Genomic DNA, 69,122 nt, shown 5'->3' with positions numbered 1-69,122 from the left:
GTGCACCTTCACTCTAGAGTTCGGGCAGAGAAAACGAGGTGGCTGCTCTAAGCACCAGGACGCCACAACAGTGTCTCACAACAGGCTCTCCTGCGTCCCAGGCAGCCGAGATGGGATTTCACAAGCACTGCGTTCTTCAAGGTCTGCCACGCGCAGGACAGGAACGGTGCAGCCCTTTTCTGCTCCTCACCCTGCCACGCTCTTCCCCATGGATCTCCAGAGCCGGCAGAGAAATCTCGCCAGCTGCGCCCACCCTGCCTGGCTGAGGCCTGTCCCCGAGCACAGGGGAGCTCCCCAAGCAGTGCAGTAAAACCTGCGGTGTGTTCGGAAGTTTGGAAGAGTTTTGGAATGGGACTGCAAGACTTGGATGAGATCTGGAGCGATTCCTTCCAGGCCTGGTGCTGTGCAGGGAGATCAGATCAGAAGAGCCCACGCACTCTCTGTGCAGCCCAGGGCAAGTGCGGTCCCATCCTGGGGTGTACAGAGGGAGAACCCTTCCATGGCAGATGCTCCTTCACCAACTTCTCCTTCCTGTGAGGCCACTGACACCTGCCCCTTTCCGAAAGCGGATCTTGGCCTGCAGATCCCTGGGTGCGCAGGGCACAATAGTGCTGCTAGGGGACAGCTGAGGGCCCCTTGCCCAGAGCTTGGCCTGGCCTAGAGGCACCCCCACCCTCCCTCCCTTTCCCGCCCCAGGTTTTTGCACAGCTCAGGAAGCTTCCTGCGCCAGGGTGTCTTGCACAGCACAGAGGTACAGGGCAGCGTCGGAGACCTTGACTTCCTCCAGTCGCAGGAGGCTGTATTTCCCCGTGGTGTTCAGCCATGTGGTGAATCGGCCACTCTCCCTGGGGCCAGCTGCTGCCTGATATGAGACCAGCTGGGGGGCTTGGCCTCTCCTCTGCTGGTACCAGAGCAAGGCATTAAAATTAGAGGTTTGATAGGTGCAGGTGGTCTGGAAGGTGCCCCTCTCCTGCACTGGGACTAGTGCCTCTTGCTGGGTGACGGTGGTCTGGCCCATGGCATCTGGAAGAAAGCAAGAGTCAGGGACTGTGCAGGGAAAAGGCTTCAGGATGCAACCCCCCCAGGGAAGAAGGCTCCCTCTCCCTTGCTCTGCAGCGAGGTAGTGAGTAGTGGTTTGGGGCAGGAGCTTGGCGTTTTTGGCTCAGTGTTGATCCCGCGCCGTGATAATCCCACCACCTCCTGCCAGGATGCCCCTGGAAGAGAGCTTTGCTGTGCCCCTGCTCCCAGCTCCACGCTCTCCTGTCTTGCCAGGCCCTTGTGTGCCAGGGCCAGAACACCTGGAGTGCGGTGAGGGCTCCGGGGAGGTGCTACAAAAAGTTCCATCCTGCCCTCCCTCACGTGCCACCTCGCGTGTCTCCCCAGTAGTGGGAAATGAGGAAAAAGGAAGCCCTGGCTGTGTTGTCATGCATGGAAAAAAAGGGGGTGGCCAGGGCATGCTGCATTACATGTGCCAGCCAGGTGACAGACTGGGACACCCGAGTAATGTCAGTGGGATGAGAGCTTTCCAGCACCAGAGCTGCATCAGCTCTGGAAAATCCTGTATATCTGGGTTGCAAGGCAGTAATTTGGGGCTGCAGACAGCAGAGAGCTTCTGCAAGGACTCGTCTGCAAAACACCGGGCCCGGATGGATCAGAAAACAGAGGCAGGGAGACATGGATGGCTGGGGAGAGAAAAGCTGGAGAAGGCGGTCTTAGACGGTCCGGGGATGAGGGGTTCCTTTGCTGTCTTATCTTTTCTTGTCCAGCAGTAACAGCATCTTCAGAAAACAGGTGCAAAAACACCCATGCGATCTGCTATTTCCCAACATTTGTCCTGTTTTCCAGAGCAGATCCCTTCAGAGACCTGGTGAGGAGGTGAGGGTGTCCTGAGGAGAAAGAGGAACTATGGCAAGAGTAGAAGGCAGTGCTTACCGAGCGATTTCCCCAGGAGGGCAGCGAGGACCAGGTACCCGAGGTACATGCTGAGAGCGACCCTCCTGTTTGTGTGTGAGAGAGTCAGAAAAGCACCTCCCAGCCTTGAGAGAGCTGAGCTGCCGGAAATGACTCTGTGGGGGGAGCAAAGCAGGAAAGAAGGAAGAGAAACGGTTTGTTCTTATCATGCCTGAAACGTGCTGTCTGCAGTTCTCCCTCTTCTGGCAGCGACACCTCTTCTGGTGTTGCAGCTCCGGCAACAGCCTGCTGAATGTCTTCACGATGCAGGCAACCTGGGGGCTCTGGGTGCCCCATGGTAGGAAGGGGCTGCTCCTGGCCTGATGTCCCCGTGGAGTCCTCACCTCCCCAGACAGAAATGCACACCACTGCTTGGTCCTTTGGGGATTTCAGGGGTTTTCCCCACGGGGGTTTCTCGCCTTCCTCAGGGTCTGCAGCTCTCTGGAGATGGTGCTATTTCTTCTGGGCACAGATGTCGCCATCATTTCTACCACTCTACCCTTTCCTTCCTCTGCTGCCTGGGAACAACACCTCTGCCTGGAATCCCCAGAGATAATTGGGACCCTGCACTTCTGGGAGGGATGAGTAGTTCTGGGAGGCGAGTGAGGGGAAGCGCAGAGCTGCAGTGGGAGTGCCAGAGTGGACCTGGGAAGGCAAGTGTAGGCAAGCTAGAGAAGTTGGCAGTGTGGACTTGCGTTTGTGCAGACAGTGACCGCATGTCCTTGCTTAGGATGCAGTGGAGAGGAGAGCTTAGCGGTAGGGCTGAGATTTCTGTGGCAAGGACGTCTAGAGAGATGATGGCCTCGTGTCTAAAGCACGCCCACCATGCTTGGAGGTGCAATCATTGCTCTGTCCCAGGCTCCCTAGCAGCTGCCCAAGAGCTGAACACTCAAGGCCAGGGCCAGCATTCAGGTAGGAGCCTAACGGACAGCTCATGCAGGCTGCGAACAGTCAAAAGGACACGAAGGAGGCTGCTGAGGACCCCCATCTCTTTGTCCCTCCTAGAAATAGCAACCAGACAAGCCATCCCCCAGCAAGGGAGAAGTGTCCCTGGTGTCTCCTGTCCTCTAGCACCCAGCCAGACACAGGGGCCTGCACCTACCTCTGCAGGAGATGGAGAAGGGATCCTTGCACCTACCCATGCCCACCCTGGCCCTCCAGACTGTCTGGACGTAGGTAGGACCAGGCACAGACAGAAGTGCCTCGACCCAGGTGTCCAGCTCAATATCCCCACGGGGGGTTTTCTTTCCCTCCTCTCCCTCGCAGAGGAGGCTCCTCAAGGGAAACGTCTCTGTGAAGGGCACTTGCTGCAGGAGCTCCTCACACAGAGACGGAAACACTCCCTCCCACTGGCAGGGGGAAGAGATCCCAAGCGGAGCCCTGTTTTTTGCAGAGAGTCTCTCTCTTCACTTGCCCGCATACACAGCCTCCCACTGCTTGTGCCACCCTGTCTCAGGCCCTCACTACCTAGGCAAGCACAAGGGCTACCCACTCTTAATCTCTTCCCATGAATGCCTCCAACAAGGATCCTTCATCAGTTCTCACGCGGGGCCTTTTGCTAAAACGGTAAGCAGGAGCTGCAGAAGGCAGGGTTTCAGCACAGCCACTCTCATTCACAGCCCTCCTCTCCTACGGACTTCAGCTGAGGCCTGTTCAGCTGAGGCCACGGAGGGGTGGTGAGCTGTGCTCTGCTCTCCCAAGCCTGTAAACCTGCCAGCAGTTCCCTGATAGGCGGTTACAAAGGCCAGCTGACACAGGGGAGAGGGCTGAACCTCTTCTCTCTGCCTCTGAGGCTCATGAAATGTGAGCTGCTGGAGGCGCAGGGAGTTTCCCAGGGGCAGCCGGTGCCCGGGACTCTCCTCTCAGAGGAGGAGGCTGCCCAGACGCTGTGCCCATGCCCCTGCCCCCGCCCCTGCCCCACAGGCCCGGCCAAGGCAGAGGCAGCACCGGGGACTGGCGGGGGCAGGGAGCGAAATGCGGGTGGGGGAGCGGGAGCCGTGGGGAGGCGGCGAGAGGGACAAAGGGGCCGGCAGGAGCGGGAGAGCCCCTAGCGGAGCGGGAGCGACGTGGGGAGTCGCCACTCACCCACGGCCGGGCCGAGCTGAGACAGCGGCAGGGCCGAGGCAGGCCCTGTGGCCACGTCCCGGCATTGCTCGCCCCTCTCTGCCCGTGCCCCGGAAAGGCCGAGGCATAGCTGGGCTGGGCTGGGGCAGGCCGCGGGAGGGTCGGCGAGGGGCAGGGAGCCCGTCCTGCAGGCTGGTGGACGGGCTGGGACCTTCCTGGTGGTGGCGAGAAAGGCCCTGCATCCCTGGGTCCCGAGACCTGGCTCCAGGGCTGCGAGGCCGGGTCGGGCTGCAGGGCACTTTGGCCGGGGCGACGGGGCCGGGCGCTGCTAGCGGCGGGGGAGGCAGGGGCTCCCAGCACTCAGGCCGCTCCTGCGGCAGCTGTGCCCGGGCAGCAGCTCGGCCCGGTGGGCTTGCCGGCGCCCTATTTCCCCGGGGGAGCCAGCGGGGCAGCGCATGAGTGGGCGGCACCGCCGCTCCCGGGCCAGGCGGGGACGCACAGGCAGCGGCTCCGGCACCGTGACCACTACACCAACGGCTCCGCCCCTCGTGGTCGAGCGGCACTTCCCTCTGCCCGCCCGTGCCTCCGGCCCAGCGCCCTCCGGCTCCTCTGCTCCTGGCTCCAGCGCCCCCCGCCCCCCGCACAACGTGCTGCCCCGCTCCCGGCCGCAGCGCTGTCCACTGTGCCGAGAGCAGACAGGGTCCCGGGCACGCACAGCGTCCCGCCGCTTCGCCGCAGCGGGGCGGGGCGCGGCGGGCCAGGTTGGGGTTCGTGCACAGCGACAGCGGCGGCTGCCAGGCTCTCGCCGCGTCTCCCAGGGCGCACTAATACAGCGTGGCGTCCTGCCGCTGCACCCGGGCGAGGCGCAGGGCGCCACAGAGGCGCTCGGCGGCCGTGAGCGCGGGGCCCGCCTCTGACACCCGTTGCTATCAGCTGCGGCCATCGGTGCGGGCGCTGCCGCGACCAGGAGGAAGTTTGGCGCCCCTGCCCGTTGGCGTGTGAGCAGGCGGGGATGGTGCGGGTGCCGGCGGCCTCGCTGGCCTCTGCCGACGGCTCCTGCTGCACCGGGGCTCCCTGCTGCCGCAGCCCCTGCCGAGAGAGAGAGAGAGGGGAGAAGAAAGTCACGTCGGCAAGCGCTTTCCTGCCCACAAAGGAGGGGTGCGGGGGGTGGGCTGAAAGGAAGGCTGAAGAGAGGAAGGCTCGCAACGAGGAAGGGCTGTAGTGGGGCGGGCACAGCTGCCTCGGTAGGTGCAGGCAGCGCGGAGGAGCAAGGGAGACGTGAGAGCTGGCTGCTCGACAGCATGGCCGGGGAGAGGAGGTGTGCGAAGGAGCCGTTGGGCCAGAGGCGAGAGTGGGGCAGGGGGAGGGGGAGCCGGCCGTCCTGGAGTTTCTTAGCCTAGAAGGTAGAAATATATAAGTTTTACAGGGCAGCAGATACAGTACCAACTGCAACACTGATGAATAAATGCAGGACAATTTGCTTTTGAAGGAATGTTTCCTGCAGAAGAAACAAGGAGTTTCCAGGCCCAAGCAACGCTCTGGACAGCCCTGGGGCTTTCCTGGTGGGAGGCAGGATTTGGGGCCTATGCTGGGGCAGGGCAGCTGCACCAGAGCAGCTGGTGCTTTGCAGCAAAGGCAAAGTGCGTTTGTATGTCCTGGGCTGCCTTGCAATGCTGCAAACACTGGGTGCCATGCGAGCCTCGGTTGATCCTGTTTTTTTGCCTGGCCCATTTCTCTTGCTTGCCTTTGGCCCCACAAATAAAAGATGCCCACACATGGTAAAGAAAGCAAGCTGCTTCTCTGGGGAGAGCGTAACAGTGAGGTGAACTTGCAGCACAAGGCCAGGGAGGGCTGTGCTGGACCGGGGAAAGCTAGTGTCCAGGTAGGGGAAGATTCTAGGAGTGCCTCGGGCTGTGCACCACACTCAGGGGTGCTCCGTGTGTAGAGTACGGAGCATTTGGGAGCGTGCTAAAAATAGAGCCATGCCCTGCAGGAGGCCCCCACCTCTGCTATGGTCTCCAAGAGCAGAGCAGAGCAGAGATCAAGGCCACAGAGCAAACGGATTAGCTGGAAACTGCTGGTCAGGTGGTCCGCAGACACCTCTGAAATACCCGCCTGCCCTCCACACAGGGACACGGAGCCCCCACCCTGCTCCTGCCTCTGCCCCTGTCCCTGCCTTGCAGCTGACCGTGACCCTACCCCTGCCCTGCTCTGGCCTTCTGCCCTGCTCAGCAAGGCCGGGGCAGGCAGCAACAGGGAGTCCCCCATGAAGCGGCCCTGCCTGCCCCAAGGTCAGCCTTGCAGCATGAAGAGCATCTCCCCCAGCACCGTCTCCACCACCTGGGCTGGGAGACCATAACCACGCCCACACGGCCATGGCCCAAAGCAGGCCCAAAGCACTGAGCCAGTGGGGCCACCTCAGGCACAGCGCCATGGCCTGGGCAAGCCCCCGGGGACCCAGGCTGTCCAGTAGCGCTGCTCCTGACTGATATCCCCACCCCAGGAATGCCTGGAGGACCCTGCAGAGGCAGACAGAGCACGGTCAAGCCCGGCCAATGGGCGGGGCGAGAAGGGCTGAGGGTGCCAAAAACAAAGCAGGGATCCTGCCCTGCCTGGGATCTTATGGCCATGCCACAGCACAGGGTCACCTGGGACAAGCATACAGCAAGCAACAGCTCTCTGCATGTGACCCAGCAGTTTCCTGGGAATAGAGAGAAGCCTCCACGCTCTGCATGTCCTCACCTGGAGAGAGGGAGAAGATGCCACAGCTGCAGGCACCGAGAAGGCTGTTGTTCTGGGTGTTCTCCAGGACTGGCCTCACTTTGCTGCCGGGAGGCAGAGGCTCTCATTGCACACAGGGCTGGAAGCGCTACTCTGAAACCCGCCAGTGTGGATGTGTCTATTGAGGCGGTAGGGCCAGCAGTGGCCCTGCTGCTGGTCGTGGAGCCCTATGGAGAGGTTCCTCCTCTGCCAGGAATATATAGGCTCAGGACAGAGCGGACAGTCTAGGCCAGTGTGGCGTGACACCTTCTCCTCTTCCTGCCTCCCCTCCTGAGCAAATATCTGGGAGAGTGGGAAGCCCCACAGTCAGGCTGAGAGCAGGGCATGGCAGAGGCCCTTCAGGCAACACCGTCCCACTGCTCCCAGGGTGCCGAGCGCCTCCAAGCCTGGACAACTGCAGGTGGGATTGGGCTACGAGGAGGCCATAACCAAGGCAGTTGATGGGGAAGGTAGCTCCTTGCAGTGATGGAAAGCATGCAGAGATGTATAGGCACAAGCCAACAGGCACTCAAAGACACATGCATGCACGCACATGCATAAGAACCCATAGGCCTGCATGCAGTCCATCACACCTTCTAGTACACAAACACAGTCCCACAAACACTAGTGCATAAGATCACACGGCAGGGGAGGGAGGGAATGCCAAGAGGACCTCCCAGAGGAGGAACTGAGGAAAGAGGACTGGAGTGCTGTGTGCAGGACAAGGCCCCAGACAAGCTGACAGCACTCTTTGACGACTCTGAGGGACTGCCTGCCCCAGAGAGAGGAGGAAGACCAACAGGTCGGCAGATTTCTCCTGAGAGCTGCATTAGGAAGAAGAGACATGAAACCCAGCAGTGCAGCTCGCCTGCCTGCGCAGGTGAGCATTAGTGGCCACTGGAGGGAGCTGGGAGGGAGGAGGAGAGAAGGATGTGTCACGTCCTCACACACAGGAGGCCTTGGGCATCCATCCAGGGACTGCAGGGTGAGGAGCAACTGCACCCCTTCCTGAGAATGGGACTACAAACAAGGCCACGGGAGTGTCCCAGGGTGCGACATTCCCAGGGAGAGGAATGTCACAGCCCTTTTCTGCTCCTCGCCCTGTCAAAATCTCCCTGCCCTACAAGGACTGCTGAAAGGAGGGTGCTTGTCAGCCCCTACAGGAGGCACCAGTGGCAGGGACTATTGTTCAGTCAGAGCCCTGACTGAATGAGCCCTGATGATCCGGCACTCCTGGTTTCAGCCTCTAGAAAGGTCTGGGTGAATAAGTCTCTGCTGCAAGAGCTGCTTTCACGCTAATGCCCTCCTGTGGTCAGCCTGCACTGAGGTGGAGTGGGGTGGTGGGCGGCGAAGGCTGTCCCAGGGGCTGTCAAGCACACCAGGAAGCCTTGGTCCATGTCCTTTGCTCCTCCCCACCTCAAGGATTTTCCCCTTTCCAGGGGCCAGGGCTCCAAGTCCCAGGGAAGAAGATTTGTGCTGGCACCCTTATGTTCTCAAGACGTGCATCCTGCCCTTGATTTGGGAAGAAGCCCTGTGCAGCGAGGGAAGAAGTTTTGGGCGCGGGACTGCAAGACTCAAGGGAGTCTCCTACCAGTTCCTTCCGGTCCTTGGTGCTGTACAGACAAGACACATCAGAGCAGCCCACATGCTCTCTCTACAGCTCACAGCAAGCATAGTCCCATCCTGGGGTGTAGGGGGACAACAGAGGCTCTTTCACCAGCTGCTTCTTCCTGTGAGGCCATTGACACCAGTCCCTTTCAGAACGAGGATCTTGGCCTGCAGATCCCTGGGTATGGAGGGAAAAGAGCGGTACCAAGGGAGAGCTGAGGGCTCCTGCCTCAGAGCTTGGCCTGGCCTAGAGGCACCCCTGCCCCCTTTCCCGCCCCAGGTTTTTGCACAGCTCAGGAAGCTTCCTGCGCCAGGGTGTCTTGCACAGCACAGAGGTACAGGGCAGCGTCGGAGACCTTGACTTCCTCCAGTCGCAGGAGGCTGTATTTCCCTGTGGTGTTCAGCCATGTGGTGAATCGGCCACTCTCCCTGGGGCCAGCTGCTGCCTGATTTGAGACCAGCTGGGGGGCTTGGCCTCTCCTCTGCTGGTACCAGAGCAAGTTATTAAAATAAGAGGTCTGATAGGTGCAGGTGGTCTGGAAGGTGCCCCTCTCCTGCACTGGGACTGGTCCCTCTTGCTGGGTGACAGTGGTCTGGCCCATGGCACCTGGAAGAAAGTGAGAGTCAGGGACTGTGCAGGGAAAAGGCTTCAGGATGCAAACCATGACAGGAGGGAAAAGCCTCAGCGGGGAAGGCTCCCTCTCCCTTGCTCTGCAGCAGGAGCCTCAGGGCTGGGCACAGCAAGGTGGTGAGTGGTTTGGGGCAGCAGCGCAGAGTTCTTGGCTCCGTGTGGATCCCGCAGCATGATTATCCCCTCACCTCCTGCCAGGATGCTCCTGGAGGAGAGCTCTGCTGTGCCCCTGCTGCCTGCTCTTCTGCTGTCCAGAGTCCCAGGGAACGTCCTGCCATGCCTGGCCTTTACGTGTTGGCACCAGGACATCTTCAGTGTGGTGAGAGGCCCACACAGGGTGCTGTGAGAAAGTTACATCCTCCTTCCAAAATCCTGCCATCTCAGATGGTTCCTGTGTCCCGGAGTGCATGGTAAACCAAAGCTCGAGGGAGGCAAAAGGAAGCCCCGGCAGTGCCGACGTGCAGGAGGAAATGAGTGGTCCGGGCAGGCTGCGCTACTTGTGCCAGCCAGGAGAGAGACTGCGACAAGCTAATAACGTCATGCCTGGGCCTGCAGCAGCCTTCATAAGATCAGGTTTTTTGCGTTGCAAAGAGAGAAATTTGGGACTGCAGGACAACTAAGAGACCCACGGCAAGACAGTTGTGAAACATTGGTCCCAGATGGGTCAGAAGAGAGAAGCAGACAGAGGTGGATGGTTGGCGAAAGGAAATTGGGAGCCGGTGGTTCACAGGGATCAGGACAGGTTTCTCCTCTCTCGGTCTTCCCTTTTCTTCTCCAACAGTAACAGTGCCCTGAGACTATTTGTGGGAAAGCACACACGAGCCAACACCTCCCAGCATTTTCCCACTATACAAGACCATCTCCCTGCAGAGACACAGAGCCAGGAAGGGGCTAGGGTTTCCCATAGACAAGAGGAATTATGCCTCAAGTAAAAGTCAGTGCTTACCCAGTGGTTGCCACAGGAAAGCAGCGAGGACGAGGTACCCGAGGTGCATGCTGAGCCCGACCCTCCGGTTTGTGTGTGAGAGAGTCAAAAAACCACCTCCCAGCCTTGAGGGAGCAGAACTGCCGGAAATGACACCACTAAGGGAGCAAAGAAGGAAGCACGTTTTCTTTCACCGCGCCTGAAAAGCCCCTGCTGTGGCTTTCTCTCCTCCACCATTGTCTTTGCCTCCCCAGCTACAAATGCTTGCTCTTCTGCACACTACTGCTTGGCCCTTTGGGGGTGCAGGGCAGTTGCCTCACTGGGGTTTCACATCTTCCTCCGTGGTCTCTGCTTCTCTCTGGATAGTGGTATTTCTTCTACGAGCAGGCTTCCCCACTGTTGCTACCGCTTCTCCCCATTCCTTCCTGTGCTGCCCAGGAACCACAGCTCTCTGCAGAATCTCTAGCAGGCTGAATGGGAAGCGCTGCTCCGACCTACGCCTGGGAGTCTGACTGTGTGCTGTGCAGGGGGGATAGCCTGCAACCCCCGAGAGGAACCAGACTCCAGTAGGGGCTGTAGGACTGCCACAAGTCCCGACGTGACAAAATCATCTTATTGCATGGGTGAAGGGCTGAACAGTGAGCAGAGACCAGGATGCGGGATTAACAGTGTGTTGTCCCCAGCCCTACCCCAACCCCCGCACCCCCACCCCCACCAGGGAGCACATGGAGCACTCAGCAGGGTGCTGCAATGTGAGGGAGTGAATGGGGCAGCCCTGCGCCCTGGAGCAGGAAGTGGATGGGAAGGGGTGTGGGCAGGAGGGACCCCAACCTTTTCAGAACCGCTGTATGCACTAGTCACAGCAGAGATAACAATTTCTGCTCATTCTGCTTAAGTCTACATGGGGCTATGTTTTCAAAGGAAGGACAGTAATAATTCTAATAACAACTGCCTGCATTCCCCCCAAGAAGAGAGGCACTAAAGCCAGCAGGATCTCTTGGAAAAAGCACTAGGTACAGAGGGGCAAAGTAGTTCCCAGAAATGGGGTGACCAGCTGTTTTCTGGTGGGCAGAGAAACCCACACCGACTCTGGGACGCAAGACCTTCCCCCAGCTGAGGGCTGGTGTCTCCCCTGGCCTGGAGGAGAGACATGAAAAGGAGTGGGACTGCTCAGAGGCAGGGGCTGGCAGCGGGTGGAACAGGGAATCTTGTCCAGCGTCTGGCTGATGGGTCTTGCTCACATCCTGCGGGGTTAGCTGATTCCCACATGCAGGGCTAGGGAGGGATATTCTTTCCGTGTGCCTCTTTGGCCAGGGGGCAAAACCACAAGAGCAGTTGTGCCTCCTACCAAGAGCCCGCTTCCCCAACTGGGGCCATGAGCGGAGACAGCGGGAGGAGGAACAGGGAGAGAAGCAGGTAGGATACCTCTCCTACGGACTTGCTCCAGTGGTCCAGCTATTTTGAGCACAGGATTTTGTGAGCTTGGTTTGGCTTGTGTATGCTGCAGTCTTCAATGGGTCTGCCTCCAGTCCTGTCTCCCCTGGAACCCATGTCTGATTTATTGGAACCTTTTCCTCATCCAAGGCCCTGGTTCTAGAAACAGCTCTAAAAGTCACACCAGCGCGTGCCTCTCGACATTTTCCCCTGCCACACAGGCTTGGCAGGCAGAGACCAAACCTCACCACAACCCCCGGGTGCTGTTGCTGGGCAGGCTTCAGCTCAGGGCTTCTTGCAAACAGTGGCAGGGAGGGATCCACTCCCCAGAGCAGCCCACAAGCCTTTCTATGCAATGCTGCATGGCGTACACACCAGTGTGGGCTCAGCGCACAAAAATAGACAGCACTGTCCTGGAGCTCGGCATCCTGCACATGCAGAAGCACCAGGGAGCTCTCAGCAGACAGCGCAGAGGAGAACCTCCCTGAATCCACATGAGGTTTGGAATTGTCCACACGCAGCAGCATCTGAGGGGCCTGGGTCAGGAACCGCTGGTACCAGAAGACGTAGGGATAACGGCTGCTGGTGGAGAAATTGCAGCGCAGTGTTGCACTGTGTCCTGCCTGGACGGTCGTTTCTGGTGGGAACTGGAACACAGAGTCCTTTTGTGCATGACCTGTGAAGCCAGGAAGGCATTTTGGCTCTGCTTATCCGTGTGGCCATTTATTGACTACTTCATCAGCTCTCTTGCTATCCCCGTTCTCCATCTGACCTCTCATATCATGCAAAATGCTGAGCTGTGCATCTCTGCATGCTTCATCTTGCAGGCTCTGGTCACTCCTCACCTCACACCCTAGACGATCCTACTTTCCAGCAGTATCCTGCGGGCTTTGAGTCCATCAGTTGTCTTCCTGTCAGTCCCTGAGCTGTATTAACTGTTGGTCTCGCCTTCAGCAAGACAAGCGATGAACTGTTCCTCCCCTGCCTCTGATCGTAACTGCTTACGGTAACGTTTTCGCCAAACTACACACCACATAATCCGTCCTTGACCTGTCCTTGTACAGCATTTGAGTTTCTTGCACTGAGTTAACCTTCTCTATATGTCCTTCCGGGATTACACCCAACCCTACACAGATCTGTAGCATTTTACCCAATACATCTAGGAGAAAAGATCCTATAGGCAGTATTGGGCTAGCATCTAGCATCTCTCTCCTTCCAATTGCAGATGCATTAACAGTGCGCGCAAGAATGCAACTTTCTACAACACTAAAGCGTAGTCTTAGTCCTCCTTTGATGCCCATTCCACCTGGCATAGTGCAGGTTATTAGCGATGTCCCATCTGCAACCCCCGCCTCCCTACAGAAACACTGCCAGTTACCTGGAGGGTCAGGACTCACATCCCCCGCTTCCACCCCCGACAGCACAAACTCTTGCCCTGCTCCTCCCCAGCCTGCAAGTCGTGTCTCACCAAAGTCTGCCAGTCCCACCAGGGCTGCCAGGAAAATCAGGGCCATGTCAAGCTCTCCTCTTCACGGGGTGACCAGGGACCTTCCAGAATGAGCGAGCTGAAGCTTGCGGGTTCCTGCCTTCTCCTCCCTCTGCCAGCTCAAAGCAGCCTCCAAACCTCAGCCCAGAGGGTGGAGCAAAGCTCCCTCACTGCTGCTTCAGATAGGCTTCCTTGAGGCCCACACCTCTACCACAAGACGGCTCTCTGGAGAGATCTTGGGCTAGTGCTGAAAGCGCTCAGCAAAGGAATCCAACTGCAGGAATCCTTGCTGGGCCCCAGGCTCCCTAAATCCAGGGCCATGCCTTTTCAGCGCCGGAGGTTTGGTACTTGTACGGTTAAGCCACGTGCGCAGTTTACTTCCTCTGAAGTCCAGGCCGTGTTGCCAAAGGGACTGTAGGACCATAATGGACGGTTAAGGTAGGCTGTGGCCAGGCAAGAGGGACACAGAGGAGGCTCCTGCGGCCTTCCTTCTCTTTTGGCCCTCCTGAAGATCGCAACCTGCCCCACCATCATACAGCAAGGGACAAGCACCCCAATGATCTTCTCCTGCCATCCGGCACCCAGGCAGACCGAGGCACCCCCAGCCAGTTCTGGAAAGGACAGGAAAAGCAACCCTTGCGTGCCCCCGTGTCCACCCTGTCCCAAGGGAGAGTCTGGGTGGAGACAGGACCATGCACAGGCAAAAGCGCCTGGACTCAGCTGTCCGACACTCTGTCCCCAGGGCGTTTTTCTCTTCCTTCTCCCTTGGCCACAGAGGCGGCTGGCTCCTCAAGAGAAATGTCTCTGAAAAGAGCACTTGCTGCAGTGTTGTAGAAAAACTCTACTTGCAGCAATTTAGTTCAAACAGCCTTTATTCACACACGCGCGCGCACACACGCTGGCAGCTGCAAGGGAAGCATGTCCAGTGCACAGCTCAGACAGAGGACCGCCTGATTAGCATAAGTAGATGACTTCTATGCCTTTCTTCAGGGTGGTATGGTCACTATCTGACACTCTCTGACTGGCGACACATATAAAGTAAAGAACAGAGAGAATGGATTCTTCTACTAGAAAACTCCACAGCTTCTAGTCAGTTCTACCCAGTTTGAATTCCTGGCGAGCCAGGCAGGAGTGAAGGAGTTGATGCAAATTTGCGGAGTTCTTCTTTGTTCTACCTTAATACGGCAGTGATTAGGAAAACGGAGTCAGTCTTGCCACTATTGACTCTCTGTTACTTCCATAGCAGAAGTCACCCATGCAGGGACAGACACACTCCCTGAATCCGGTAGGGGGAGGACACCCCAGTATAACCTTCTCTTTTACAAACGATGCCTCTCTATCCAGAGCACAACTCCCAGAGGCGGCAGACAGACACAGCAGTTTGTGCAGCAGTTTGCGCAGAAGGCAAGAAGGCACCTTCGTTTCTCCTGGCAGTGTGTGCTTCCTCAGGTACGGTCAGGACACGCTGCAGAGCACGTTCCCCAGTGGTGGTTGGAGTTGCTACGTCACCTGTGTGTGAAGCTTCAACCCAGACAGACCCTCTGACAGCAGATGCAGCTCTTCAGCTGTCAAGCTGCAGGGAGTGCCTAGGGCCTCTCCGTGAGGCCTGGACTGACAGTCAGCTCTCCTGCAAGAAGGTGTGCTGCGGTTGATCAGTGGTATCGCCAGGTAAAGGAGTTACGGGAGGAAGTCAGTAGGCTGCGTAGCATCCAAGAAGGTGAGCAAGAGATAGAGAGGGTATTCTCGGAGACCGTGCAGCTCCAGGAGTCCCCACTCCCTACTGCAGCGGAGTTGCCAGAGGGCTCTGTACCGTGTGAAATGGTACCTCATAACACTGTTGAAGAAGGCTGGAAACTGGTCACTTCTCGTAGAAGGAGAAAGGCTCTCGCTCCTCCTCAAGACTTTGTTCCTTTGAGGAACAAGTTTAGCACCCTGCAGGCTGAGGAGGAGCTGGGCATTTCTTCAAGGGAAGCTACTGGCCTGACAGACCCCGTGCCAAGTGGGAACACCCGGAAGAAGCGGCGAGTGATTGTTGTGGGTGACTGCCTGCTGCAGGGGACAGAGGCACCTATCTGCCGACCTGACCTCTTGTCTGGAGAGGTTTGCTGCCTGCAATTCGGGGGCTCGAATAAGAGATGTCATGGAAAGAGTGCCAAGGCTTGTCCATGCAGCAGACTACTACCCTCTGCTGCTCTCCCATGTGGGCACTAACGACACCAAGGGCAAATTGGATACCATCAAACAGGATTTCCGAGCTCTGAGGACGGTGGTCAAGGGTCTGGGAGCCCAGGTCACTTTCTCCTCAGTCCTGCCTGTGAGGGGGAAGGACGGGAGGAGGAGTAGACGGGTTTTCCAGGTTGGGCAGCCTGGTAAGGAGGGCTTTAAACTAGGAAAGATGGGGGAAGGGCAGTGTTATAGAGACAGGGTAGTCAGTAAAACGCTGCTCAAGCCAGGATGCCTCCAGCAGGTGCATGCAGCCAGGGGAGTCAGCACAGGACATGCCTATGGAGGATCCTCTTGCACCTCTCCTGAGAAATCTGCATGCTCAGTTGCCTCTCTGAAATGCCTGTACACCAATGCACGCAGCATGGGGAATAAGCTGGAAGAATTAGAGATGTGTGTGCGGTCGCAGGGCCATGATCTTGTTGCAGTTGCAGAGACATGGTGGGATAGCTCACATGACTGGGATGCTGTCCTGGATGACTATGTGCTTTTTAGGCAAGACAGGCCAGGAAGGCGAGGTGGTGGAGTTGCCCTTTATGTGAGGGAGCAAGTAGAATGTGTGGAGCTCTGCCTCGGGGTGGCTGAAGAGCAAGTTGAGAGCCTAGGGGTAAGGATTAAAGGGCAGGCTAACATGGGGGGACACGGCGGTGGGGGTTTACTACAGGCCACCTGATGAGGAAGAAGTCGTCGAGGAGGCCTTCTACAGACAGCTGGAAGTAGCCTCACGCTCACAGGCCCTGGTTCTCATGGGGGACTTCAACCTCCCTGGCATCTGCTGGGAAGACAGCACAGCTAGGCACAAACGGTCCAGGAGGTTCCTGCAGAGGACTGATGATAACTTCTTGACCCAGGTGGTGGAGAAGCCAACAAGGAAAGGTGTGCTGCTGGACCTTGTACTAACAAACAAAGAAGGCCTGGTTGGAGGTGTGAAGGTTGGGAGCAGCCTTGGCTGCAGTGACCATGAGATGGTGGAGTTCTGGATCCTGCGAGGAGGGAGCAGGGCAGCAAGTACAATCGCAACGCTGGACTTCAGGAGAGCTAACTTGGGCCTCTTCAGGGACCTCCTTGGAAGAATCTCGTGGAGTAGGGCCTCTTCAGGGAAGTGGGGTCTGGGAGAGCCGGTTAACATTCAAGCATCACTTCCTCCAGGTTCAAGAGCAGTGCATCCCTCTGAGGAAGAAGTCGAGCAAAGTGGGCAGGGGACCTGCATGGATGAGCAAGGAGCTCCTGGCCTAACTCCAACAGAAGAAGGAAGTCTACCGAATGTGGAAAAGGGGACAGGCCACTTGGGAGGAATACAGGGATGTTGTCAGAGTATGCAGGGATGTGAGGAGGAAGGCTAAGGCCCACTTGGAATTAAATCTGGCAAGGGATGTCAAGGACAACAAGAAGGGCTGCTTCAAATACATCAGTAGCAAAAGGAAGACTAGGGAAAATGTGGGCCCGCTGCTGAATGGGGCGGGTGCCCTGGTGACAAAGGATACAGAGAAGGCAGAGTTGCTGAATGCCTTCTTTGCTTCCGTCTTCACTGCTAAGGCCAGCCCTCGGGAATTCCAGACCCTGGGGACAAGAGAGAAAGTCTGGAGAAAGGAAGACTCTCCCTTGGTTGAGGAGGATGGGGTTAGAGATCATTTGGGCAAGCCTGACATCTAGAAATCCATGGGCGCCCCGATGGGATGCGCCCACGAGTGCTGAGGGAGCTGGCGGATGTTGCTGCTAGGCCACTCTCCATCATCTTGGAAAGGTCAGCAGAGATTCACCAAAGGGAAATCATGCTTGACCAGTCGCATTGCCTTCTCTGATGGCCTGACTGGCGGGGTAGATGAAGGCAGAGCAGTGGATGTTGTCTGCCTGGACTTCAGCAAGGCTTTGGACACTGTCTCCCATCACATCCTCCTAGGTAAGCTCAGGAAGTGTGGGTTGGATGAGTGGCCAGGGAGGTGGAGGGAGAACTGGCTGGATGGCAGAGCTCGGAGGGTTGTGGTCAGTGGCGCAGAGTCTAGTTGGAGGCCTGTAGCTAGCGGTGTCCCCCAGGGGTCAGTGCTGGGTCCAGTCTTGTTCAACGTATTCACTGATGACCTGGGTGAAGGGACAGAGCGCGCCCTCAGCAAGTTTGCTGATGATAGTAAAGTGGGGGGAGTGGCTGGCACACCAGAAGGCTGTGGTGCCATTCAGAGGGACCTGGACAGGCTGGAGAGTTGGGCGGAGAGGAACCTCCTGAAGTTCGACAAAGGCAAGTGCAGGGTCCTGCACCTAGGCAGGAATAACCCCATGCAGCAGGACAGGCTGGGGGTTGACCTGCTGGAAAGCAGCTCTGCAGAGAGGGACCTGGGACAACAAGTTAAGCATGAGGCAGCAATGCGCCCTTGTGGCCAAGAAGGCCAACGGGATCCTGGGGGTGCATTAGGCAGAGTGTTGCCAGCAGGTGGAGGGAGGTGATCCTCTCCCTCTCCTCAGCCCTGGGGAGACCACATCTGGAGTACTGTGTCCATTTCTGGGCTCCCCAGTGCAAGAGAGACATGGCATTACTGGAGAGAGTGCAGCGGAGGGCTGTGAAGATGATGAGGGGACTGGAGCATCTCTCCTCTGAAGAAAGGCTGCAAGAGCTGGGCCTGTTGAGCCTGGAGAAGAGAAGACAGCTCCTCCTGAAGGTCATCACTAAGCATCTGGAGGACAAGAAGGTGATCAGGAGTAGTCAGCATGGATTCACCAAAGGGAAATCATGCTTGACCAATCTGATAGCCTTCTATGACGGAATGACTGGCTGGGTAGATGAGGGCAGAGCAGTGGATATTGTCTCCCTGGACTTCAGCAAGGCTTTGGACACTGTCTCCCATCACATCCTCCTAGGTAAGCTCAGGAAGTGTGGGTTGGATGAGTGGACGGTGAGGTGGCTTGAGAACTGGCTGGATGGCCGAGCTCAGAGGGTTGTGGTGAATGGCGCAGAGTCAAGTTGGAGGCCTGTGGCTAGTGGTGTCCCCCAGGGGTCAGTGCTGGGTCCAGTCTTGTTCAATATATTCATCAATGACCTGGAGGAAGGGACAGAGTGCACCCTCAGCAAGTTTGCTGAGGATACTAAACTGGGGGGAGAGGCTAACACACCAGAAGGCTGTGGTGCCATTCAGAGGGACCTGGACAGGCTGGAGAGTTGGGCGGAGAGGAACCTCCTGAAGTTCGACAAAGGCAAGTGCAAGGTCCTGCACCTAGGCAGGAATAATCCCATGCACCAGTACACGCTGGGGGTTGACCTGTTGGAAAGTAGCTCTGCTGAGAAGGACCTGGGAGTGCTGGTGGACAACAAGTTAAACATGAGCCAGCAGTGTGCCCTTGTGGCCAAGAAGGCAAATGGTATCCTGGGGTGCATTAGGCAGAGTGTTGCCAGCAGGTGGAGGGAGGTGATCCTGCCCCTCTCCTCAGCCCTGGTGAGGCCTCACCTGGAGTACTGCGTCCAGTTCTGGGCTCCCCAGTCCAAGAGAGACATGGCACTCCTGGAGAGAGTCCAGCGGAGGGCTACCAAGATGATTAGAGGGCTGGAGCATCTCTCCTATGAAGAAAGACTGCAAGAGCTGGGCCTGTTCAGCCTGGAGAAGAGAAGATTGAGAGGGGATCTCGTCAACGTGTACAAGTATCTGAAGGGGGAGTGTCAAGAGGATGAGGCCAGCCTCTTCTCCGTGGTGCCCAGCAACAGGACAAGAGGCAATGGGCAGAAACTGAACCACAGGAAGTTCCATCGGAACCTGAGAAAAACTTTCACTGTGAGGGTGACAGAGCATTGGAACAGGTTGCCCAGAGAGGTGGTGGAGTCTCCTTCCCTGGAGATATTCAAAAGCCGTCTGGATGTGATCCTGGGCAATATGCTCTAGGTGACCCTGCTTGAACAGGGAGGTTGGACTAGATGATCTCCAGAGGTCCCTTCCAACCTAAACGATTCTGTGATTCTGTAAGACTCAGAGGCAATCTCCTCAGTGTGTAGAACTGTCTGAAGGGAGGGTGTCGAGAGGATGGGGCCAGACTCTTCTCCGTGGTGCCCAGCGACAGGACAAGAGGCAACGGGCACAAACTGAAACACACGCAGTTCCAGCTGAACACGAGGAAAAACTTCTTTCCTGTGAGGGTGACAGAGCACGGGAACAGGTTGCCCAGAGAGGTAGTGGAGTCTCCTTGGCTGGAGATATTCAAAACCCGCCTGGACGCGATCCTCGGCAATATGCTCCAGATAACTCTGCTTGAGCAGGGGGATTGGACTAGATGATCTCGAGAGGTCCCTTCCATCCTTGGCCATTCTGTGATTTCTGGGATTTCTGTGATGCATGAGTGCCCGGAGAAGGATCGACGGATCTTTGTATGGCTGCCTGCAGGGACGAATAGGCAGAGAGAGGGGGGAAGGAGGAGGACTGAGGGGTTAGTGGTGAAGAGAGGCTGTGAGAAAGACCGCCAAGCCAAAGGAAAGACATTTTGTTGAAAGTACGTTCCTGCTGTTCTCACAGGCTGAAACCTCCCTCTGAAAAACCCTCCTTCCTAACTCTTAGAACCATGGCAGAGGAGAAAGGATGCTTGTGACCTCCCCGGGTGGCACATGGCCCTACTTGTCATCTCTGCCAGGTATCTCCAAGCCCTAGTGGCTAACAGCCTTGTCACTCTCAGCGTGTGAAGTGACCAGCACCTGCTGACCGCCATGTACTTATTCCTCCGGTAGCCTTTTCTCCTCGGAGATCGCTACATTGCTGTAGGCATAATGCTCCATTACAGCACTAGCCTGAGCAAGAAACGCTGCTTCCTGCTGGCCCTGGGAGCGTGGGTACTGGGTTTTGTGGTCACCTTCTCCCAGGTGGCTCTGCTGCTGCAGGTGCCTTTCTGCACTGAGAACATTGTTGACCATTTCAACTGTGATGCTGAGCCTCTCTTGTGACCTGTTCTGGAAGAAGTCTCATGGAGGCCTGTGGCTTCCTGGCGTGTGTCACCCTACCCCCCAGTGCCAGGGCTGCAGGTCTCTGTGGGGAAGAGGTGAGGCCTTGGTCTCTGAGCACGGCAAGAGATGCCCAGTGCCTGGAGCAATGCTGCTTGGAGCAATGCGCCTGGAGATGGGGGCTGTGCCCTGAACCATGGGCAGGAGGATCAGGAAGGAAATTTTGCCTAGGCCCTGGATGCCAGACTCCTAATTCGAGGCCACCATGGCATTCAAGAGTTCCTCCTCTGCACGCATGGGCGCTTGAGGGAGGCCCAACCTCTGCACCCATGGGCGCTTGAGGGAGGCCCAACCTTTTAATGGCTACCTTAAGCCAAGGGTGGAGGGCCAACAAGAAATGGTCAGGTATCATAGAAAAGAAAAGTTAAATAGCATTAATAGTGAAGCTGGGTGTCAAGGCACCACGGAGCAATCGTGGGGGTTTGCGAACCGGTCTCTGTCCTGGGGCTGCCCTGGCACATGAGGGTGGTGAGCCCACACGGAGTGGCAACAGTCCTTTCCTCTGCCCCTTCCCATGTTGTGGAATTCCCCCTGGCTATGATGACACAATGGAGGGGAGGGGAAGCTGAGTGGAGGCTGTGATCCATCCCCAAGGCTCTTCTGGCCTTCCCCACTCCCGTCATTCCTCGCCGACGTCTTCTGCCCAAGCCTCCTCCCCCAGCACAGCTCCCATTCCCAACAGCCCGTGGGGCCACTGACCTCGCAGGGCCAAGGGGGCGTTTTTGGGGCAGAGATGCAGCAAGGCAAGGATTGATGGCCACAGGCTCTGGCGTAGCCACAAAGGCCTTCCTCAGCTCCAAGGCACAGCGTTCAAAAGAGGCTCCTCTGCAGTGAGTCCCTCCCTCTCATTCCTCTGGGAGTGATGAAAGGTCCCCCCTTGAGCTCCCACCTTATCCCCCGCCCTGACCAATGCCTTTTTTCCAGGGGCAGCCTGGGAGAGGGTCCACAGAGGGAAAGAGCACACAGAGGCCAGTACACATTGATGAGAGGGGCAGGATCACCTCCCTCCACCTGCTGGCAACACTCTGCCTAATGCACCCCCAGGATCCCGTTGGCCTTCTTGGCCACAAGGGCGCATTGCTGCCTCATGCTTAACTTGTTGCCCACCAGCACTCCCAGGTCCCTCTCTGCAGAGCTGCTTTCCAGCAGGTCAACCCCCAGCCTGTCCTGCTGCATGGGGTTATTCCTGCCTAGGTGCGGGACCCTGCACTTGCCTTTGTCGAACTTCAGGAGGTTCCTCTCCGCCCAACTCTCCAGCCTGTCCAGGTCCCTCTGAATGGCACCACAGCCTTCTGGTGTGCCAGCCACTCCCCCCACTTTACTATCATCAGCAAACTTGCTGAGGGCGCGCTCTGTCCCTTCACCCAGGTCATCAGTGAATACGTTGAACAAGACTGGACCCAGCACTGACCCCTGGGGGACACCGCTAGCTACAGGCCTCCAACTAGACTCTGCGCCACTGACCACAACCCTCCGAGCTCTGCCATCCAGCCAGTTCTCCCTCCACCTCCCTGGCCACTCATCCAACCCACACTTCCTGAGCTTGCCTAGGGGGATGTGATGGGAGACAGTGTCCAAAGCCTTGCTGAAGTCCAGGCAGACAACATCCACTGCTCTGCCTTCATCTACCCCGCCAGTCAGGCCATCAGAGAAGGCAATGCGACTGGTCAAGCATGATTTCCCTTTGGTGAATCTCTGCTGACTACTCCTGATCACCTTCTTGTCCTCCACATGCTTAGTGAGGACCTCCACAATGAGCTGTTCCATCACCTTTCCCGGGATGGAGGGGAGGCTGAGAGGCCTGTAGTTTCCTGGCTCCTCCTTCTTGCCCTTTGGGAAGACTGGGGTGACACTGGCTTTCTCCCAGGCCTCAGGCACCTCTCCTGCTCTCCAGGACCTTTCCAAGATCATGGAGAGTGGCCTAGCAGCAACATCCGCCAGCTCCCTCAGCACTCGTGGGCGCATCCCATCGGGGCGCCCATGGATTTCTAGATGTCAGGCTTGCCCAAATGATCTCTAACCCCATCCTCCTCAACCAAGGGAGAGTCTTCCTTTCTCCAGACTTTCTCTCTTGTCCCCAGGGTCTGGAATTCCCGAGGGCTGGCCTTAGCAGTGAAGACGGAAGCAAAGAAGGCATTCAGCAACTCTACCTTCTCTGTATCCTTGTCTCCAGGGCACCCACCCCATTCAGCAGCGGGCCCACATTTTCCCTAGTCTTCCTTTTGCTACTGATGTATTTGAAGCAGCCCTTCTTGTTGTCCTTGACATCCCTTGCCAGATTTAATTCCAAGTGGGCCTTAGCCTTCCTCCTCACATCCCTGCATACTCTGACCTGTGTCTCCAGTCCTGATGCATGCTGGCGTATCTCCAGCCACAACCAAGCTCTGGAGCCCCATCACCATTGTCCCGCTGGGACAGCACCAGGACCCAGCAGTCCTGAAATGCACAAGTAGGATGCTTTGCTGCCGGCTGAAAGTCTGCGTGCCCTCGCCCAGCTCCTTCCTGCTGGACAGCCTGGGGAGGGCAGCTTCCATCCCTTTGCTCCGCTGCATGTGCCCAAGGGGATTTAGCAGAGGTGTCACCGTGGAGTAGAAGACAGCGACTGTGCTGTCCAAGGGGTGCTGGCACTCTGGCTTCAGGCAGATGAAGACCAGAGGCATGCAATAGGTGGTCACCACGGTGAGGTGGACCGTGCAGGTGCACGAGAGAAGGCACGGCATCTGCTTAGGGCAGAGCAGATCTCCAGCATAGCTGTGATGATGCCCAGGTGGCAGGTGATGGTGAGGCTGAAGCAGGTCATCACCAAGATCCCCACATGCAGGAAGGTCACCCTCTCATTAAGGGTGCTGTCCCCTCAGGCCAGCCTCAGCACGGTTGCGGTGTCACAGAAGATGTAGCCCACCCAGTGCTTTTGGCCATCGGGGAGGTGGAAAGTGAGGTTAGTTTGGAGGGTGGAGGGCAGGCAGCCACCAGCCAGGTCCCTGCTGCCAGGCACACACAGGCCCTGCAGTCCATGAGGGCTCCACACCACAGTCGCTGGCAGGTGGCTAGGACTCAGTGAAAGGCCTTCACCAGGTAGAAGAAGCACTCGGTGCAGCCCAGGAAATGGAAGAGGCAGCCCGGAGACACACAGTCCCTGAAAGACATGAGCCCCTGGTCCCCTGCCATGAGGCTGGCAATGGCTGTAGGCACCACCATGCAAGAGGGGGCCATGTGCAGCCCTATATCAAAGAGCCCAGTCCCAGCTTCTGGAACAACCACAGGAATGCTTTGCTTCAATAAAGGACCCCTCCGACTCCGGTGGTGGTCAAGTAGAGCTCACTGGGGCATCCAGCATACACTGATACCCTTGCTACTTCTAAAACCCCACATTGCAATATAGTCTGTTCTCTATGAGCGATCAGTTACTGACAACATGCATTTACTCCTGACACGGGGATTACTCCTTGAGTCGTGCAGCAGACCCAGAAAGGGGACTATCTAGGTCGAGCTCCCCGTGCCCTTAGGCAGGAAAATTCTCCAGGTTATTTTTAATCCTAAAGGCATCTAAGAGCCCAGCTGGGGTGCTTCAGGCAGGACCGGCATCCCTTCTGACAGAGTGAAACTGAAACCACAGCTTGGAAAGGTCTGCACCTTCACTGTGGCACTGTGCACCTTCACTCTAGAGTTCGGGCAGAGAAAACGAGGTGGCTGCTCTAAGCACCAGGACGCCACAACAGTGTCTCACAACAGGCTCTCCTGCGTCCCAGGCAGCCGAGATGGGATTTCACAAGCACTGCGTTCTTCAAGGTCTGCCACGCGCAGGACAGGAACGGCGCAGCCCTTTTCTGCTCCTCACCCTGCCACGCTCTTCCCCATGGATCTCCAGAGCCGGCAGAGAAATCTCGCCAGCTGCGCCCACCCTGCCTGGCTGAGGCCTGTCCCCGAGCACAGGGGAGCTCCCCAAGCAGTGCAGTAAAACCTGCGGTGTGTTCGGAAGTTTGGAAGAGTTTTGGAATGGGACTGCAAGACTTGGATGAGATCTGGCGCGATTCCTTCCAGGCCTGGTGCTGTGCAGGGAGATCAGATCAGAAGAGCCCACGCACTCTCTGTGCAGCCCAGGGCAAGTGCGGTCCCATCCTGGGGTGTACAGAGGGAGAACCCTTCCATGGCAGATGCTCCTTCACCAACTTCTCCTTCCTGTGAGGCCACTGACACCTGCCCCTTTCCGAAAGCGGATCTTGGCCTGCAGATCCCTGGGTGCGCAGGGCACAATAGTGCTGCTAGGGGACAGCTGAGGGCCCCTTGCCCAGAGCTTGGCCTGGCCTAGAGGCACCCCCACCCTCCCTCCCTTTCCCGCCCCAGGTTTTTGCACAGCTCAGGAAGCTTCCTGCGCCAGGGTGTCTTGCACAGCACAGAGGTACAGGGCAGCGTCGGAGACCTTGACTTCCTCCAGTCGCAGGAGGCTGTATTTCCCCGTGGTGTTCAGCCATGTGGTGAATCGGCCACTCTCCCTGGGGCCAGCTGCTGCCTGATATGAGACCAGCTGGGGGGCTTGGCCTCTCCTCTGCTGGTACCAAGAGGTACCAGCATTAGAGGTTGAGGTCTGATAGGTGCAGGTAGTCTGGAAGGTGCCCCTCTCCTGCACTGTGACTGGTCCCTCTTGCTGTGTGACGGTGGTCTGGCCCATGGCATCTGGAAGAAAGCAAGAGTCAGGGACTGTGCAGGGAAAAGGCTTCAGGATGCAACCCCCCCAGGGAAGAAGGCTCCCTCTCCCTTGCTCTGCAGCAAGGTAGTGAGTAGTGGTTTGGGGCAGGAGCTTGGCGTTTTTGGCTCAGTGTTGATCCCGCGCCGTGATAATCCCACCACCTCCTGCCAGGATGCCCCTGGAAGAGAGCTTTGCTGTGCCCCTGCTCCCAGCTCCACGCTCTCCTGTCTTGCCAGGCCCTTGTGTGCCAGGGCCAGAACACCTGGAGTGCGGTGAGGGCTCCGGGGAGGTGCTACAAAAAGTTCCATCCTGCCCTCCCTCACGTGCCACCTCGCGTGTCTCCCCAGTAGTGGGAAATGAGGAAAAAGGAAGCCCTGGCTGTGTTGTCATGCATGGAAAAAAAGGGGGTGGCCAGGGCATGCTGCATTACATGTGCCAGCCAGGTGACAGACTGGGACACCCGAGTAATGTCAGTGGGATGAGAGCTTTCCAGCACCAGAGCTGCATCAGCTCTGGAAAATCCTGTATATCTGGGTTGCAAGGCAGTAATTTGGGGCTGCAGACAGCAGAGAGCTTCTGCAAGGACTCGTCTGCAAAACACCGGGCCCGGATGGATCAGAAAACAGAGGCAGGGAGACATGGATGGCTGGGGAGAGAAAAGCTGGAGAAGGCGGTCTTAGACGGTCCGGGGATGAGGGGTTCCTTTGCTGTCTTATCTTTTCTTGTCCAGCAGTAACAGCATCTTCAGAAAACAGGTGCAAAAACACCCATGCGATCTGCTATTTCCCAACATTTGTCCTGTTTTCCAGAGCAGATCCCTTCAGAGACCTGGTGAGGAGGTGAGGGTGTCCTGAGGAGAAAGAGGAACTATGGCAAGAGTAGAAGGCAGTGCTTACCGAGCGATTTCCCCAGGAGGGCAGCGAGGACCAGGTACCCGAGGTACATGCTGAGAGCGACCCTCCTGTTTGTGTGTGAGAGAGTCAGAAAAGCACCTCCCAGCCTTGAGAGAGCTGAGCTGCCGGAAATGACTCTGTGGGGGGAGCAAAGCAGGAAAGAAGGAAGAGAAACGGTTTGTTCTTATCATGCCTGAAACGTGCTGTCTGCAGTTCTCCCTCTTCTGGCAGCGACACCTCTTCTGGTGTTGCAGCTCCGGCAACAGCCTGCTGAATGTCTTCACGATGCAGGCAACCTGGGGGCTCTGGGTGCCCCATGGTAGGAAGGGGCTGCTCCTGGCCTGATGTCCCCGTGGAGTCCTCACCTCCCCAGACAGAAATGCACACCACTGCTTGGTCCTTTGGGGATTTCAGGGGTTTTCCCCACGGGGGTTTCTCGCCTTCCTCAGGGTCTGCAGCTCTCTGGAGATGGTGCTGTTTCTTCTGGGCACAGATGTCGCCATCATTTCTACCACTCTACCCTTTCCTTCCTCTGCTGCCTGGGAACAACACCTCTGCCTGGAATCCCCAGAGATAATTGGGACCCTGCACTTCTGGGAGGGATGAGTAGTTCTGGGAGGCGAGTGAGGGGAAGCGCAGAGCTGCAGTGGGAGTGCCAGAGTGGACCTGGGAAGGCAAGTGTAGGCAAGCTAGAGAAGTTGGCAGTGTGGACTTGCGTTTGTGCAGACAGTGACCGCATGTCCTTGCTTAGGATGCAGTGGAGAGGAGAGCTTAGCGGTAGGGCTGAGATTTCTGTGGCAAGGACGTCTAGAGAGATGATGGCCTCGTGTCTAAAGCACGCCCACCATGCTTGGAGGTGCAATCATTGCTCTGTCCCAGGCTCCCTAGCAGCTGCCCAAGAGCTGAACACTCAAGGCCAGGGCCAGCATTCAGGTAGGAGCCTAACGGACAGCTCATGCAGGCTGCGAACAGTCAAAAGGACACGAAGGAGGCTGCTGAGGACCCCCATCTCTTTGTCCCTCCTAGAAATAGCAACCAGACAAGCCATCCCCCAGCAAGGGAGAAGTGTCCCTGGTGTCTCCTGTCCTCTAGCACCCAGCCAGACACAGGGGCCTGCACCTACCTCTGCAGGAGATGGAGAAGGGATCCTTGCACCTACCCATGCCCACCCTGGCCCTCCAGACTGTCTGGACGTAGGTAGGACCAGGCACAGACAGAAGTGCCTCGACCCAGGTGTCCAGCTCAATATCCCCACGGGGGGTTTTCTTTCCCTCCTCTCCCTCGCAGAGGAGGCTCCTCAAGGGAAACGTCTCTGTGAAGGGCACTTGCTGCAGGAGCTCCTCACACAGAGATGGAAACACTCCCTCCCACTGGCAGGGGGAAGAGATCCCAAGCGGAGCCCTGTTTTTTGCAGAGAGTCTCTCTCTTCACTTGCCCGCATACACAGCCTCCCACTGCTTGTGCCACCCTGTCTCAGGCCCTCACTACCTAGGCAAGCACAAGGGCTACCCACTCTTAATCTCTTCCCATGAATGCCTCCAACAAGGATCCTTCATCAGTTCTCACGCGGGGCCTTTTGCTAAAACGGTAAGCAGGAGCTGCAGAAGGCAGGGTTTCAGCACAGCCACTCTCATTCACAGCCCTCCTCTCCTACGGACTTCAGCTGAGGCCTGTTCAGCTGAGGCCACGGAGGGGTGGTGAGCTGCGCTCTGCTCTCCCAAGCCTGTAAACCTGCCAGCAGTTCCCTGATAGGCGGTTACAAAGGCCAGCTGACACAGGGGAGAGGGCTGAACCTCTTCTCTCTGCCTCTGAGGCTCATGAAATGTGAGCTGCTGGAGGCGCAGGGAGTTTCCCAGGGGCAGCCGGTGCCCGGGACTCTCCTCTCAGAGGAGGAGGCTGCCCAGACGCTGTGCCCATGCCCCTGCCCCCGCCCCTGCCCCACAGGCCCGGCCAAGGCAGAGGCAGCACCGGGGACTGGCGGGGGCAGGGAGCGAAATGCGGGTGGGGGAGCGGGAGCCGTGGGGAGGCGGCGAGAGGGACAAAGGGGCCGGCAGGAGCGGGAGAGCCCCTAGCGGAGCGGGAGCGACGTGGGGAGTCGCCACTCACCCACGGCCGGGCCGAGCTGAGACAGCGGCAGGGCCGAGGCAGGCCCTGTGGCCACGTCCCGGCATTGCTCGCCCCTCTCTGCCCGTGCCCCGGAAAGGCCGAGGCATAGCTGGGCTGGGCTGGGGCAGGCCGCGGGAGGGTCGGCGAGGGGCAGGGAGCCCGTCCTGCAGGCTGGTGGACGGGCTGGGACCTTCCTGGTGGTGGCGAGAAAGGCCCTGCATCCCTGGGTCCCGAGACCTGGCTCCAGGGCTGCGAGGCCGGGTCGGGCTGCAGGGCACTTTGGCCGGGGCGACGGGGCCGGGCGCTGCTAGCGGAGGGGGAGGCAGGGGCTCCCAGCACTCAGGCCGCTCCTGCGGCAGCTGTGCCCGGGCAGCAGCTCGGCCCGGCGGGCTTGCCGGCGCCCTATTTCCCCGGGGGAGCCAGCGGGGCAGCGCATGAGTGGGCGGCACTGCCGCTCCCGGGCCAGGCGGGGACGCACAGGCAGCGGCTCTGGCACCGTGACCACTACACCAACGGCTCCGCCCCTCGTGGTCGAGCGGCACTTCCCTCTGCCCACCCGTGCCTCCGGCCCGGCGCCCTCCGGCTCCTCTGCTCCTGGCTCCAGCGCCCCCCGCCCCCCGCACAACGTGCTGCCCCGCTCCCGGCCGCAGCGCTGTCCACTGTGCCGAGAGCAGACAGGGGCCCGGGCACGCACAGCGTCCCGCCGCTTCGCCGCAGCGGGGCGGGGCGCGGCGGGCCAGGTTGGGGTTCGTGCACAGCGACAGCGGCGGCTGCCAGGCTCTCGCCGCGTCTCCCAGGGCGCACTAATACAGCGTGGCGTCCTGCCGCTGCGCCCGGGCGAGGCGCAGGGCGCCACAGAGGCGCTCGGCGGCCGTGAGCGCGGGGCCCGCCTCTGACACCCGTTGCTATCAGCTGCGGCCATCGGTGCGGGCGCTGCCGCGACCAGGAGGAAGTTTGGCGCCCCTGCCCGTTGGCGTGTGAGCAGGCGGGGATGGTGCGGGTGCCGGCGGCCTCGCTGGCCTCTGCCGACGGCTCCTGCTGCACCGGGGCTCCCTGCTGCCGCAGCCCCTGCCGAGAGAGAGAGAGAGGGGAGAAGAAAGTCACGTCGGCAAGCGCTTTCCTGCCCACAAAGGAGGGGTGCGGGGGGTGGGCTGAAAGGAAGGCTGAAGAGAGGAAGGCTCGCAACGAGGAAGGGCTGTAGTGGGGCGGGCACAGCTGCCTCGGTAGGTGCAGGCAGCGCGGAGGAGCAAGGGAGACGTGAGAGCTGGCTGCTCGACAGCATGGCCGGGGAGAGGAGGTGTGCGAAGGAGCCGTTGGGCCAGAGGCGAGAGTGGGGCAGGGGGAGGGGGAGCCGGCCGTCCTGGAGTTTCTTAGCCTAGAAGGTAGAAATATATAAGTTTTACAGGGCAGCAGATACAGTACCAACTGCAACACTGATGAATAAATGCAGGACAATTTGCTTTTGAAGGAATGTTTCCTGCAGAAGAAACAAGGAGTTTCCAGGCCCAAGCAACGCTCTGGACAGCCCTGGGGCTTTCCTGGTGGGAGGCAGGATTTGGGGCCTATGCTGGGGCAGGGCAGCTGCACCAGAGCAGCTGGTGCTTTGCAGCAAAGGCAAAGTGCGTTTGTATGTCCTGGGCTGCCTTGCAATGCTGCAAACACTGGGTGCCATGCGAGCCTCGGTTGATCCTGTTTTTTTGCCTGGCCCATTTCTCTTGCTTGCCTTTGGCCCCACAAATAAAAGATGCCCACACATGGTAAAGAAAGCAAGCTGCTTCTCTGGGGAGAGCGTAACAGTGAGGTGAACTTGCAGCACAAGGCCAGGGAGGGCTGTGCTGGACCGGGGAAAGCTAGTGTCCAGGTAGGGGAAGATTCTAGGAGTGCCTCGGGCTGTGCACCACACTCAGGGGTGCTCCGTGTGTAGAGTACGGAGCATTTGGGAGCGTGCTAAAAATAGAGCCATGCCCTGCAGGAGGCCCCCACCTCTGCTATGGTCTCCAAGAGCAGAGCAGAGCAGAGATCAAGGCCACAGAGCAAACGGATTAGCTGGAAACTGCTGGTCAGGTGGTCCGCAGACACCTCTGAAATACCCGCCTGCCCTCCACACAGGGACACGGAGCCCCCACCCTGCTCCTGCCTCTGCCCCTGTCCCTGCCTTGCAGCTGACCGTGACCCTACCCCTGCCCTGCTCTGGCCTTCTGCCCTGCTCAGCAAGGCCGGGGCAGGCAGCAACAGGGAGTCCCCCATGAAGCGGCCCTGCCTGCCCCAAGGTCAGCCTTGCAGCATGAAGAGCATCTCCCCCAGCACCGTCTCCACCACCTGGGCTGGGAGACCATAACCACGCCCACACGGCCATGGCCCAAAGCAGGCCCAAAGCACTGAGCCAGTGGGGCCACCTCAGGCACAGCGCCATGGCCTGGGCAAGCCCCCGGGGACCCAGGCTGTCCAGTAGCGCTGCTCCTGACTGATATCCCCACCCCAGGAATGCCTGGAGGACCCTGCAGAGGCAGACAGAGCACGGTCAAGTCCGGCCAATGGGCGGGGCGAGAAGGGCTGAGGGTGCCAAAAACAAAGCAGGGATCCTGCCCTGCCTGGGATCTTATGGCCATGCCACAGCACAGGGTCACCTGGGACAAGCATACAGCAAGCAACAGCTCTCTGCATGTGACCCAGCAGTTTCCTGGGAATAGAGAGAAGCCTCCACGCTCTGCATGTCCTCACCTGGAGAGAGGGAGAAGATGCCACAGCTGCAGGCACCGAGAAGGCTGTTGTTCTGGGTGTTCTCCAGGACTGGCCTCACTTTGCTGCCGGGAGGCAGAGGCTCTCATTGCACACAGGGCTGGAAGCGCTACTCTGAAACCCGCCAGTGTGGATGTGTCTATTGAGGCGGTAGGGCCAGCAGTGGCCCTGCTGCTGGTCGTGGAGCCCTATGGAGAGGTTCCTCCTCTGCCAGGAATATATAGGCTCAGGACAGAGCGGACAGTCTAGGCCAGTGTGGCGTGACACCTTCTCCTCTTCCTGCCTCCCCTCCTGAGCAAATATCTGGGAGAGTGGGAAGCCCCACAGTCAGGCTGAGAGCAGGGCATGGCAGAGGCCCTTCAGGCAACACCGTCCCACTGCTCCCAGGGTGCCGAGCGCCTCCAAGCCTGGACAACTGCAGGTGGGATTGGGCTACGAGGAGGCCATAACCAAGGCAGTTGATGGGGAAGGTAGCTCCTTGCAGTGATGGAAAGCATGCAGAGATGTATAGGCACAAGCCAACAGGCACTCAAAGACACATGCATGCACGCACATGCATAAGAACCCATAGGCCTGCATGCAGTCCATCACACCTTCTAGTACACAAACACAGTCCCACAAACACTAGTGCATAAGATCACACGGCAGGGGAGGGAGGGAATGCCAAGAGGACCTCCCAGAGGAGGAACTGAGGAAAGAGGACTGGAGTGCTGTGTGCAGGACAAGGCCCCAGACAAGCTGACAGCACTCTTTGACGACTCTGAGGGACTGCCTGCCCCAGAGAGAGGAGGAAGACCAACAGGTCGGCAGATTTCTCCTGAGAGCTGCATTAGGAAGAAGAGACATGAAACCCAGCAGTGCAGCTCGCCTGCCTGCGCAGGTGAGCATTAGTGGCCACTGGAGGGAGCTGGGAGGGAGGAGGAGAGAAGGATGTGTCACGTCCTCACACACAGGAGGCCTTGGGCATCCATCCAGGGACTGCAGGGTGAGGAGCAACTGCACCCCTTCCTGAGAATGGGACTACAAACAAGGCCACGGGAGTGTCCCAGGGTGCGACATTCCCAGGGAGAGGAATGTCACAGCCCTTTTCTGCTCCTCGCCCTGTCAAAATCTCCCTGCCCTACAAGGACTGCTGAAAGGAGGGTGCTTGTCAGCCCCTACAGGAGGCACCAGTGGCAGGGACTATTGTTCAGTCAGAGCCCTGACTGAATGAGCCCTGATGATCCGGCACTCCTGGTTTCAGCCTCTAGAAAGGTCTGGGTGAATAAGTCTCTGCTGCAAGAGCTGCTTTCACGCTAATGCCCTCCTGTGGTCAGCCTGCACTGAGGTGGAGTGGGGTGGTGGGCGGCGAAGGCTGTCCCAGGGGCTGTCAAGCACACCAGGAAGCCTTGGTCCATGTCCTTTGCTCCTCCCCACCTCAAGGATTTTCCCCTTTCCAGGGGCCAGGGCTCCAAGTCCCAGGGAAGAAGATTTGTGCTGGCACCCTTATGTTCTCAAGACGTGCATCCTGCCCTTGATTTGGGAAGAAGCCCTGTGCAGCGAGGGAAGAAGTTTTGGGCGCGGGACTGCAAGACTCAAGGGAGTCTCCTACCAGTTCCTTCCGGTCCTTGGTGCTGTACAGACAAGACACATCAGAGCAGCCCACATGCTCTCTCTACAGCTCACAGCAAGCATAGTCCCATCCTGGGGTGTAGGGGGACAACAGAGGCTCTTTCACCAGCTGCTTCTTCCTGTGAGGCCATTGACACCAGTCCCTTTCAGAACGAGGATCTTGGCCTGCAGATCCCTGGGTATGGAGGGAAAAGAGCGGTACCAAGGGAGAGCTGAGGGCTCCTGCCTCAGAGCTTGGCCTGGCCTAGAGGCACCCCTGCCCCCTTTCCCGCCCCAGGTTTTTGCACAGCTCAGGAAGCTTCCTGCGCCAGGGTGTCTTGCACAGCACAGAGGTACAGGGCAGCGTCGGAGACCTTGACTTCCTCCAGTCGCAGGAGGCTGTATTTCCCCGTGGTGTTCAGCCATGTGGTGAATCGGCCACTCTCCCTGGGGCCAGCTGCTGCCTGATTTGAGACCAGCTGGGGGGCTTGGCCTCTCCTCTGCTGGTACCAGAGCAAGTTATTAAAATTAGAGGTCTGATAGGTGCAGGTGGTCTGGAAGGTGCCCCTCTCCTGCACTGGGACTGGTCCCTCTTGCTGGGTGACAGTGGTCTGGCCCATGGCACCTGGAAGAAAGTGAGAGTCAGGGACTGTGCAGGGAAAAGGCTTCAGGATGCAAACCATGACAGGAGGGAAAAGCCTCAGCGGGGAAGGCTCCCTCTCCCTTGCTCTGCAGCAGGAGCCTCAGGGCTGGGCACAGCAAGGTGGTGAGTGGTTTGGGGCAGCAGCGCAGAGTTCTTGGCTCCGTGTGGATCCCGCAGCATGATTATCCCCTCACCTCCTGCCAGGATGCTCCTGGAGGAGAGCTCTGCTGTGCCCCTGCTGCCTGCTCTTCTGCTGTCCAGAGTCCCAGGGAACGTCCTGCCATGCCTGGCCTTTACGTGTTGGCACCAGGACATCTTCAGTGTGGTGAGAGGCCCACACAGGGTGCTGTGAGAAAGTTACATCCTCCTTCCAAAATCCTGCCATCTCAGATGGTTCCTGTGTCCCGGAGTGCATGGTAAACCAAAGCTCGAGGGAGGCAAAAGGAAGCCCCGGCAGTGCCGACGTGCAGGAGGAAATGAGTGGTCCGGGCAGGCTGCGCTACTTGTGCCAGCCAGGAGAGAGACTGCGACAAGCTAATAACGTCATGCCTGGGCCTGCAGCAGCCTTCATAAGATCAGGTTTTTTGCGTTGCAAAGAGAGAAATTTGGGACTGCAGGACAACTAAGAGACCCACGGCAAGACAGTTGTGAAACATTGGTCCCAGATGGGTCAGAAGAGAGAAGCAGACAGAGGTGGATGGTTGGCGAAAGGAAATTGGGAGCCGGTGGTTCACAGGGATCAGGACAGGTTTCTCCTCTCTCGGTCTTCCCTTTTCTTCTCCAACAGTAACAGTGCCCTGAGACTATTTGTGGGAAAGCACACACGAGCCAACACCTCCCAGCATTTTCCCACTATACAAGACCATCTCCCTGCAGAGACATAGAGCCAGGAAGGGGCTAGGGTTTCCCATAGACAAGAGGAATTATGCCTCAAGTAAAAGTCAGTGCTTACCCAGTGGTTGCCACAGGAAAGCAGCGAGGACGAGGTACCCGAGGTGCATGCTGAGCCCGACCCTCCGGTTTGTGTGTGAGAGAGTCAAAAAACCACCTCCCAGCCTTGAGGGAGCAGAACTGCCGGAAATGACACCACTAAGGGAGCAAAGAAGGAAGCACGTTTTCTTTCACCGCGCCTGAAAAGCCCCTGCTGTGGCTTTCTCTCCTCCACCATTGTCTTTGCCTCCCCAGCTACAAATGCTTGCTCTTCTGCACACTACTGCTTGGCCCTTTGGGGGTGCAGGGCAGTTGCCTCACTGGGGTTTCACATCTTCCTCCGTGGTCTCTGCTTCTCTCTGGATAGTGGTATTTCTTCTACGAGCAGGCTTCCCCACTGTTGCTACCGCTTCTCCCCATTCCTTCCTGTGCTGCCCAGGAACCACAGCTCTCTGCAGAATCTCTAGCAGGCTGAATGGGAAGCGCTGCTCCGACCTACGCCTGGGAGTCTGACTGTGTGCTGTGCAGGGGGGATAGCCTGCAACCCCCGAGAGGAACCAGACTCCAGTAGGGGCTGTAGGACTGCCACAAGTCCCGACGTGACAAAATCATCTTATTGCATGGGTGAAGGGCTGAACAGTGAGCAGAGACCAGGATGCGGGATTAACAGTGTGTTGTCCCCAGCCCTACCCCAACCCCCGCACCCCCACCCCCACCAGGGAGCACATGGAGCACTCAGCAGGGTGCTGCAATGTGAGGGAGTGAATGGGGCAGCCCTGCGCCCTGGAGCAGGAAGTGGATGGGAAGGGGTGTGGGCAGGAGGGACCCCAACCTTTTCAGAACCGCTGTATGCACTAGTCACAGCAGAGATAACAATTTCTGCTCATTCTGCTTAAGTCTACATGGGGCTATGTTTTCAAAGGAAGGACAGTAATAATTCTAATAACGACTGCCTGCATTCCCCCCAAGAAGAGAGGCACTAAAGCCAGCAGGATCTCTTGGAAAAAGCACTAGGTACAGAGGGGCAAAGTAGTTCCCAGAAATGGGGTGACCAGCTGTTTTCTGGTGGGCAGAGAAACCCACACCGACTCTGGGACGCAAGACCTTCCCCCAGCTGAGGGCTGGTGTCTCCCCTGGCCTGGAGGAGAGACATGAAAAGGAGTGGGACTGCTCAGAGGCAGGGGCTGGCAGCGGGTGGAACAGGGAATCTTGTCCAGCGTCTGGCTGATGGGTCTTGCTCACATCCTGCGGGGTTAGCTGATTCCCACATGCAGGGCTAGGGAGGGATATTCTTTCCGTGTGCCTCTTTGGCCAGGGGGCAAAACCACAAGAGCAGTTGTGCCTCCTACCAAGAGCCCGCTTCCCCAACTGGGGCCATGAGCGGAGACAGCGGGAGGAGGAACAGGGAGAGAAGCAGGTAGGATACCTCTCCTACGGACTTGCTCCAGTGGTCCAGCTATTTTGAGCACAGGATTTTGTGAGCTTGGTTTGGCTTGTGTATGCTGCAGTCTTCAATGGGTCTGCCTCCAGTCCTGTCTCCCCTGGAACCCATGTCTGATTTATTGGAACCTTTTCCTCATCCAAGGCCCTGGTTCTAGAAACAGCTCTAAAAGTCACACCAGCGCGTGCCTCTCGACATTTTCCCCTGCCACACAGGCTTGGCAGGCAGAGACCAAACCTCACCACAACCCCCGGGTGCTGTTGCTGGGCAGGCTTCAGCTCAGGGCTTCTTGCAAACAGTGGCAGGGAGGGATCCACTCCCCAGAGCAGCCCACAAGCCTTTCTATGCAATGCTGCATGGCGTACACACCAGTGTGGGCTCAGCGCACAAAAATAGACAGCACTGTCCTGGAGCTCGGCATCCTGCACATGCAGAAGCACCAGGGAGCTCTCAGCAGACAGCGCAGAGGAGAACCTCCCTGAATCCACATGAGGTTTGGAATTGTCCACACGCAGCAGCATCTGAGGGGCCTGGGTCAGGAACCGCTGGTACCAGAAGACGTAGGGATAACGGCTGCTGGTGGAGAAATTGCAGCGCAGTGTTGCACTGTGTCCTGCCTGGACGGTCGTTTCTGGTGGGAACTGGAACACAGAGTCCTTTTGTGCATGACCTGTGAAGCCAGGAAGGCATTTTGGCTCTGCTTATCCGTGTGGCCATTTATTGACTACTTCATCAGCTCTCTTGCTATCCCCGTTCTCCATCTGACCTCTCATATCATGCAAAATGCTGAGCTGTGCATCTCTGCATGCTTCATCTTGCAGGCTCTGGTCACTCCTCACCTCACACCCTAGACGATCCTACTTTCCAGCAGTATCCTGCGGGCTTTGAGTCCATCAGTTGTCTTCCTGTCAGTCCCTGAGCTGTATTAACTGTTGGTCTCGCCTTCAGCAAGACAAGCGATGAACTGTTCCTCCCCTGCCTCTGATCGTAACTGCTTACGGTAACGTTTTCGCCAAACTACACACCACATAATCCGTCCTTGACCTGTCCTTGTACAGCATTTGAGTTTCTTGCACTGAGTTAACCTTCTCTATATGTCCTTCCGGGATTACACCCAACCCTACACAGATCTGTAGCATTTTACCCAATACATCTAGGAGAAAAGATCCTATAGGCAGTATTGGGCTAGCATCTAGCATCTCTCTCCTTCCAATTGCAGATGCATTAACAGTGCGCGCAAGAATGCAACTTTCTACAACACTAAAGCGTAGTCTTAGTCCTCCTTTGATGCCCATTCCACCTGGCATAGTGCAGGTTATTAGCGATGTCCCATCTGCAACCCCCGCCTCCCTACAGAAACACTGCCAGTTACCTGGAGGGTCAGGACTCACATCCCCCGCTTCCACCCCCGACAGCACAAACTCTTGCCCTGCTCCTCCCCAGCCTGCAAGTCGTGTCTCACCAAAGTCTGCCAGTCCCACCAGGGCTGCCAGGAAAATCAGGGCCATGTCAAGCTCTCCTCTTCACGGGGTGACCAGGGACCTTCCAGAATGAGCGAGCTGAAGCTTGCGGGTTCCTGCCTTCTCCTCCCTCTGCCAGCTCAAAGCAGCCTCCAAACCTCAGCCCAGAGGGTGGAGCAAAGCTCCCTCACTGCTGCTTCAGATAGGCTTCCTTGAGGCCCACACCTCTACCACAAGACGGCTCTCTGGAGAGATCTTGGGCTAGTGCTGAAAGCGCTCAGCAAAGGAATCCAACTGCAGGAATCCTTGCTGGGCCCCAGGCTCCCTAAATCCAGGGCCATGCCTTTTCAGCGCCGGAGGTTTGGTACTTGTACGGTTAAGCCACGTGCGCAGTTTACTTCCTCTGAAGTCCAGGCCGTGTTGCCAAAGGGACTGTAGGACCATAATGGACGGTTAAGGTAGGCTGTGGCCAGGCAAGAGGGACACAGAGGAGGCTCCTGCGGCCTTCCTTCTCTTTTGGCCCTCCTGAAGATCGCAACCTGCCCCACCATCATACAGCAAGGGACAAGCACCCCAATGATCTTCTCCTGCCATCCGGCACCCAGGCAGACCGAGGCACCCCCAGCCAGTTCTGGAAAGGACAGGAAAAGCAACCCTTGCGTGCCCCCGTGTCCACCCTGTCCCAAGGGAGAGTCTGGGTGGAGACAGGACCATGCACAGGCAAAAGCGCCTGGACTCAGCTGTCCGACACTCTGTCCCCAGGGCGTTTTTCTCTTCCTTCTCCCTTGGCCACAGAGGCGGCTGGCTCCTCAAGAGAAATGTCTCTGAAAAGAGCACTTGCTGCAGTGTTGTAGAAAAACTCTACTTGCAGCAATTTAGTTCAAACAGCCTTTATTCACACACGCGCGCGCACACACGCTGGCAGCTGCAAGGGAAGCATGTCCAGTGCACAGCTCAGACAGAGGACCGCCTGATTAGCATAAGTAGATGACTTCTATGCCTTTCTTCAGGGTGGTATGGTCACTATCTGACACTCTCTGACTGGCGACACATATAAAGTAAAGAACAGAGAGAATGGATTCTTCTACTAGAAAACTCCACAGCTTCTAGTCAGTTCTACCCAGTTTGAATTCCTGGCGAGCCAGGCAGGAGTGAAGGAGTTGATGCAAATTTGCGGAGTTCTTCTTTGTTCTACCTTAATACGGCAGTGATTAGGAAAACGGAGTCAGTCTTGCCACTATTGACTCTCTGTTACTTCCATAGCAGAAGTCACCCATGCAGGGACAGACACACTCCCTGAATCCGGTAGGGGGAGGACACCCCAGTATAACCTTCTCTTTTACAAACGATGCCTCTCTATCCAGAGCACAACTCCCAGAGGCGGCAGACAGACACAGCAGTTTGTGCAGCAGTTTGCGCAGAAGGCAAGAAGGCACCTTCGTTTCTCCTGGCAGTGTGTGCTTCCTCAGGTACGGTCAGGACACGCTGCAGAGCACGTTCCCCAGTGGTGGTTGGAGTTGCTACGTCACCTGTGTGTGAAGCTTCAACCCAGACAGACCCTCTGACAGCAGATGCAGCTCTTCAGCTGTCAAGCTGCAGGGAGTGCCTAGGGCCTCTCCGTGAGGCCTGGACTGACAGTCAGCTCTCCTGCAAGAAGGTGTGCTGCGGTTGATCAGTGGTATCGCCAGGTAAAGGAGTTACGGGAGGAAGTCAGTAGGCTGCGTAGCATCCAAGAAGGTGAGCAAGAGATAGAGAGGGTATTCTCGGAGACCGTGCAGCTCCAGGAGTCCCCACTCCCTACTGCAGCGGAGTTGCCAGAGGGCTCTGTACCGTGTGAAATGGTACCTCATAACACTGTTGAAGAAGGCTGGAAACTGGTCACTTCTCGTAGAAGGAGAAAGGCTCTCGCTCCTCCTCAAGACTTTGTTCCTTTGAGGAACAAGTTTAGCACCCTGCAGGCTGAGGAGGAGCTGGGCATTTCTTCAAGGGAAGCTACTGGCCTGACAGACCCCGTGCCAAGTGGGAACACCCGGAAGAAGCGGCGAGTGATTGTTGTGGGTGACTGCCTGCTGCAGGGGACAGAGGCACCTATCTGCCGACCTGACCTCTTGTCTGGAGAGGTTTGCTGCCTGCAATTCGGGGGCTCGAATAAGAGATGTCATGGAAAGAGTGCCAAGGCTTGTCCATGCAGCAGACTACTACCCTCTGCTGCTCTCCCATGTGGGCACTAACGACACCAAGGGCAAATTGGATACCATCAAACAGGATTTCCGAGCTCTGAGGACGGTGGTCAAGGGTCTGGGAGCCCAGGTCACTTTCTCCTCAGTCCTGCCTGTGAGGGGGAAGGACGGGAGGAGGAGTAGACGGGTTTTCCAGGTTGGGCAGCCTGGTAAGGAGGGCTTTAAACTAGGAAAGATGGGGGAAGGGCAGTGTTATAGAGACAGGGTAGTCAGTAAAACGCTGCTCAAGCCAGGATGCCTCCAGCAGGTGCATGCAGCCAGGGGAGTCAGCACAGGACATGCCTATGGAGGATCCTCTTGCACCTCTCCTGAGAAATCTGCATGCTCAGTTGCCTCTCTGAAATGCCTGTACACCAATGCACGCAGCATGGGGAATAAGCTGGAAGAATTAGAGATGTGTGTGCGGTCGCAGGGCCATGATCTTGTTGCAGTTGCAGAGACATGGTGGGATAGCTCACATGACTGGGATGCTGTCCTGGATGACTATGTGCTTTTTAGGCAAGACAGGCCAGGAAGGCGAGGTGGTGGAGTTGCCCTTTATGTGAGGGAGCAAGTAGAATGTGTGGAGCTCTGCCTCGGGGTGGCTGAAGAGCAAGTTGAGAGCCTAGGGGTAAGGATTAAAGGGCAGGCTAACATGGGGGGACACGGCGGTGGGGGTTTACTACAGGCCACCTGATGAGGAAGAAGTCGTCGAGGAGGCCTTCTACAGACAGCTGGAAGTAGCCTCACGCTCACAGGCCCTGGTTCTCATGGGGGACTTCAACCTCCCTGGCATCTGCTGGGAAGACAGCACAGCTAGGCACAAACGGTCCAGGAGGTTCCTGCAGAGGACTGATGATAACTTCTTGACCCAGGTGGTGGAGAAGCCAACAAGGAAAGGTGTGCTGCTGGACCTTGTACTAACAAACAAAGAAGGCCTGGTTGGAGGTGTGAAGGTTGGGAGCAGCCTTGGCTGCAGTGACCATGAGATGGTGGAGTTCTGGATCCTGCGAGGAGGGAGCAGGGCAGCAAGTACAATCGCAACGCTGGACTTCAGGAGAGCTAACTTGGGCCTCTTCAGGGACCTCCTTGGAAGAATCTCGTGGAGTAGGGCCTCTTCAGGGAAGTGGGGTCTGGGAGAGCCGGTTAACATTCAAGCATCACTTCCTCCAGGTTCAAGAGCAGTGCATCCCTCTGAGGAAGAAGTCGAGCAAAGTGGGCAGGGGACCTGCATGGATGAGCAAGGAGCTCCTGGCCTAACTCCAACAGAAGAAGGAAGTCTACCGAATGTGGAAAAGGGGACAGGCCACTTGGGAGGAATACAGGGATGTTGTCAGAGTATGCAGGGATGTGAGGAGGAAGGCTAAGGCCCACTTGGAATTAAATCTGGCAAGGGATGTCAAGGACAACAAGAAGGGCTGCTTCAAATACATCAGTAGCAAAAGGAAGACTAGGGAAAATGTGGGCCCGCTGCTGAATGGGGCGGGTGCCCTGGTGACAAAGGATACAGAGAAGGCAGAGTTGCTGAATGCCTTCTTTGCTTCCGTCTTCACTGCTAAGGCCAGCCCTCGGGAATTCCAGACCCTGGGGACAAGAGAGAAAGTCTGGAGAAAGGAAGACTCTCCCTTGGTTGAGGAGGATGGGGTTAGAGATCATTTGGGCAAGCCTGACATCTAGAAATCCATGGGCGCCCCGATGGGATGCGCCCACGAGTGCTGAGGGAGCTGGCGGATGTTGCTGCTAGGCCACTCTCCATCATCTTGGAAAGGTCAGCAGAGATTCACCAAAGGGAAATCATGCTTGACCAGTCGCATTGCCTTCTCTGATGGCCTGACTGGCGGGGTAGATGAAGGCAGAGCAGTGGATGTTGTCTGCCTGGACTTCAGCAAGGCTTTGGACACTGTCTCCCATCACATCCTCCTAGGTAAGCTCAGGAAGTGTGGGTTGGATGAGTGGCCAGGGAGGTGGAGGGAGAACTGGCTGGATGGCAGAGCTCGGAGGGTTGTGGTCAGTGGCGCAGAGTCTAGTTGGAGGCCTGTAGCTAGCGGTGTCCCCCAGGGGTCAGTGCTGGGTCCAGTCTTGTTCAACGTATTCACTGATGACCTGGGTGAAGGGACAGAGCGCGCCCTCAGCAAGTTTGCTGATGATAGTAAAGTGGGGGGAGTGGCTGGCACACCAGAAGGCTGTGGTGCCATTCAGAGGGACCTGGACAGGCTGGAGAGTTGGGCGGAGAGGAACCTCCTGAAGTTCGACAAAGGCAAGTGCAGGGTCCTGCACCTAGGCAGGAATAACCCCATGCAGCAGGACAGGCTGGGGGTTGACCTGCTGGAAAGCAGCTCTGCAGAGAGGGACCTGGGACAACAAGTTAAGCATGAGGCAGCAATGCGCCCTTGTGGCCAAGAAGGCCAACGGGATCCTGGGGGTGCATTAGGCAGAGTGTTGCCAGCAGGTGGAGGGAGGTGATCCTCTCCCTCTCCTCAGCCCTGGGGAGACCACATCTGGAGTACTGTGTCCATTTCTGGGCTCCCCAGTGCAAGAGAGACATGGCATTACTGGAGAGAGTGCAGCGGAGGGCTGTGAAGATGATGAGGGGACTGGAGCATCTCTCCTCTGAAGAAAGGCTGCAAGAGCTGGGCCTGTTGAGCCTGGAGAAGAGAAGACAGCTCCTCCTGAAGGTCATCACTAAGCATCTGGAGGACAAGAAGGTGATCAGGAGTAGTCAGCATGGATTCACCAAAGGGAAATCATGCTTGACCAATCTGATAGCCTTCTATGACGGAATGACTGGCTGGGTAGATGAGGGCAGAGCAGTGGATATTGTCTCCCTGGACTTCAGCAAGGCTTTGGACACTGTCTCCCATCACATCCTCCTAGGTAAGCTCAGGAAGTGTGGGTTGGATGAGTGGACGGTGAGGTGGCTTGAGAACTGGCTGGATGGCCGAGCTCAGAGGGTTGTGGTGAATGGCGCAGAGTCAAGTTGGAGGCCTGTGGCTAGTGGTGTCCCCCAGGGGTCAGTGCTGGGTCCAGTCTTGTTCAATATATTCATCAATGACCTGGAGGAAGGGACAGAGTGCACCCTCAGCAAGTTTGCTGAGGATACTAAACTGGGGGGAGAGGCTAACACACCAGAAGGCTGTGGTGCCATTCAGAGGGACCTGGACAGGCTGGAGAGTTGGGCGGAGAGGAACCTCCTGAAGTTCGACAAAGGCAAGTGCAAGGTCCTGCACCTAGGCAGGAATAATCCCATGCACCAGTACACGCTGGGGGTTGACCTGTTGGAAAGTAGCTCTGCTGAGAAGGACCTGGGAGTGCTGGTGGACAACAAGTTAAACATGAGCCAGCAGTGTGCCCTTGTGGCCAAGAAGGCAAATGGTATCCTGGGGTGCATTAGGCAGAGTGTTGCCAGCAGGTGGAGGGAGGTGATCCTGCCCCTCTCCTCAGCCCTGGTGAGGCCTCACCTGGAGTACTGCGTCCAGTTCTGGGCTCCCCAGTCCAAGAGAGACATGGCACTCCTGGAGAGAGTCCAGCGGAGGGCTACCAAGATGATTAGAGGGCTGGAGCATCTCTCCTATGAAGAAAGACTGCAAGAGCTGGGCCTGTTCAGCCTGGAGAAGAGAAGATTGAGAGGGGATCTCGTCAACGTGTACAAGTATCTGAAGGGGGAGTGTCAAGAGGATGAGGCCAGCCTCTTCTCCGTGGTGCCCAGCAACAGGACAAGAGGCAATGGGCAGAAACTGAACCACAGGAAGTTCCATCGGAACCTGAGAAAAACTTTCACTGTGAGGGTGACAGAGCATTGGAACAGGTTGCCCAGAGAGGTGGTGGAGTCTCCTTCCCTGGAGATATTCAAAAGCCGTCTGGATGTGATCCTGGGCAATATGCTCTAGGTGACCCTGCTTGAACAGGGAGGTTGGACTAGATGATCTCCAGAGGTCCCTTCCAACCTAAACGATTCTGTGATTCTGTAAGACTCAGAGGCAATCTCCTCAGTGTGTAGAACTGTCTGAAGGGAGGGTGTCGAGAGGATGGGGCCAGACTCTTCTCCGTGGTGCCCAGCGACAGGACAAGAGGCAACGGGCACAAACTGAAACACACGCAGTTCCAGCTGAACACGAGGAAAAACTTCTTTCCTGTGAGGGTGACAGAGCACGGGAACAGGTTGCCCAGAGAGGTAGTGGAGTCTCCTTGGCTGGAGATATTCAAAACCCGCCTGGACGCGATCCTCGGCAATATGCTCCAGATAACTCTGCTTGAGCAGGGGGATTGGACTAGATGATCTCGAGAGGTCCCTTCCATCCTTGGCCATTCTGTGATTTCTGGGATTTCTGTGATGCATGAGTGCCCGGAGAAGGATCGACGGATCTTTGTATGGCTGCCTGCAGGGACGAATAGGCAGAGAGAGGGGGGAAGGAGGAGGACTGAGGGGTTAGTGGTGAAGAGAGGCTGTGAGAAAGACCGCCAAGCCAAAGGAAAGACATTTTGTTGAAAGTACGTTCCTGCTGTTCTCACAGGCTGAAACCTCCCTCTGAAAAACCCTCCTTCCTAACTCTTAGAACCATGGCAGAGGAGAAAGGATGCTTGTGACCTCCCCGGGTGGCACATGGCCCTACTTGTCATCTCTGCCAGGTATCTCCAAGCCCTAGTGGCTAACAGCCTTGTCACTCTCAGCGTGTGAAGTGACCAGCACCTGCTGACCGCCATGTACTTATTCCTCCGGTAGCCTTTTCTCCTCGGAGATCGCTACATTGCTGTAGGCATAATGCTCCATTACAGCACTAGCCTGAGCAAGAAACGCTGCTTCCTGCTGGCCCTGGGAGCGTGGGTACTGGGTTTTGTGGTCACCTTCTCCCAGGTGGCTCTGCTGCTGCAGGTGCCTTTCTGCACTGAGAACATTGTTGACCATTTCAACTGTGATGCTGAGCCTCTCTTGTGACCTGTTCTGGAAGAAGTCTCATGGAGGCCTGTGGCTTCCTGGCGTGTGTCACCCTACCCCCCAGTGCCAGGGCTGCAGGTCTCTGTGGGGAAGAGGTGAGGCCTTGGTCTCTGAGCACGGCAAGAGATGCCCAGTGCCTGGAGCAATGCTGCTTGGAGCAATGCGCCTGGAGATGGGGGCTGTGCCCTGAACCATGGGCAGGAGGATCAGGAAGGAAATTTTGCCTAGGCCCTGGATGCCAGACTCCTAATTCGAGGCCACCATGGCATTCAAGAGTTCCTCCTCTGCACGCATGGGCGCTTGAGGGAGGCCCAACCTCTGCACCCATGGGCGCTTGAGGGAGGCCCAACCTTTTAATGGCTACCTTAAGCCAAGGGTGGAGGGCCAACAAGAAATGGTCAGGTATCATAGAAAAGAAAAGTTAAATAGCATTAATAGTGAAGCTGGGTGTCAAGGCACCACGGAGCAATCGTGGGGGTTTGCGAACCGGTCTCTGTCCTGGGGCTGCCCTGGCACATGAGGGTGGTGAGCCCACACGGAGTGGCAACAGTCCTTTCCTCTGCCCCTTCCCATGTTGTGGAATTCCCCCTGGCTATGATGACACAATGGAGGGGAGGGGAAGCTGAGTGGAGGCTGTGATCCATCCCCAAGGCTCTTCTGGCCTTCCCCACTCCCGTCATTCCTCGCCGACGTCTTCTGCCCAAGCCTCCTCCCCCAGCACAGCTCCCATTCCCAACAGCCCGTGGGGCCACTGACCTCGCAGGGCCAAGGGGGCGTTTTTGGGGCAGAGATGCAGCAAGGCAAGGATTGATGGCCACAGGCTCTGGCGTAGCCACAAAGGCCTTCCTCAGCTCCAAGGCACAGCGTTCAAAAGAGGCTCCTCTGCAGTGAGTCCCTCCCTCTCATTCCTCTGGGAGTGATGAAAGGTCCCCCCTTGAGCTCCCACCTTATCCCCCGCCCTGACCAATGCCTTTTTTCCAGGGGCAGCCTGGGAGAGGGTCCACAGAGGGAAAGAGCACACAGAGGCCAGTACACATTGATGAGAGGGGCAGGATCACCTCCCTCCACCTGCTGGCAACACTCTGCCTAATGCACCCCCAGGATCCCGTTGGCCTTCTTGGCCACAAGGGCGCATTGCTGCCTCATGCTTAACTTGTTGCCCACCAGCACTCCCAGGTCCCTCTCTGCAGAGCTGCTTTCCAGCAGGTCAACCCCCAGCCTGTCCTGCTGCATGGGGTTATTCCTGCCTAGGTGCGGGACCCTGCACTTGCCTTTGTCGAACTTCAGGAGGTTCCTCTCCGCCCAACTCTCCAGCCTGTCCAGGTCCCTCTGAATGGCACCACAGCCTTCTGGTGTGCCAGCCACTCCCCCCACTTTACTATCATCAGCAAACTTGCTGAGGGCGCGCTCTGTCCCTTCACCCAGGTCATCAGTGAATACGTTGAACAAGACTGGACCCAGCACTGACCCCTGGGGGACACCGCTAGCTACAGGCCTCCAACTAGACTCTGCGCCACTGACCACAACCCTCCGAGCTCTGCCATCCAGCCAGTTCTCCCTCCACCTCCCTGGCCACTCATCCAACCCACACTTCCTGAGCTTGCCTAGGGGGATGTGATGGGAGACAGTGTCCAAAGCCTTGCTGAAGTCCAGGCAGACAACATCCACTGCTCTGCCTTCATCTACCCCGCCAGTCAGGCCATCAGAGAAGGCAATGCGACTGGTCAAGCATGATTTCCCTTTGGTGAATCTCTGCTGACTACTCCTGATCACCTTCTTGTCCTCCACATGCTTAGTGAGGACCTCCACAATGAGCTGTTCCATCACCTTTCCCGGGATGGAGGGGAGGCTGAGAGGCCTGTAGTTTCCTGGCTCCTCCTTCTTGCCCTTTGGGAAGACTGGGGTGACACTGGCTTTCTCCCAGGCCTCAGGCACCTCTCCTGCTCTCCAGGACCTTTCCAAGATCATGGAGAGTGGCCTAGCAGCAACATCCGCCAGCTCCCTCAGCACTCGTGGGCGCATCCCATCGGGGCGCCCATGGATTTCTAGATGTCAGGCTTGCCCAAATGATCTCTAACCCCATCCTCCTCAACCAAGGGAGAGTCTTCCTTTCTCCAGACTTTCTCTCTTGTCCCCAGGGTCTGGAATTCCCGAGGGCTGGCCTTAGCAGTGAAGACGGAAGCAAAGAAGGCATTCAGCAACTCTACCTTCTCTGTATCCTTGTCTCCAGGGCACCCACCCCATTCAGCAGCGGGCCCACATTTTCCCTAGTCTTCCTTTTGCTACTGATGTATTTGAAGCAGCCCTTCTTGTTGTCCTTGACATCCCTTGCCAGATTTAATTCCAAGTGGGCCTTAGCCTTCCTCCTCACATCCCTGCATACTCTGACCTGTGTCTCCAGTCCTGATGCATGCTGGCGTATCTCCAGCCACAACCAAGCTCTGGAGCCCCATCACCATTGTCCCGCTGGGACAGCACCAGGACCCAGCAGTCCTGAAATGCACAAGTAGGATGCTTTGCTGCCGGCTGAAAGTCTGCGTGCCCTCGCCCAGCTCCTTCCTGCTGGACAGCCTGGGGAGGGCAGCTTCCATCCCTTTGCTCCGCTGCATGTGCCCAAGGGGATTTAGCAGAGGTGTCACCGTGGAGTAGAAGACAGCGACTGTGCTGTCCAAGGGGTGCTGGCACTCTGGCTTCAGGCAGATGAAGACCAGAGGCATGCAATAGGTGGTCACCACGGTGAGGTGGACCGTGCAGGTGCACGAGAGAAGGCACGGCATCTGCTTAGGGCAGAGCAGATCTCCAGCATAGCTGTGATGATGCCCAGGTGGCAGGTGATGGTGAGGCTGAAGCAGGTCATCACCAAGATCCCCACATGCAGGAAGGTCACCCTCTCATTAAGGGTGCTGTCCCCTCAGGCCAGCCTCAGCACGGTTGCGGTGTCACAGAAGATGTAGCCCACCCAGTGCTTTTGGCCATCGGGGAGGTGGAAAGTGAGGTTAGTTTGGAGGGTGGAGGGCAGGCAGCCACCAGCCAGGTCCCTGCTGCCAGGCACACACAGGCCCTGCAGTCCATGAGGGCTCCACACCACAGTCGCTGGCAGGTGGCTAGGACTCAATGAAAGGCCTTCACCAGGTAGAAGAAGCACTCGGTGCAGCCCAGGAAATGGAAGAGGCAGCCCGGAGACACACAGTCCCTGAAAGACATGAGCCCCTGGTCCCCTGCCGTGAGGCTGGCAATGGCTGTAGGCACCACCATGCAAGAGGGGGCCATGTGCAGCCCTATATCAAAGAGCCCAGTCCCAGCTTCTGGAACAACCACAGGAATGCTTTGCTTCAATAAAGGACCCCTCCGACTCCGGTGGTGGTCAAGTAGAGCTCACTGGGGCATCCAGCATACACTGATACCCTTGCTACTTCTAAAACCCCACATTGCAATATAGTCTGTTCTCTATGAGCGATCAGTTACTGACAACATGCATTTACTCCTGACACGGGGATTACTCCTTGAGTCGTGCAGCAGACCCAGAAAGGGGACTATCTAGGTCGAGCTCCCCGTGCCCTTAGGCAGGAAAATTCTCCAGGTTATTTTTAATCCTAAAGGCATCTAAGAGCCCAGCTGGGGTGCTTCAGGCAGGACCGGCATCCCTTCTGACAGAGTGAAACTGAAACCACAGCTTGGAAAGGTCTGCACCTTCACTGTGGCACTGTGCACCTTCACTCTAGAGTTCGGGCAGAGAAAACGAGGTGGCTGCTCTAAGCACCAGGACGCCACAACAGTGTCTCACAACAGGCTCTCCTGCGTCCCAGGCAGCCGAGATGGGATTTCACAAGCACTGCGTTCTTCAAGGTCTGCCACGCGCAGGACAGGAACGGCGCAGCCCTTTTCTGCTCCTCACCCTGCCACGCTCTTCCCCATGGATCTCCAGAGCCGGCAGAGAAATCTCACCAGCTGCGCCCACCCTGCCTGGCTGAGGCCTGTCCCCGAGCACAGGGGAGCTCCCCAAGCAGTGCAGTAAAACCTGCGGTGTGTTCGGAAGTTTGGAAGAGTTTTGGAATGGGACTGCAAGACTTGGATGAGATCTGGCGCGATTCCTTCCAGGCCTGGTGCTGTGCAGGGAGATCAGATCAGAAGAGCCCACGCACTCTCTGTGCAGCCCAGGGCAAGTGCGGTCCCATCCTGGGGTGTACAGAGGGAGAACCCTTCCATGGCAGATGCTCCTTCACCAACTTCTCCTTCCTGTGAGGCCACTGACACCTGCCCCTTTCCGAAAGCGGATCTTGGCCTGCAGATCCCTGGGTGCGCAGGGCACAATAGTGCTGCTAGGGGACAGCTGAGGGCCCCTTGCCCAGAGCTTGGCCTGGCCTAGAGGCACCCCCACCCTCCCTCCCTTTCCCGCCCCAGGTTTTTGCACAGCTCAGGAAGCTTCCTGCGCCAGGGTGTCTTGCACAGCACAGAGGTACAGGGCAGCGTCGGAGACCTTGACTTCCTCCAGTCGCAGGAGGCTGTATTTCCCCGTGGTGTTCAGCCATGTGGTGAATCGGCCACTCTCCCTGGGGCCAGCTGCTGCCTGATATGAGACCAGCTGGGGGGCTTGGCCTCTCCTCTGCTGGTACCAAGAGGTACCAGCATTAGAGGTTGAGGTCTGATAGGTGCAGGTAGTCTGGAAGGTGCCCCTCTCCTGCACTGTGACTGGTCCCTCTTGCTGTGTGACGGTGGTCTGGCCCATGGCATCTGGAAGAAAGCAAGAGTCAGGGACTGTGCAGGGAAAAGGCTTCAGGATGCAACCCCCCCAGGGAAGAAGGCTCCCTCTCCCTTGCTCTGCAGCAAGGTAGTGAGTAGTGGTTTGGGGCAGGAGCTTGGCGTTTTTGGCTCAGTGTTGATCCCGCGCCGTGATAATCCCACCACCTCCTGCCAGGATGCCCCTGGAAGAGAGCTTTGCTGTGCCCCTGCTCCCAGCTCCACGCTCTCCTGTCTTGCCAGGCCCTTGTGTGCCAGGGCCAGAACACCTGGAGTGCGGTGAGGGCTCCGGGGAGGTGCTACAAAAAGTTCCATCCTGCCCTCCCTCACGTGCCACCTCGCGTGTCTCCCCAGTAGTGGGAAATGAGGAAAAAGGAAGCCCTGGCTGTGTTGTCATGCATGGAAAAAAAGGGGGTGGCCAGGGCATGCTGCATTACATGTGCCAGCCAGGTGACAGACTGGGACACCCGAGTAATGTCAGTGGGATGAGAGCTTTCCAGCACCAGAGCTGCATCAGCTCTGGAAAATCCTGTATATCTGGGTTGCAAGGCAGTAATTTGGGGCTGCAGACAGCAGAGAGCTTCTGCAAGGACTCGTCTGCAAAACACCGGGCCCGGATGGATCAGAAAACAGAGGCAGGGAGACATGGATGGCTGGGGAGAGAAAAGCTGGAGAAGGCGGTCTTAGACGGTCCGGGGATGAGGGGTTCCTTTGCTGTCTTATCTTTTCTTGTCCAGCAGTAACAGCATCTTCAGAAAACAGGTGCAAAAACACCCATGCGATCTGCTATTTCCCAACATTTGTCCTGTTTTCCAGAGCAGATCCCTTCAGAGACCTGGTGAGGAGGTGAGGGTGTCCTGAGGAGAAAGAGGAACTATGGCAAGAGTAGAAGGCAGTGCTTACCGAGCGATTTCCCCAGGAGGGCAGCGAGGACCAGGTACCCGAGGTACATGCTGAGAGCGACCCTCCTGTTTGTGTGTGAGAGAGTCAGAAAAGCACCTCCCAGCCTTGAGAGAGCTGAGCTGCCGGAAATGACTCTGTGGGGGGAGCAAAGCAGGAAAGAAGGAAGAGAAACGGTTTGTTCTTATCATGCCTGAAACGTGCTGTCTGCAGTTCTCCCTCTTCTGGCAGCGACACCTCTTCTGGTGTTGCAGCTCCGGCAACAGCCTGCTGAATGTCTTCACGATGCAGGCAACCTGGGGGCTCTGGGTGCCCCATGGTAGGAAGGGGCTGCTCCTGGCCTGATGTCCCCGTGGAGTCCTCACCTCCCCAGACAGAAATGCACACCACTGCTTGGTCCTTTGGGGATTTCAGGGGTTTTCCCCACGGGGGTTTCTCGCCTTCCTCAGGGTCTGCAGCTCTCTGGAGATGGTGCTGTTTCTTCTGGGCACAGATGTCGCCATCATTTCTACCACTCTACCCTTTCCTTCCTCTGCTGCCTGGGAACAACACCTCTGCCTGGAATCCCCAGAGATAATTGGGACCCTGCACTTCTGGGAGGGATGAGTAGTTCTGGGAGGCGAGTGAGGGGAAGCGCAGAGCTGCAGTGGGAGTGCCAGAGTGGACCTGGGAAGGCAAGTGTAGGCAAGCTAGAGAAGTTGGCAGTGTGGACTTGCGTTTGTGCAGACAGTGACCGCATGTCCTTGCTTAGGATGCAGTGGAGAGGAGAGCTTAGCGGTAGGGCTGAGATTTCTGTGGCAAGGACGTCTAGAGAGATGATGGCCTCGTGTCTAAAGCACGCCCACCATGCTTGGAGGTGCAATCATTGCTCTGTCCCAGGCTCCCTAGCAGCTGCCCAAGAGCTGAACACTCAAGGCCAGGGCCAGCATTCAGGTAGGAGCCTAACGGACAGCTCATGCAGGCTGCGAACAGTCAAAAGGACACGAAGGAGGCTGCTGAGGACCCCCATCTCTTTGTCCCTCCTAGAAATAGCAACCAGACAAGCCATCCCCCAGCAAGGGAGAAGTGTCCCTGGTGTCTCCTGTCCTCTAGCACCCAGCCAGACACAGGGGCCTGCACCTACCTCTGCAGGAGATGGAGAAGGGATCCTTGCACCTACCCATGCCCACCCTGGCCCTCCAGACTGTCTGGACGTAGGTAGGACCAGGCACAGACAGAAGTGCCTCGACCCAGGTGTCCAGCTCAATATCCCCACGGGGGGTTTTCTTTCCCTCCTCTCCCTCGCAGAGGAGGCTCCTCAAGGGAAACGTCTCTGTGAAGGGCACTTGCTGCAGGAGCTCCTCACACAGAGACGGAAACACTCCCTCCCACTGGCAGGGGGAAGAGATCCCAAGCGGAGCCCTGTTTTTTGCAGAGAGTCTCTCTCTTCACTTGCCCGCATACACAGCCTCCCACTGCTTGTGCCACCCTGTCTCAGGCCCTCACTACCTAGGCAAGCACAAGGGCTACCCACTCTTAATCTCTTCCCATGAATGCCTCCAACAAGGATCCTTCATCAGTTCTCACGCGGGGCCTTTTGCTAAAACGGTAAGCAGGAGCTGCAGAAGGCAGGGTTTCAGCACAGCCACTCTCATTCACAGCCCTCCTCTCCTACGGACTTCAGCTGAGGCCTGTTCAGCTGAGGCCACGGAGGGGTGGTGAGCTGCGCTCTGCTCTCCCAAGCCTGTAAACCTGCCAGCAGTTCCCTGATAGGCGGTTACAAAGGCCAGCTGACACAGGGGAGAGGGCTGAACCTCTTCTCTCTGCCTCTGAGGCTCATGAAATGTGAGCTGCTGGAGGCGCAGGGAGTTTCCCAGGGGCAGCCGGTGCCCGGGACTCTCCTCTCAGAGGAGGAGGCTGCCCAGACGCTGTGCCCATGCCCCTGCCCCCGCCCCTGCCCCACAGGCCCGGCCAAGGCAGAGGCAGCACCGGGGACTGGCGGGGGCAGGGAGCGAAATGCGGGTGGGGGAGCGGGAGCCGTGGGGAGGCGGCGAGAGGGACAAAGGGGCCGGCAGGAGCGGGAGAGCCCCTAGCGGAGCGGGAGCGACGTGGGGAGTCGCCACTCACCCACGGCCGGGCCGAGCTGAGACAGCGGCAGGGCCGAGGCAGGCCCTGTGGCCACGTCCCGGCATTGCTCGCCCCTCTCTGCCCGTGCCCCGGAAAGGCCGAGGCATAGCTGGGCTGGGCTGGGGCAGGCCGCGGGAGGGTCGGCGAGGGGCAGGGAGCCCGTCCTGCAGGCTGGTGGACGGGCTGGGACCTTCCTGGTGGTGGCGAGAAAGGCCCTGCATCCCTGGGTCCCGAGACCTGGCTCCAGGGCTGCGAGGCCGGGTCGGGCTGCAGGGCACTTTGGCCGGGGCGACGGGGCCGGGCGCTGCTAGCGGCGGGGGAGGCAGGGGCTCCCAGCACTCAGGCCGCTCCTGCGGCAGCTGTGCCCGGGCAGCAGCTCGGCCCGGTGGGCTTGCCGGCGCCCTATTTCCCCGGGGGAGCCAGCGGGGCAGCGCATGAGTGGGCGGCACCGCCGTTCCCGGGCCAGGCGGGGACGCACAGGCAGCGGCTCCGGCACCGTGACCACTACACCAACGGCTCCGCCCCTCGTGGTCGAGCGGCACTTCCCTCTGCCCGCCCGTGCCTCCGGCCCAGCGCCCTCCGGCTCCTCTGCTCCTGGCTCCAGCGCCCCCCGCCCCCCGCACAACGTGCTGCCCCGCTCCCGGCCGCAGCGCTGTCCACTGTGCCGAGAGCAGACAGGGTCCCGGGCACGCACAGCGTCCCGCCGCTTCGCCGCAGCGGGGCGGGGCGCGGCGGGCCAGGTTGGGGTTCGTGCACAGCGACAGCGGCGGCTGCCAGGCTCTCGCCGCGTCTCCCAGGGCGCACTAATACAGCGTGGCGTCCTGCCGCTGCGCCCGGGCGAGGCGCAGGGCGCCACAGAGGCGCTCGGCGGCCGTGAGCGCGGGGCCCGCCTCTGACACCCGTTGCTATCAGCTGCGGCCATCGGTGCGGGCGCTGCCGCGACCAGGAGGAAGTTTGGCGCCCCTGCCCGTTGGCGTGTGAGCAGGCGGGGATGGTGCGGGTGCCGGCGGCCTCGCTGGCCTCTGCCGACGGCTCCTGCTGCACCGGGGCTCCCTGCTGCCGCAGCCCCTGCCGAGAGAGAGAGAGAGGGGAGAAGAAAGTCACGTCGGCAAGCGCTTTCCTGCCCACAAAGGAGGGGTGCGGGGGGTGGGCTGAAAGGAAGGCTGAAGAGAGGAAGGCTCGCAACGAGGAAGGGCTGTAGTGGGGCGGGCACAGCTGCCTCGGTAGGTGCAGGCAGCGCGGAGGAGCAAGGGAGACGTGAGAGCTGGCTGCTCGACAGCATGGCCGGGGAGAGGAGGTGTGCGAAGGAGCCGTTGGGCCAGAGGCGAGAGTGGGGCAGGGGGAGGGGGAGCCGGCCGTCCTGGAGTTTCTTAGCCTAGAAGGTAGAAATATATAAGTTTTACAGGGCAGCAGATACAGTACCAACTGCAACACTGATGAATAAATGCAGGACAATTTGCTTTTGAAGGAATGTTTCCTGCAGAAGAAACAAGGAGTTTCCAGGCCCAAGCAACGCTCTGGACAGCCCTGGGGCTTTCCTGGTGGGAGGCAGGATTTGGGGCCTATGCTGGGGCAGGGCAGCTGCACCAGAGCAGCTGGTGCTTTGCAGCAAAGGCAAAGTGCGTTTGTATGTCCTGGGCTGCCTTGCAATGCTGCAAACACTGGGTGCCATGCGAGCCTCGGTTGATCCTGTTTTTTTGCCTGGCCCATTTCTCTTGCTTGCCTTTGGCCCCACAAATAAAAGATGCCCACACATGGTAAAGAAAGCAAGCTGCTTCTCTGGGGAGAGCGTAACAGTGAGGTGAACTTGCAGCACAAGGCCAGGGAGGGCTGTGCTGGACCGGGGAAAGCTAGTGTCCAGGTAGGGGAAGATTCTAGGAGTGCCTCGGGCTGTGCACCACACTCAGGGGTGCTCCGTGTGTAGAGTACGGAGCATTTGGGAGCGTGCTAAAAATAGAGCCATGCCCTGCAGGAGGCCCCCACCTCTGCTATGGTCTCCAAGAGCAGAGCAGAGCAGAGATCAAGGCCACAGAGCAAACGGATTAGCTGGAAACTGCTGGTCAGGTGGTCCGCAGACACCTCTGAAATACCCGCCTGCCCTCCACACAGGGACACGGAGCCCCCACCCTGCTCCTGCCTCTGCCCCTGTCCCTGCCTTGCAGCTGACCGTGACCCTACCCCTGCCCTGCTCTGGCCTTCTGCCCTGCTCAGCAAGGCCGGGGCAGGCAGCAACAGGGAGTCCCCCATGAAGCGGCCCTGCCTGCCCCAAGGTCAGCCTTGCAGCATGAAGAGCATCTCCCCCAGCACCGTCTCCACCACCTGGGCTGGGAGACCATAACCACGCCCACACGGCCATGGCCCAAAGCAGGCCCAAAGCACTGAGCCAGTGGGGCCACCTCAGGCACAGCGCCATGGCCTGGGCAAGCCCCCGGGGACCCAGGCTGTCCAGTAGCGCTGCTCCTGACTGATATCCCCACCCCAGGAATGCCTGGAGGACCCTGCAGAGGCAGACAGAGCACGGTCAAGCCCGGCCAATGGGCGGGGCGAGAAGGGCTGAGGGTGCCAAAAACAAAGCAGGGATCCTGCCCTGCCTGGGATCTTATGGCCATGCCACAGCACAGGGTCACCTGGGACAAGCATACAGCAAGCAACAGCTCTCTGCATGTGACCCAGCAGTTTCCTGGGAATAGAGAGAAGCCTCCACGCTCTGCATGTCCTCACCTGGAGAGAGGGAGAAGATGCCACAGCTGCAGGCACCGAGAAGGCTGTTGTTCTGGGTGTTCTCCAGGACTGGCCTCACTTTGCTGCCGGGAGGCAGAGGCTCTCATTGCACACAGGGCTGGAAGCGCTACTCTGAAACCCGCCAGTGTGGATGTGTCTATTGAGGCGGTAGGGCCAGCAGTGGCCCTGCTGCTGGTCGTGGAGCCCTATGGAGAGGTTCCTCCTCTGCCAGGAATATATAGGCTCAGGACAGAGCGGACAGTCTAGGCCAGTGTGGCGTGACACCTTCTCCTCTTCCTGCCTCCCCTCCTGAGCAAATATCTGGGAGAGTGGGAAGCCCCACAGTCAGGCTGAGAGCAGGGCATGGCAGAGGCCCTTCAGGCAACACCGTCCCACTGCTCCCAGGGTGCCGAGCGCCTCCAAGCCTGGACAACTGCAGGTGGGATTGGGCTACGAGGAGGCCATAACCAAGGCAGTTGATGGGGAAGGTAGCTCCTTGCAGTGATGGAAAGCATGCAGAGATGTATAGGCACAAGCCAACAGGCACTCAAAGACACATGCATGCACGCACATGCATAAGAACCCATAGGCCTGCATGCAGTCCATCACACCTTCTAGTACACAAACACAGTCCCACAAACACTAGTGCATAAGATCACACGGCAGGGGAGGGAGGGAATGCCAAGAGGACCTCCCAGAGGAGGAACTGAGGAAAGAGGACTGGAGTGCTGTGTGCAGGACAAGGCCCCAGACAAGCTGACAGCACTCTTTGACGACTCTGAGGGACTGCCTGCCCCAGAGAGAGGAGGAAGACCAACAGGTCGGCAGATTTCTCCTGAGAGCTGCATTAGGAAGAAGAGACATGAAACCCAGCAGTGCAGCTCGCCTGCCTGCGCAGGTGAGCATTAGTGGCCACTGGAGGGAGCTGGGAGGGAGGAGGAGAGAAGGATGTGTCACGTCCTCACACACAGGAGGCCTTGGGCATCCATCCAGGGACTGCAGGGTGAGGAGCAACTGCACCCCTTCCTGAGAATGGGACTACAAACAAGGCCACGGGAGTGTCCCAGGGTGCGACATTCCCAGGGAGAGGAATGTCACAGCCCTTTTCTGCTCCTCGCCCTGTCAAAATCTCCCTGCCCTACAAGGACTGCTGAAAGGAGGGTGCTTGTCAGCCCCTACAGGAGGCACCAGTGGCAGGGACTATTGTTCAGTCAGAGCCCTGACTGAATGAGCCCTGATGATCCGGCACTCCTGGTTTCAGCCTCTAGAAAGGTCTGGGTGAATAAGTCTCTGCTGCAAGAGCTGCTTTCACGCTAATGCCCTCCTGTGGTCAGCCTGCACTGAGGTGGAGTGGGGTGGTGGGCGGCGAAGGCTGTCCCAGGGGCTGTCAAGCACACCAGGAAGCCTTGGTCCATGTCCTTTGCTCCTCCCCACCTCAAGGATTTTCCCCTTTCCAGGGGCCAGGGCTCCAAGTCCCAGGGAAGAAGATTTGTGCTGGCACCCTTATGTTCTCAAGACGTGCATCCTGCCCTTGATTTGGGAAGAAGCCCTGTGCAGCGAGGGAAGAAGTTTTGGGCGCGGGACTGCAAGACTCAAGGGAGTCTCCTACCAGTTCCTTCCGGTCCTTGGTGCTGTACAGACAAGACACATCAGAGCAGCCCACATGCTCTCTCTACAGCTCACAGCAAGCATAGTCCCATCCTGGGGTGTAGGGGGACAACAGAGGCTCTTTCACCAGCTGCTTCTTCCTGTGAGGCCATTGACACCAGTCCCTTTCAGAACGAGGATCTTGGCCTGCAGATCCCTGGGTATGGAGGGAAAAGAGCGGTACCAAGGGAGAGCTGAGGGCTCCTGCCTCAGAGCTTGGCCTGGCCTAGAGGCACCCCTGCCCCCTTTCCCGCCCCAGGTTTTTGCACAGCTCAGGAAGCTTCCTGCGCCAGGGTGTCTTGCACAGCACAGAGGTACAGGGCAGCGTCGGAGACCTTGACTTCCTCCAGTCGCAGGAGGCTGTATTTCCCTGTGGTGTTCAGCCATGTGGTGAATCGGCCACTCTCCCTGGGGCCAGCTGCTGCCTGATTTGAGACCAGCTGGGGGGCTTGGCCTCTCCTCTGCTGGTACCAGAGCAAGTTATTAAAATAAGAGGTCTGATAGGTGCAGGTGGTCTGGAAGGTGCCCCTCTCCTGCACTGGGACTGGTCCCTCTTGCTGGGTGACAGTGGTCTGGCCCATGGCACCTGGAAGAAAGTGAGAGTCAGGGACTGTGCAGGGAAAAGGCTTCAGGATGCAAACCATGACAGGAGGGAAAAGCCTCAGCGGGGAAGGCTCCCTCTCCCTTGCTCTGCAGCAGGAGCCTCAGGGCTGGGCACAGCAAGGTGGTGAGTGGTTTGGGGCAGCAGCGCAGAGTTCTTGGCTCCGTGTGGATCCCGCAGCATGATTATCCCCTCACCTCCTGCCAGGATGCTCCTGGAGGAGAGCTCTGCTGTGCCCCTGCTGCCTGCTCTTCTGCTGTCCAGAGTCCCAGGGAACGTCCTGCCATGCCTGGCCTTTACGTGTTGGCACCAGGACATCTTCAGTGTGGTGAGAGGCCCACACAGGGTGCTGTGAGAAAGTTACATCCTCCTTCCAAAATCCTGCCATCTCAGATGGTTCCTGTGTCCCGGAGTGCATGGTAAACCAAAGCTCGAGGGAGGCAAAAGGAAGCCCCGGCAGTGCCGACGTGCAGGAGGAAATGAGTGGTCCGGGCAGGCTGCGCTACTTGTGCCAGCCAGGAGAGAGACTGCGACAAGCTAATAACGTCATGCCTGGGCCTGCAGCAGCCTTCATAAGATCAGGTTTTTTGCGTTGCAAAGAGAGAAATTTGGGACTGCAGGACAACTAAGAGACCCACGGCAAGACAGTTGTGAAACATTGGTCCCAGATGGGTCAGAAGAGAGAAGCAGACAGAGGTGGATGGTTGGCGAAAGGAAATTGGGAGCCGGTGGTTCACAGGGATCAGGACAGGTTTCTCCTCTCTCGGTCTTCCCTTTTCTTCTCCAACAGTAACAGTGCCCTGAGACTATTTGTGGGAAAGCACACACGAGCCAACACCTCCCAGCATTTTCCCACTATACAAGACCATCTCCCTGCAGAGACATAGAGCCAGGAAGGGGCTAGGGTTTCCCATAGACAAGAGGAATTATGCCTCAAGTAAAAGTCAGTGCTTACCCAGTGGTTGCCACAGGAAAGCAGCGAGGACGAGGTACCCGAGGTGCATGCTGAGCCCGACCCTCCGGTTTGTGTGTGAGAGAGTCAAAAAACCACCTCCCAGCCTTGAGGGAGCAGAACTGCCGGAAATGACACCACTAAGGGAGCAAAGAAGGAAGCACGTTTTCTTTCACCGCGCCTGAAAAGCCCCTGCTGTGGCTTTCTCTCCTCCACCATTGTCTTTGCCTCCCCAGCTACAAATGCTTGCTCTTCTGCACACTACTGCTTGGCCCTTTGGGGGTGCAGGGCAGTTGCCTCACTGGGGTTTCACATCTTCCTCCGTGGTCTCTGCTTCTCTCTGGATAGTGGTATTTCTTCTACGAGCAGGCTTCCCCACTGTTGCTACCGCTTCTCCCCATTCCTTCCTGTGCTGCCCAGGAACCACAGCTCTCTGCAGAATCTCTAGCAGGCTGAATGGGAAGCGCTGCTCCGACCTACGCCTGGGAGTCTGACTGTGTGCTGTGCAGGGGGGATAGCCTGCAACCCCCGAGAGGAACCAGACTCCAGTAGGGGCTGTAGGACTGCCACAAGTCCCGACGTGACAAAATCATCTTATTGCATGGGTGAAGGGCTGAACAGTGAGCAGAGACCAGGATGCGGGATTAACAGTGTGTTGTCCCCAGCCCTACCCCAACCCCCGCACCCCCACCCCCACCAGGGAGCACATGGAGCACTCAGCAGGGTGCTGCAATGTGAGGGAGTGAATGGGGCAGCCCTGCGCCCTGGAGCAGGAAGTGGATGGGAAGGGGTGTGGGCAGGAGGGACCCCAACCTTTTCAGAACCGCTGTATGCACTAGTCACAGCAGAGATAACAATTTCTGCTCATTCTGCTTAAGTCTACATGGGGCTATGTTTTCAAAGGAAGGACAGTAATAATTCTAATAACGACTGCCTGCATTCCCCCCAAGAAGAGAGGCACTAAAGCCAGCAGGATCTCTTGGAAAAAGCACTAGGTACAGAGGGGCAAAGTAGTTCCCAGAAATGGGGTGACCAGCTGTTTTCTGGTGGGCAGAGAAACCCACACCGACTCTGGGACGCAAGACCTTCCCCCAGCTGAGGGCTGGTGTCTCCCCTGGCCTGGAGGAGAGACATGAAAAGGAGTGGGACTGCTCAGAGGCAGGGGCTGGCAGCGGGTGGAACAGGGAATCTTGTCCAGCATCTGGCTGATGGGTCTTGCTCACATCCTGCGGGGTTAGCTGATTCCCACATGCAGGGCTAGGGAGGGATATTCTTTCCGTGTGCCTCTTTGGCCAGGGGGCAAAACCACAAGAGCAGTTGTGCCTCCTACCAAGAGCCCGCTTCCCCAACTGGGGCCATGAGCGGAGACAGCGGGAGGAGGAACAGGGAGAGAAGCAGGTAGGATACCTCTCCTACGGACTTGCTCCAGTGGTCCAGCTAGTTTGAGCACAGGATTTTGTGAGCTTGGTTTGGCTTGTGTATGCTGCAGTCTTCAATGGGTCTGCCTCCAGTCCTGTCTCCCCTGGAACCCATGTCTGATTTATTGGAACCTTTTCCTCATCCAAGGCCCTGGTTCTAGAAACAGCTCTAAAAGTCACACCAGCGCGTGCCTCTCGACATTTTCCCCTGCCACACAGGCTTGGCAGGCAGAGACCAAACCTCACCACAACCCCCGGGTGCTGTTGCTGGGCAGGCTTCAGCTCAGGGCTTCTTGCAAACAGTGGCAGGGAGGGATCCACTCCCCAGAGCAGCCCACAAGCCTTTCTATGCAATGCTGCATGGCGTACACACCAGTGTGGGCTCAGCGCACAAAAATAGACAGCACTGTCCTGGAGCTCGGCATCCTGCACATGCAGAAGCACCAGGGAGCTCTCAGCAGACAGCGCAGAGGAGAACCTCCCTGAATCCACATGAGGTTTGGAATTGTCCACACGCAGCAGCATCTGAGGGGCCTGGGTCAGGAACCGCTGGTACCAGAAGACGTAGGGATAACGGCTGCTGGTGGAGAAATTGCAGCGCAGTGTTGCACTGTGTCCTGCCTGGACGGTCGTTTCTGGTGGGAACTGGAACACAGAGTCCTTTTGTGCATGACCTGTGAAGCCAGGAAGGCATTTTGGCTCTGCTTATCCGTGTGGCCATTTATTGACTACTTCATCAGCTCTCTTGCTATCCCCGTTCTCCATCTGACCTCTCATATCATGCAAAATGCTGAGCTGTGCATCTCTGCATGCTTCATCTTGCAGGCTCTGGTCACTCCTCACCTCACACCCTAGACGATCCTACTTTCCAGCAGTATCCTGCGGGCTTTGAGTCCATCAGTTGTCTTCCTGTCAGTCCCTGAGCTGTATTAACTGTTGGTCTCGCCTTCAGCAAGACAAGCGATGAACTGTTCCTCCCCTGCCTCTGATCGTAACTGCTTACGGTAACGTTTTCGCCAAACTACACACCACATAATCCGTCCTTGACCTGTCCTTGTACAGCATTTGAGTTTCTTGCACTGAGTTAACCTTCTCTATATGTCCTTCCGGGATTACACCCAACCCTACACAGATCTGTAGCATTTTACCCAATACATCTAGGAGAAAAGATCCTATAGGCAGTATTGGGCTAGCATCTAGCATCTCTCTCCTTCCAATTGCAGATGCATTAACAGTGCGCGCAAGAATGCAACTTTCTACAACACTAAAGCGTAGTCTTAGTCCTCCTTTGATGCCCATTCCACCTGGCATAGTGCAGGTTATTAGCGATGTCCCATCTGCAACCCCCGCCTCCCTACAGAAACACTGCCAGTTACCTGGAGGGTCAGGACTCACATCCCCCGCTTCCACCCCCGACAGCACAAACTCTTGCCCTGCTCCTCCCCAGCCTGCAAGTTGTGTCTCACCAAAGTCTGCCAGTCCCACCAGGGCTGCCAGGAAAATCAGGGCCATGTCAAGCTCTCCTCTTCACGGGGTGACCAGGGACCTTCCAGAATGAGCGAGCTGAAGCTTGCGGGTTCCTGCCTTCTCCTCCCTCTGCCAGCTCAAAGCAGCCTCCAAACCTCAGCCCAGAGGGTGGAGCAAAGCTCCCTCACTGCTGCTTCAGATAGGCTTCCTTGAGGCCCACACCTCTACCACAAGACGGCTCTCTGGAGAGATCTTGGGCTAGTGCTGAAAGCGCTCAGCAAAGGAATCCAACTGCAGGAATCCTTGCTGGGCCCCAGGCTCCCTAAATCCAGGGCCATGCCTTTTCAGCGCCGGAGGTTTGGTACTTGTACGGTTAAGCCACGTGCGCAGTTTACTTCCTCTGAAGTCCAGGCCGTGTTGCCAAAGGGACTGTAGGACCATAATGGACGGTTAAGGTAGGCTGTGGTCAGGCAAGAGGGACACAGAGGAGGCTCCTGCGGCCTTCCTTCTCTTTTGGCCCTCCTGAAGATCGCAACCTGCCCCACCATCATACAGCAAGGGACAAGCACCCCAATGATCTTCTCCTGCCATCCGGCACCCAGGCAGACCGAGGCACCCCCAGCCAGTTCTGGAAAGGACAGGAAAAGCAACCCTTGCGTGCCCCCGTGTCCACCCTGTCCCAAGGGAGAGTCTGGGTGGAGACAGGACCATGCACAGGCAAAAGCGCCTGGACTCAGCTGTCTGACACTCTGTCCCCAGGGCGTTTTTCTCTTCCTTCTCCCTTGGCCACAGAGGCGGCTGGCTCCTCAAGAGAAATGTCTCTGAAAAGAGCACTTGCTGCAGTGTTGTAGAAAAACTCTACTTGCAGCAATTTAGTTCAAACAGCCTTTATTCACACACGCGCGCGCACACACGCTGGCAGCTGCAAGGGAAGCATGTCCAGTGCACAGCTCAGACAGAGGACCGCCTGATTAGCATAAGTAGATGACTTCTATGCCTTTCTTCAGGGTGGTATGGTCACTATCTGACACTCTCTGACTGGCGACACATATAAAGTAAAGAACAGAGAGAATGGATTCTTCTACTAGAAAACTCCACAGCTTCTAGTCAGTTCTACCCAGTTTGAATTCCTGGCGAGCCAGGCAGGAGTGAAGGAGTTGATGCAAATTTGCGGAGTTCTTCTTTGTTCTACCTTAATACGGCAGTGATTAGGAAAACGGAGTCAGTCTTGCCACTATTGACTCTCTGTTACTTCCATAGCAGAAGTCACCCATGCAGGGACAGACACACTCCCTGAATCCGGTAGGGGGAGGACACCCCAGTATAACCTTCTCTTTTACAAACGATGCCTCTCTATCCAGAGCACAACTCCCAGAGGCGGCAGACAGACACAGCAGTTTGTGCAGCAGTTTGCGCAGAAGGCAAGAAGGCACCTTCGTTTCTCCTGGCAGTGTGTGCTTCCTCAGGTACGGTCAGGACACGCTGCAGAGCACGTTCCCCAGTGGTGGTTGGAGTTGCTACGTCACCTGTGTGTGAAGCTTCAACCCAGACAGACCCTCTGACAGCAGATGCAGCTCTTCAGCTGTCAAGCTGCAGGGAGTGCCTAGGGCCTCTCCGTGAGGCCTGGACTGACAGTCAGCTCTCCTGCAAGAAGGTGTGCTGCGGTTGATCAGTGGTATCGCCAGGTAAAGGAGTTACGGGAGGAAGTCAGTAGGCTGCGTAGCATCCAAGAAGGTGAGCAAGAGATAGAGAGGGTATTCTCGGAGACCGTGCAGCTCCAGGAGTCCCCACTCCCTACTGCAGCGGAGTTGCCAGAGGGCTCTGTACCGTGTGAAATGGTACCTCATAACACTGTTGAAGAAGGCTGGAAACTGGTCACTTCTCGTAGAAGGAGAAAGGCTCTCGCTCCTCCTCAAGACTTTGTTCCTTTGAGGAACAAGTTTAGCACCCTGCAGGCTGAGGAGGAGCTGGGCATTTCTTCAAGGGAAGCTACTGGCCTGACAGACCCCGTGCCAAGTGGGAACACCCGGAAGAAGCGGCGAGTGATTGTTGTGGGTGACTGCCTGCTGCAGGGGACAGAGGCACCTATCTGCCGACCTGACCTCTTGTCTGGAGAGGTTTGCTGCCTGCAATTCGGGGGCTCGAATAAGAGATGTCATGGAAAGAGTGCCAAGGCTTGTCCATGCAGCAGACTACTACCCTCTGCTGCTCTCCCATGTGGGCACTAACGACACCAAGGGCAAATTGGATACCATCAAACAGGATTTCCGAGCTCTGAGGACGGTGGTCAAGGGTCTGGGAGCCCAGGTCACTTTCTCCTCAGTCCTGCCTGTGAGGGGGAAGGACGGGAGGAGGAGTAGACGGGTTTTCCAGGTTGGGCAGCCTGGTAAGGAGGGCTTTAAACTAGGAAAGATGGGGGAAGGGCAGTGTTATAGAGACAGGGTAGTCAGTAAAACGCTGCTCAAGCCAGGATGCCTCCAGCAGGTGCATGCAGCCAGGGGAGTCAGCACAGGACATGCCTATGGAGGATCCTCTTGCACCTCTCCTGAGAAATCTGCATGCTCAGTTGCCTCTCTGAAATGCCTGTACACCAATGCACGCAGCATGGGGAATAAGCTGGAAGAATTAGAGATGTGTGTGCGGTCGCAGGGCCATGATCTTGTTGCAGTTGCAGAGACATGGTGGGATAGCTCACATGACTGGGATGCTGTCCTGGATGACTATGTGCTTTTTAGGCAAGACAGGCCAGGAAGGCGAGGTGGTGGAGTTGCCCTTTATGTGAGGGAGCAAGTAGAATGTGTGGAGCTCTGCCTCGGGGTGGCTGAAGAGCAAGTTGAGAGCCTAGGGGTAAGGATTAAAGGGCAGGCTAACATGGGGGGACACGGCGGTGGGGGTTTACTACAGGCCACCTGATGAGGAAGAAGTCGTCGAGGAGGCCTTCTACAGACAGCTGGAAGTAGCCTCACGCTCACAGGCCCTGGTTCTCATGGGGGACTTCAACCTCCCTGGCATCTGCTGGGAAGACAGCACAGCTAGGCACAAACGGTCCAGGAGGTTCCTGCAGAGGACTGATGATAACTTCTTGACCCAGGTGGTGGAGAAGCCAACAAGGAAAGGTGTGCTGCTGGACCTTGTACTAACAAACAAAGAAGGCCTGGTTGGAGGTGTGAAGGTTGGGAGCAGCCTTGGCTGCAGTGACCATGAGATGGTGGAGTTCTGGATCCTGCGAGGAGGGAGCAGGGCAGCAAGTACAATCGCAACGCTGGACTTCAGGAGAGCTAACTTGGGCCTCTTCAGGGACCTCCTTGGAAGAATCTCGTGGAGTAGGGCCTCTTCAGGGAAGTGGGGTCTGGGAGAGCCGGTTAACATTCAAGCATCACTTCCTCCAGGTTCAAGAGCAGTGCATCCCTCTGAGGAAGAAGTCGAGCAAAGTGGGCAGGGGACCTGCATGGATGAGCAAGGAGCTCCTGGCCTAACTCCAACAGAAGAAGGAAGTCTACCGAATGTGGAAAAGGGGACAGGCCACTTGGGAGGAATACAGGGATGTTGTCAGAGTATGCAGGGATGTGAGGAGGAAGGCTAAGGCCCACTTGGAATTAAATCTGGCAAGGGATGTCAAGGACAACAAGAAGGGCTGCTTCAAATACATCAGTAGCAAAAGGAAGACTAGGGAAAATGTGGGCCCGCTGCTGAATGGGGCGGGTGCCCTGGTGACAAAGGATACAGAGAAGGCAGAGTTGCTGAATGCCTTCTTTGCTTCCGTCTTCACTGCTAAGGCCAGCCCTCGGGAATTCCAGACCCTGGGGACAAGAGAGAAAGTCTGGAGAAAGGAAGACTCTCCCTTGGTTGAGGAGGATGGGGTTAGAGATCATTTGGGCAAGCCTGACATCTAGAAATCCATGGGCGCCCCGATGGGATGCGCCCACGAGTGCTGAGGGAGCTGGCGGATGTTGCTGCTAGGCCACTCTCCATCATCTTGGAAAGGTCAGCAGAGATTCACCAAAGGGAAATCATGCTTGACCAGTCGCATTGCCTTCTCTGATGGCCTGACTGGCGGGGTAGATGAAGGCAGAGCAGTGGATGTTGTCTGCCTGGACTTCAGCAAGGCTTTGGACACTGTCTCCCATCACATCCTCCTAGGTAAGCTCAGGAAGTGTGGGTTGGATGAGTGGCCAGGGAGGTGGAGGGAGAACTGGCTGGATGGCAGAGCTCGGAGGGTTGTGGTCAGTGGCGCAGAGTCTAGTTGGAGGCCTGTAGCTAGCGGTGTCCCCCAGGGGTCAGTGCTGGGTCCAGTCTTGTTCAACGTATTCACTGATGACCTGGGTGAAGGGACAGAGCGCGCCCTCAGCAAGTTTGCTGATGATAGTAAAGTGGGGGGAGTGGCTGGCACACCAGAAGGCTGTGGTGCCATTCAGAGGGACCTGGACAGGCTGGAGAGTTGGGCGGAGAGGAACCTCCTGAAGTTCGACAAAGGCAAGTGCAGGGTCCTGCACCTAGGCAGGAATAACCCCATGCAGCAGGACAGGCTGGGGGTTGACCTGCTGGAAAGCAGCTCTGCAGAGAGGGACCTGGGACAACAAGTTAAGCATGAGGCAGCAATGCGCCCTTGTGGCCAAGAAGGCCAACGGGATCCTGGGGGTGCATTAGGCAGAGTGTTGCCAGCAGGTGGAGGGAGGTGATCCTCTCCCTCTCCTCAGCCCTGGGGAGACCACATCTGGAGTACTGTGTCCATTTCTGGGCTCCCCAGTGCAAGAGAGACATGGCATTACTGGAGAGAGTGCAGCGGAGGGCTGTGAAGATGATGAGGGGACTGGAGCATCTCTCCTCTGAAGAAAGGCTGCAAGAGCTGGGCCTGTTGAGCCTGGAGAAGAGAAGACAGCTCCTCCTGAAGGTCATCACTAAGCATCTGGAGGACAAGAAGGTGATCAGGAGTAGTCAGCATGGATTCACCAAAGGGAAATCATGCTTGACCAATCTGATAGCCTTCTATGACGGAATGACTGGCTGGGTAGATGAGGGCAGAGCAGTGGATATTGTCTCCCTGGACTTCAGCAAGGCTTTGGACACTGTCTCCCATCACATCCTCCTAGGTAAGCTCAGGAAGTGTGGGTTGGATGAGTGGACGGTGAGGTGGCTTGAGAACTGGCTGGATGGCCGAGCTCAGAGGGTTGTGGTGAATGGCGCAGAGTCAAGTTGGAGGCCTGTGGCTAGTGGTGTCCCCCAGGGGTCAGTGCTGGGTCCAGTCTTGTTCAATATATTCATCAATGACCTGGAGGAAGGGACAGAGTGCACCCTCAGCAAGTTTGCTGATGATACTAAACTGGGGGGAGAGGCTAACACACCAGAAGGCTGTGGTGCCATTCAGAGGGACCTGGACAGGCTGGAGAGTTGGGCGGAGAGGAACCTCCTGAAGTTCGACAAAGGCAAGTGCAAGGTCCTGCACCTAGGCAGGAATAATCCCATGCACCAGTACACGCTGGGGGTTGACCTGTTGGAAAGTAGCTCTGCTGAGAAGGACCTGGGAGTGCTGGTGGACAACAAGTTAAACATGAGCCAGCAGTGTGCCCTTGTGGCCAAGAAGGCAAATGGTATCCTGGGGTGCATTAGGCAGAGTGTTGCCAGCAGGTGGAGGGAGGTGATCCTGCCCCTCTCCTCAGCCCTGGTGAGGCCTCACCTGGAGTACTGCGTCCAGTTCTGGGCTCCCCAGTCCAAGAGAGACATGGCACTCCTGGAGAGAGTCCAGCGGAGGGCTACCAAGATGATTAGAGGGCTGGAGCATCTCTCCTATGAAGAAAGACTGCAAGAGCTGGGCCTGTTCAGCCTGGAGAAGAGAAGATTGAGAGGGGATCTCGTCAACGTGTACAAGTATCTGAAGGGGGAGTGTCAAGAGGATGAGGCCAGCCTCTTCTCCGTGGTGCCCAGCAACAGGACAAGAGGCAATGGGCAGAAACTGAACCACAGGAAGTTCCATCGGAACCTGAGAAAAACTTTCACTGTGAGGGTGACAGAGCATTGGAACAGGTTGCCCAGAGAGGTGGTGGAGTCTCCTTCCCTGGAGATATTCAAAAGCCGTCTGGATGTGATCCTGGGCAATATGCTCTAGGTGACCCTGCTTGAACAGGGAGGTTGGACTAGATGATCTCCAGAGGTCCCTTCCAACCTAAACGATTCTGTGATTCTGTAAGACTCAGAGGCAATCTCCTCAGTGTGTAGAACTGTCTGAAGGGAGGGTGTCGAGAGGATGGGGCCAGACTCTTCTCCGTGGTGCCCAGCGACAGGACAAGAGGCAACGGGCACAAACTGAAACACACGCAGTTCCAGCTGAACACGAGGAAAAACTTCTTTCCTGTGAGGGTGACAGAGCACGGGAACAGGTTGCCCAGAGAGGTAGTGGAGTCTCCTTGGCTGGAGATATTCAAAACCCGCCTGGACGCGATCCTCGGCAATATGCTCCAGATAACTCTGCTTGAGCAGGGGGATTGGACTAGATGATCTCGAGAGGTCCCTTCCATCCTTGGCCATTCTGTGATTTCTGGGATTTCTGTGATGCATGAGTGCCCGGAGAAGGATCGACGGATCTTTGTATGGCTGCCTGCAGGGACGAATAGGCAGAGAGAGGGGGGAAGGAGGAGGACTGAGGGGTTAGTGGTGAAGAGAGGCTGTGAGAAAGACCGCCAAGCCAAAGGAAAGACATTTTGTTGAAAGTACGTTCCTGCTGTTCTCACAGGCTGAAACCTCCCTCTGAAAAACCCTCCTTCCTAACTCTTAGAACCATGGCAGAGGAGAAAGGATGCTTGTGACCTCCCCGGGTGGCACATGGCCCTACTTGTCATCTCTGCCAGGTATCTCCAAGCCCTAGTGGCTAACAGCCTTGTCACTCTCAGCGTGTGAAGTGACCAGCACCTGCTGACCGCCATGTACTTATTCCTCCGGTAGCCTTTTCTCCTCGGAGATCGCTACATTGCTGTAGGCATAATGCTCCATTACAGCACTAGCCTGAGCAAGAAACGCTGCTTCCTGCTGGCCCTGGGAGCGTGGGTACTGGGTTTTGTGGTCACCTTCTCCCAGGTGGCTCTGCTGCTGCAGGTGCCTTTCTGCACTGAGAACATTGTTGACCATTTCAACTGTGATGCTGAGCCTCTCTTGTGACCTGTTCTGGAAGAAGTCTCATGGAGGCCTGTGGCTTCCTGGCGTGTGTCACCCTACCCCCCAGTGCCAGGGCTGCAGGTCTCTGTGGGGAAGAGGTGAGGCCTTGGTCTCTGAGCACGGCAAGAGATGCCCAGTGCCTGGAGCAATGCTGCTTGGAGCAATGCGCCTGGAGATGGGGGCTGTGCCCTGAACCATGGGCAGGAGGATCAGGAAGGAAATTTTGCCTAGGCCCTGGATGCCAGACTCCTAATTCGAGGCCACCATGGCATTCAAGAGTTCCTCCTCTGCACGCATGGGCGCTTGAGGGAGGCCCAACCTCTGCACCCATGGGCGCTTGAGGGAGGCCCAACCTTTTAATGGCTACCTTAAGCCAAGGGTGGAGGGCCAACAAGAAATGGTCAGGTATCATAGAAAAGAAAAGTTAAATAGCATTAATAGTGAAGCTGGGTGTCAAGGCACCACGGAGCAATCGTGGGGGTTTGCGAACCGGTCTCTGTCCTGGGGCTGCCCTGGCACATGAGGGTGGTGAGCCCACACGGAGTGGCAACAGTCCTTTCCTCTGCCCCTTCCCATGTTGTGGAATTCCCCCTGGCTATGATGACACAATGGAGGGGAGGGGAAGCTGAGTGGAGGCTGTGATCCATCCCCAAGGCTCTTCTGGCCTTCCCCACTCCCGTCATTCCTCGCCGACGTCTTCTGCCCAAGCCTCCTCCCCCAGCACAGCTCCCATTCCCAACAGCCCGTGGGGCCACTGACCTCGCAGGGCCAAGGGGGCGTTTTTGGGGCAGAGATGCAGCAAGGCAAGGATTGATGGCCACAGGCTCTGGCGTAGCCACAAAGGCCTTCCTCAGCTCCAAGGCACAGCGTTCAAAAGAGGCTCCTCTGCAGTGAGTCCCTCCCTCTCATTCCTCTGGGAGTGATGAAAGGTCCCCCCTTGAGCTCCCACCTTATCCCCCGCCCTGACCAATGCCTTTTTTCCAGGGGCAGCCTGGGAGAGGGTCCACAGAGGGAAAGAGCACACAGAGGCCAGTACACATTGATGAGAGGGGCAGGATCACCTCCCTCCACCTGCTGGCAACACTCTGCCTAATGCACCCCCAGGATCCCGTTGGCCTTCTTGGCCACAAGGGCGCATTGCTGCCTCATGCTTAACTTGTTGCCCACCAGCACTCCCAGGTCCCTCTCTGCAGAGCTGCTTTCCAGCAGGTCAACCCCCAGCCTGTCCTGCTGCATGGGGTTATTCCTGCCTAGGTGCGGGACCCTGCACTTGCCTTTGTCGAACTTCAGGAGGTTCCTCTCCGCCCAACTCTCCAGCCTGTCCAGGTCCCTCTGAATGGCACCACAGCCTTCTGGTGTGCCAGCCACTCCCCCCACTTTACTATCATCAGCAAACTTGCTGAGGGCGCGCTCTGTCCCTTCACCCAGGTCATCAGTGAATACGTTGAACAAGACTGGACCCAGCACTGACCCCTGGGGGACACCGCTAGCTACAGGCCTCCAACTAGACTCTGCGCCACTGACCACAACCCTCCGAGCTCTGCCATCCAGCCAGTTCTCCCTCCACCTCCCTGGCCACTCATCCAACCCACACTTCCTGAGCTTGCCTAGGGGGATGTGATGGGAGACAGTGTCCAAAGCCTTGCTGAAGTCCAGGCAGACAACATCCACTGCTCTGCCTTCATCTACCCCGCCAGTCAGGCCATCAGAGAAGGCAATGCGACTGGTCAAGCATGATT

The 69,122-nt window shown here is 57.4% G+C and overlaps 1 long non-coding RNA gene and 3 gene segments (V, D, J or C); all 4 read right to left on the bottom strand.

The window, feature by feature from the left end:
* Positions 1 to 362: 362 nt before the first annotated feature.
* On the bottom strand, positions 363 to 4,830 carry LOC138062207 (T cell receptor alpha variable 1-2-like). The segment is given in 2 exon segments: positions 363 to 1,023; positions 1,933 to 4,830. Coding segments are annotated over 2 exon segments (363 nt in total).
* A 17,549-nt stretch (positions 4,831 to 22,379) lies between these two features.
* LOC138062209 (T cell receptor alpha variable 1-2-like) lies at positions 22,380 to 26,965 on the bottom strand. The segment is given in 2 exon segments: positions 22,380 to 24,721; positions 25,631 to 26,965. Coding segments are annotated over 2 exon segments (366 nt in total).
* Positions 26,966 to 27,484: 519 nt separating this feature from the next.
* Positions 27,485 to 32,377, bottom strand: LOC138062210 (uncharacterized). The gene is made up of 2 exons (XR_011136300.1): positions 30,455 to 32,377; positions 27,485 to 28,801 (listed from the first exon to the last, which is right to left on the bottom strand). It is a non-coding gene; the product is annotated as an uncharacterized lncRNA (long non-coding RNA).
* A 13,700-nt stretch (positions 32,378 to 46,077) lies between these two features.
* LOC138062182 (T cell receptor alpha variable 1-2-like) lies at positions 46,078 to 52,333 on the bottom strand. The segment is given in 2 exon segments: positions 46,078 to 48,419; positions 49,329 to 52,333. Coding segments are annotated over 2 exon segments (366 nt in total).
* Positions 52,334 to 69,122: the final 16,789 nt, after the last annotated feature.

This window comes from Struthio camelus, chromosome 25, assembly GCF_040807025.1.
Source record: "Struthio camelus isolate bStrCam1 chromosome 25, bStrCam1.hap1, whole genome shotgun sequence".
Classification (NCBI taxonomy): Eukaryota; Metazoa; Chordata; class Aves; order Struthioniformes; family Struthionidae; genus Struthio; species Struthio camelus.
Note: the sequence above shows the minus strand (reverse complement) of the source record. Positions and strands in the feature narration are given on the sequence as shown.